The sequence below is a fragment of the Capricornis sumatraensis genome, chromosome 1 (genome assembly GCF_032405125.1).
Source record: "Capricornis sumatraensis isolate serow.1 chromosome 1, serow.2, whole genome shotgun sequence".
NCBI classification, from domain to species: Eukaryota; Metazoa; Chordata; class Mammalia; order Artiodactyla; family Bovidae; genus Capricornis; species Capricornis sumatraensis.
The window spans coordinates 48,396,814-48,468,902 of NC_091069.1; positions in this window are offsets into that span (position 1 = coordinate 48,396,814).

Here is a 72,089-nt window from a genome sequence, read left to right on the forward strand (position 1 = left end):
AGCATTTTGTTAAATTTGAAGATATTGACAAGGATACAAAAGTTAAACTCATTGTCTCCAAATATTAGGCTTCCTGAGAAGTTTGGGTGACCTTCTTCTCCTATTCTGAGCTGATAGGAACACTAAAGGTGATTCAAATATTATCCTGATCCTGCTGGTCAGATATTCTTTACTTTCCTTTATTTCTCATGTAGAAATATCATAGCCATATAACCATTTGGCAGAGAGCAGAAGTGATGAGTTTCTTTTCCTGTTTTGTTTTCCTTTCAGAGAAGATGGGTTGAGAAGCCAGAACCACAGAACCATAGCAACTCACTTCTGAGCAGCTACATGAAGATCATGTGCTTTCTCATTAGATTTATCAGAGCAACAAAGGATGCGGTGTGAGTAAGAAACAAACTCTGTGTGTGTGTATGTGTGTGCAAGTTCACCTGATGTAACAGGAAATTATTCTATCCTAATTTAGAGAGTATTACACATAAGTTCTGGACCATTTAAGCAGTAAATGAATTGGCTGTTATTATTTTTGCTAATGTGAACACAATCATCATTGAAAATACACCTTGACATTCTGTTGTTGCTGACATCCATTTTGTTGTCCACTTATGGGGCTGCAGTTGCCTTAGTGAAAACTGGGATTATTCACCTTTTTCAAAATATAAATTGGAATACTCAATCATATTTATTGGTACCAAATATTGGGAAGTTCCCCAGAAATTTTGACTGCTGTTCCTGTCACCCAGATTTTGAAAAACTTCCTGACCCCAATAAGTTTCAAATATTAATCAGACAAAACTCTTTGGTAAAATATAGACACTAAAATAATTGCTGAATCACAGATTCCTTGAACTTGAAGCAGTAGATTTTTCTAAGTGTTCTCACTCTACAGTTTGGTTTATCTTTTATCTTGATATAAAACATGCTTATTTGTATCTTATGGAAGTATAATCATGATAGTGACTAATTTTCAATTAACAACATGACTGATTCTATGTGCTGATCAAATCTGTGACAAGCCCATATGTATTACCATTTGCTTTTCATCTGAAACAACTGGTGAAGGGACATTCATTCTTCATGTTCTGCCCACAGACTTTATGCTGACAACTCATATTAACTGAGTCATTCATGTGAGACCACTGAATATTAGTACCTCTACACTGGGGTAAATGTTGTATTTCAGACTTGCATCCATCTTTGCCCTTGACTGTACCTATTTACTTATCATTGGGATGCATTTTTATTCTTACAAGCAGGGTAATTGTCAAACATATGGCAATGTGAAGAAAAACTTAACCAATAAAAAACATAAAAATTAGCTCCTCTAAGCTTGTCAGAAGCACAGGGCAGATTAATATTTGCCTTTAATAACCTATTTCACTGATCTTTTGGAGCCCATTACTACTAACATTGTTGGGTCTCATGGTACAAGATTTCAGAATTTTACAATTAACTCACATTCTCAGAAAAAAAAATTACTTCAAGGTATTTCAGCAAATTAAGCATAACTAAAGGTATAAGTGAAACATAACTGTATCATGCAAAATGCTGGGTTGGATGAAGCACAAGCATCAGGATTGCTGGGAGAAATATCAATAACCTCAGATATGCAGATGGCACCACAATTATGGAAGAAAGTGAAGAGGAACTAAAGAGCCTCTTGATGAACGTGAAAGAAAAGTGAAAAAGCTGGCTTAAAACCCAACGTTCAAGAAGCGAAGATCATGGGATCTGATCCCATCACTTCATGGCAAATAGATGGGGAAACAATGCAAATAGTGATAAACAATTTCTTGGGCTCCAAAATTACTGCAGATGGTGATTGTTGCCATGAAATTAAAAGACACTTGCCCCTTGGGAGAAAAGTTATGACCAACCTAGACAGCATATTAAAAAGCAGAGACATTATTTTGCGAACAAAGTTCTATCTAGTCAAAGCTATGGTCTTTCCAGTAGTCATGTATGGATGTGAGAGTTGAACCATAAAGAAAGCTGAACACCAAAGAATTGATGCTTTTGAACTGTGGTGTTGGAGAAGACTCTTGAGAGTGCCTTGGACTGCAAGGAGTTCCAACCAGTCAATCCTAAGGGAAATCAGTTCTGAATATTCATTAGAAGAACTGATACTGAAGCTGAAGCTCCAATACTTTGGCCACCTGACGTGCAGAACTGAATCATTGGAAAAGACCCTAATGCTGAGAAAGATTGAAGGCAGGAGGAGAAGGGGACAATAGAGAATGAGATCTTTGGATGGCATCACTGAATCAAAGGACATGAGTTTGAACAACTCCTGGAGATGGTGAAGGACAGGGAAGTCTGGTGTGCTTCAGTCCATGGGGTCACAAAGTCAGACAAGACTGAGCGACTGAACTGAGCTTCAAGTGTAACTTCAAATTATATAAAAAATAATAATAAACAAATTATTATTAATGTGCAAATTAGTGAAATAGTTAACCTTGATTCCCTCAGATTCTTCTCAAAATATTTTCTAGAACCGTTCATATCTATCAACAGCAATAGTATTTTTACATTATAACATTCATCAAACTTTTAAAAGTTAGCTTCCCCTGGATTTTACATTCCATGTCTATTTTAAAAGCTAGTTCATTATTGGAATATGACAAAATGCCTCAAAAAGTAATGAATATATATATATAAGAAAAAATTTATTTCAACACCAAAATATTGAAACTAACTAACCACTGACAGTAAATAATATTATTAACTGTTTCAGTCTTTTTGAAGGTTAACTTTGCTAATTTTATAAGGATTTAAAAAATATGCTTATTTTCTCAGTATGACTTAATAGTTTGCCTATAAAATTAATTTCCTTATGTCAAGAAAGTATGTGGGTAAACAACGTGTTTACAAAATTTGTATAAAGAAAATTGGCTTGACATTGCTAATTTATTCATGTGATATGTGCCACATTATATATATATATATATATATATATACGCATATATATGTATGTATATATATAAAAAATTCAATATATGTAAAGCAGATATTTTTTAAGTAACTAATTCATCCATTGGTTTAATAATATGCAGCCATTTAAGGCTGGGGTAAATACTTATGTACTAACACAAAAATATGTGTGATATATAATTTAGAAAAAAAAATGAGTGCAAACATCCTCATAAAACAAAGACTTAGAATATTTGTATGTGTTTGCCCATGAATATTCTCAACATATGAATGATTTTCAAAAATATATTTAATAGAAGTTTCTTGTTGGAAGGGTGTGAAAAGGGGTTTCAATTACATATTATTTTATAATTGAGTACATATATTCTAAAAGAGTATATTATATTGGCATTATTTTATGGCTAAGCTACTGTAAGGGAAATGAAGACACGAAGGATACGGCAACACTGAAGTGGCAAAGTAAAATGATGACCTGTAACGGTAATGTATTCTTGCCTGGGGAATCCCATGGACGGAGGAGACTGGTAGGTTATGGTCCACGGGGTCGCAAAGCGTCAGAATACGACTGAGCGACTTCACTCACATGTATATATTATTCTGTATAGCCATGTATTAATAGTACCAGGTAATCTTAGTTTTCAGCATTTGACTGTAAAAGTTAATTAATGTTTTTTTTTTTAAAGTCTTGCTTCTAATTGCAAATAGCTCATGAGCCAATATGAAGTCTTCATATGCATAGCACCTATTCTTTTACCATACTTTATTGAAGTTTTAAAGCTGCCAAAACTTTAAAGATTTTGAATAATGCTTTATTTAGAAAAGTTCTGATTAAGTCAGTATACACTTTTAAATGTCCTTTTCTATCAAGCAGTTTTGCATGATAATAGTGTATTTATTTCTTAACATTTCAAATTCTCCAGCTTTTTCATCCTTTCACACCAAAAGTCCTAAGTATTTCCATAGCAACCAAGCTCATTGTCAGAGGTAGAAATTTTGACTTCTGGTTGTTGTTGTTTTTTTTTTTTTTTTGTAAGGAACATAAAACATTTAAACAACAAAATGTTCTATTTTATCAAGAATTGAAAGAAAAATGTATTGAATGTTTCCTTTAATAATTTATACTGATAACTTTTACCTGTATAAGTTATTGCCAAAGCTCAATATTATTATTTCCTTAGTAATCTCAAGCTATAAGTAATATCTCCTTTTCCACAATCATAATTTCTCTCTGTACCAAGTGACAAGTTTTAACATACATAAATTTGAGGATGTGTATATATATGTGTGTGTGTACATATTCAGTTAAAGAATCTGTTATAAATGTCCAATTTTATAACCCTGAGTTCTTTAATTAGTGGAAAATTTCAGTCTAGAAGTACAATTAATTCAATAAATTCCATCCAAAAGTGAATAATTCTTTTTCTCCTCAACCACTACCAAAGTATTATCAGCATCTTATTTAGTATGATAATATATCATGACTTAGAAACTAAAATTTATCTGATTATGCTGTTTTATGAGCAGTAGATTATAAGCATTTGCCATAATACATCCCTGAATATAAGAATGATTAATGCTGAAATAAAATTTATATTTTCATTTGCTTAAAGTTACTACTTGGCACAACTGGACAGAGATACTATGTTAGTAAAATAGAAGACAATTTTATCTTATAATATTTATAGATTTGTTTACAGATGGCTGGTAATTTTGGCTAAATCTTCTGGAAAATCGTTATCATCACCACCAATAGAACACATTCTATAAGGAGAAAACCAGGATATAAAATATCAGAACTATTTTATCCAATGTCACTAAATTCCAAGCTATTGGTTCCCATTCTCCTGGTTTACTCTTTATTGAATTAGAAAGTAAAATTAAAAGGCAAGCAGATTAATTTAGCAATATATTAACTGTAAATGCTTTATTTGTGCCATCATGTTTGTTGATGAAATTTTTGACTTTGAAAAGTTTTTATATATCACTTATTTATGTACAGTGTTACATAAAAATATAACAAGTATGTCAAAAGTGAAAGTTGTAGCATTTTCAATAATGCATACAGTATTTTGTCATGATTTAGTGAAAATGATAAATTATGAAAGAAGAATTACTAAAAGTGGGCAAATTCTGAAATTAGCAATCTCATGTTTCCAAGTTACTTTATGAGGATTAAGTTGTGAAGTATATCACAAAGTCCTTTTTATGAGAAAGGGTGCTCAGTGTGAGAATAATTATCCCACTGAGAGGGCAGATTTGAGCATTCTCTGAGCTTTCAAAAAGGTCTCATGTTCAGGCTAATTACTCTACTCTCTCTCTCTCTCTCTTTTTCTTTTTTTTTCTTCAGCTGCCTGGTTGAAATCTCCTCCTGATTTTCACATCTCTGTAACCATATTAGGGGCTTTCTCGGTGGCTCAGTTGGCAAAGAATCTTCCTGCAATGCAGGAGACAGGGTTCAATCCCTTGGTTGAGAAGATATCCTGAAGAGAGAAATGGCAACCCACTCCAATATTCTTGCCTGGAGAATCCCATGGGCAGAGGAGTCTGGCAGGCTAAAGCCAATGGGGTCACAAGAGTCAGACATGACTTAGTAAATAAACCACCACCATAATCATATTAAAACATTTTCTTTTTTCTGTTTTCATCTACCCCATATGTAAGCCTCTCCAAGACAAGAAACCTGACTAGATTTCTTCTGAATTTCAGACCCATATTTGGCGAATAGTAAAACTTCAATATATGTTTCAAGCTATATTGATATGATTTGATTGACAAATCAATGAAACAAAAATTGCCACATTTCTCCCATTTCTCAATATTGCCTCAAAATTGTCTAGCTTTTAATATCATTAAAATATATTTTCACCAAAATTGTGAGTTTTACAATTGATTATTTTATGGCTTTGGGCAGTTTACAAAATAGTTCAGCATATGCAGTGTCATTTTATCTTTAGGTAGACATTAAGGAATTTTCATGATATTTTATGGAAATCTATTACATATCACACATTTAGTAGTGAAATTACATTCTATTTTACAGGCAAGGAAATCAAGCTTTGAATTGTTTAAATGAATTGCTCAAAAAGGCAGTACTAAAGTTAAAAGACAAAGCATTTAAATTGCTGTTTCCTTAATCCAGGGATTTCATTCATTCTATGCTACTAAATTATGATTCAAGAAGGGAGCTAAGCTTAAGTGAAAATGACATATTACATTATAATTAGCAATGTACAATTTAGGGAATAAATCTTAAGTATTTTGAATTTATTTTACTTATTTTTTATAGACTTATAAGCCATGAGTAATACAATATGCAGAAAATAAATTTAGTTAAAGTGGAAGAGAAAAAAAAAAGTTTTAAAAATCAGTAAAAAGTTTTAAAATCTAAAATGTAGACACTTCCTCCCCACATTTTAAAATAAATTACATGTTGTATTTTCCTAATTGTAAGACTATCATGTAAACTACAATTAAAAAAGGAGAATTAAAATGTATCTGTGATTCTATAGCATTGTAGTTAGATATTTGCATAAAATATACAATATATAAATAACTATGAACTAAATTTGTGGTGTGCTAATATCTGCATTGGAGAAGGAAATGGCAATTCACTCCAGTATTCTTGTCTGGGAAATTCCATGGACAGAGCAGCCTGGCAGGCTACAGCCCAGGGTCTCAAAGAGTCAGATATGACTCAGTGACTGAGCATGCACGCAATATTCATGTAGTATAACATTTTTCCTGTTATAGACAACAATTTCCAAAAGTCAGTGGTCCAAAAATTTTTAAAACCTATAATTGTATTTCTAATGAAAATCTTCTTTAAAAGTACTAATTTGAGATTAAAAAAATAAGAATATTTGATATCAGTTCTTTGTACTAAATAAATGTTTACATAAATTTTTCAGAATTAGGAGAAGTTATATCAGGTGAAAGTCAAATTTTTAGGAAAGATTAGAGTACACTTTAATGTTGCTTATATGGCTAAAAATAAGATTGCCTTTTCTTCCCTCTTAATTTCTTTACAACATGTATAATTGTTAATGAAAAGATATAATAGGCTTGCAATTCATATATGGTGACACAGATTATCTTTGTTCCTTCCTAATAAACACAACATCAACTCTGGAAATAATGCAAGAACAAGCAAAGGACAACTCAGAAAAATTTGAAGTAAGACTGGTAATAAATTGAAAAAAAATATGATGTCCATTGATTAAAAGATTCAAAAAACTAAAGATGTTAATTCTCTTCAAATTGATCTGTAGCTTTACTGAAATTCCTAACAAAACACCAACAGGTTTTTATATACATAAACAAACTTTAATTTTATTTTATTTTATTATTTTTTTATTTTTTAAAATCTTTAATTCTTACATGTGTTCCCAAACATGAACCCCCCTCCCACCTCCCTCCCCATAACATCTCTGTGGGTCATCCCCATGCACCAGCCCCAAGCATGCTGTATCCTGCGTCAGACATAAATATATGGAAAAAATATCTAAAACAAAATTGATGAATAACAATGAAGAAGGAAACATTCTTCTAGTATATATGAAGGCTTACTCTTTAGCTATATTATTTATTAGAGTATCATATTGACAGATATCAGTTCAGTTCAGTCCAGTTCAGTATCTCAGTCATGTCGGACTCTTTGCAAACCCATAAGCTGCAGCACACCAGGCCTCCCTGTCCATCACCATCTCCCAAAGTTCACTCAAACTCAAGTCATCGAGTCGGTGATGCCATCCAGCTATCTCATCTTCTGTCGTCCCCTTCTCCTTCTGCCCCCAATCCCTCCCAGCATCAGAGTCTTTTCCAATGAGTCAACTCTTTGCATGAGGTGGCCAAAGTACTGGAGTTTCAGCTTTTGCATCAGTCCTTCCCAAAGAACACCTAGGGCTGACCTCCTTGCAGTCCAAGGGAATCTCAAGAGTCTTCTCCAAAACCGCAGTTCAAAAACATCAATTCTTCAGCACTCAACTTTATTCACAGTCGAAATCTCACATCCATACATGACCACTGGAAAAAACATAGCCTTGACTAAATGAACTTTGTTGGCAAAGTAATGTCTCTGCTTTTCAATACACTATCTAGGTTGCTCATAACTTTTTTTCCAAGGAGTAAGCGGCGTTTAATTTCATGGCTGCAATCACCATCTGCAGTGATTGTGGAGCCCCCAAAAATAAAGTCTGTCACTGTTTCCACCATTTCCCCGTCTATTTCCCATGAAGTGATGGGACCAGAGGCCATGATCTTCGTTTTCTGAATGTTGACCTTTAAGCCAACTTTTTCACTCTGCTCTTTCACTTTCGTCAAGAGGCTTTTTAGTTCCTCTTCATATTCGGCCATAAGGGTGGTGTCATCTGCATATCTGAGGTTATTGATATTTCTCCCGGCAATCTTGATTCCAGCTTGTGTTTCTTCCAGTCCAGCATTTCTCATGATGTACTCTGCATACAAGTTAAATAAGCAGGGTGACAATATACAGCCTTGACATACTCCCTTACTTATTTGGAACCAGTCTGTTGTTCCATGTCAAGTTCTAACTGTTGTTTCCTGACCTGCATATAGGTTTCTCAAGAGGCAAGTCAGGTGGTCTGGTGTTCCCATCACTTTCAGAATTTTCCACAGTTAATTGTGATCCACACAGTCAAAGGATTTGGCATAGTCAATAAAGCAGAAATAGATGTTTTTCTGGAACTCTCTTGCTTTTTCCATGATCCAGGGGATGTTGGCAGTTTGATCTCTGGTTCCTCTGCCTTTTGTAAAACCAGCTTGAACATCTGGAAGTTCTCAGTTCACAAATTGCTGATGCCTGGCTTGGGGAATTTTGAGCATTACTTTGCTAGTGTGTGAGATGAGTGCAGTTGTGTGGTAGTTTGAACATTCTTTGGCATTGCCTTTCTTTGGGATTGGAATGAAAACTGACCTTTTCCAGTCCTGTGGCCACTGCTGAGTTTTCCAAATTTGCTGGCATATTGAGTGCAACACTTTCACAGCATCATCTTTCAGGATTTGAAATAGCTCCACTGGAATTCCATCACCTCCACTAGCTTTGTTCGTAGTGATGCTTTCTAAAGCACACTTCACTTCACATTCCAGGATATCTGGCTCTAGGTGAGTGATCACACCATCATGTTTATCTTGGTTGTGAACCTCGTTTTTGTACAATTCTGTGTATTCTTGCCACCTCTTCTTAATATCATCTGCTTCTGTTAGGTCCATACCATTTCTGTCCTTTATCGAGCCCATCTTAGCATGGAATGTTCCCTTGGTATCTCTAATTTTCTTGAAGAATCTCTAGTCTTTCCCATTCTGTTGTTTTCCTCTATTTCTTTGCACTGATTGCTGAGGAAGGTTTTCTTATCTCTTCTTGCTCTTTTTTGGAACTCTGCATTCAGATGCTTATATCTTTTCTTTTCTCCTTTGCTTTTTGTTTCTCTTCTTTTCACAGCTATTTGTAAGGCCTCCCCAGACAGCCATTTTGCTTTTTTGCATTTCTGCATTGACTGATATATAGACATACAAATCAATGAAGCAGAATAGAGAACCCAGAATAGATGCAAATATGCCAAAATGATTTTTGGCAAAAACACAAAAGCAACTCAGCTCAGGAAAGATTGCCTTTCCAATAAGTGGTTCTGGTAAAACTGGACATCCATGTTGTTGTTCAGTCATTCAGTCATGTCTGAATCCTTGCAGCCCCACACACTAGAACACAAAAGTCTTCCCTGTTCTTCATCATCTCCAGGAGCTTGCTCAAACTCATGTCCATTGTGTCAGTGATGCCATCAAACCATCTGATCCTCTGTCATCCACTTTGTCTCCTGCCTTTTATCTTTCCCAACATCAGGGTCTTTTCCATCAAGTCAGCTCTTTACATCAGGCGGCCAAAGTATTGGAGCTTCAGCTTCAACATCAGTCCCTCCAATGAATATTTATAATTGATTTCTTTTAGGATTGACAGGTTTGATTTCCTTGAAGTCCAAGAGACTCTCAAGAGTCTTGTCCACTAGCACAGTTCAAAAGCATCAGTTCTTCAGTACTCAGCCTTCTTTATGATCCAACGCTCACATCCATATATGACTACTGGAAGAACTATAGCTCTGACTATACAGACTTTGTTGGCAAAGTAATGTCTCTACTTTTTAATATGCTGTCTAGGTTTGTCAAAACTTTTCTTCCAAGAAACAAGTGTCTTTTAATTTCATGGCTGCATTCACTATCTGCAGTGATTTTGGAGCCCAACAAAATAAAGTCTGTCACTGTTTCCATTGTTTCTCCACCTATTTGCCATGAAATGATGGGATTAGATACAATGATCTCTGTCTTTTTTATTTTTTTCTGTGCCTTTTATTTTTTATTTTATTATTATTATTATTATTGTTGTTTTTTACTTTACAATATTGAATTGGTTTTGCCATACATCCACATGAATCCACCATGGGTGTACACGTGTTCCCAATCCTGAACCCCCCTCCCACCTCCCTCCCCATACCATCCCTCTGGGTCATCCCAGTGCACCAGCCCCAAGTATCCTGTATCCTGCATCAAACCTGGACTGGTATTCGTTTCTTATATGATATTATACATATTTCAATGTCATTCTCCCAAGTCATCCCACCCTCTCCCTCTCCCACAGAGTCCAAAGGACTGTTTGAAACATCTGTGTCTCTTTTGCTGTCTTGCATACAGGATTAGCGTTACCATCTTTCTAAATTCCATATATATGTGTTAGTATACTGTATTAATGTTTTTCTTTCTGGCTTACTTCACTCTGTATAATCAGCTCCAGTTTCATGATCTCTGTCTTTTGAATGTTGAGTTTTAAGCTAGCATTTTCACTTTCCTCTTTCAACTTCATCAAGAGGTTCTTAAGTTCCTCTTCACTTTCTACCATAAGGATGGTATCATCTGCATATCTGAGGTTTATTGATATTTCTCTCAGCAACTTTAATTCCAGCTTCTGCTTCATCCAGCCCAACATTTGGCCTGATGTACTCTGCATACCCCATGCCCAAGGTGAGGGGCAGTGACTGAGAGAGACAGGCTGTGACAGTGTAGGTGCAGTCGAGAGGAGCAACCCCACGTCCGAGGTCAGGGTTGCTGGCCAAGAGGAGCAACCCCACGTCCAAGGAGCTGTGCAGAGCAGGAGGGCTGAGAGGTGTTACTCCACATTCAAGGTCAGGAGGGGCAACTCGTCCAAAGTAAGGAGCAGTGGCTGTGCTTTGCTAGAGCAGCCGTGAAGAGATACCCTACCTCCAAGGTTAGAGAAACCCAAGTAAGATGGTAGGTGTTGCAAGAGGGCATCAGAGGGCAGACACACTGAAACCATAATCGGAGAAACTAGCCAGTCTGATCACATGAACTACAACCTTGTCTAACTCAATGAAACTAAGCCATGCCATGTGGGGTGACCTGAGATGGGAGGGTCATGGTGGAGAGGTCTGACAGAATGTGGTCCACTGGAGAAGGGAATGGCAAACCACGTCAGTATTCTTGCCTTGAGAACCCCATGAACAGTATGAAAAGGCAATATGATAGGATACTGAAAGAGGAACTCCCCGGGTCGGTAGATGCCCAACACACTACTGGAGATCAGTGGAGAAATAACACTAGAAAGAATGAAGGGATGGAGCCAAAGCAAAACAAATACCCAGTTGTGGATGTGACTGGTGATAGAAGCAAGATCCAATGCTGTAAAGGGCAATATTGCATAGGAACCTGGAATGTTAGGTCCATGAATCAAGGCAAGTTGGAAATGGTCAAACAGGAGATGGCAAGAGTGAACGTCAACATTCTAGGAATCAGCAAACTAAAATGGACTGGAATGGGTGAATTTATCTCAGATGACCATTATATCTACTACTGTGGGCAGGAATCCCTCAGAAGAAATGGAGTAGCCATCATGGTCAACAGAAGAGTCCGAAACGCAGTACTTGGATGCAATCTCAAAGACAACAGAATGATCTCTGTTCATTTCCAAGGCAATCCATTCAATATCACAGTAATCCAAGTCTATGCCCCAACAAGTAACGCTGAAGAAGCTGACTTTGAATGGTTCTATGAAGACTTACAAGACCTTTTAGAACTAACAACCAAAAAAGATGTCCTTTTCACTCTAGGAGACTGGAATGCAAAAGTAGGAAGTCAAGAAACACCTGGGGTGACAGGCAAATTTGACCATGGAATACGGAATGAAGCAGGGCAAAGGCTAATAGAGTTTTGCCAAGAGAATGCACTGGTCATAGCAAACACCCTGTTCCAAAAACACAAGAGAAGACTCTACACATGGACATCACCAGATGGTCAACACCAAAATCAGATTGATTATATTCTTTGCAGCCAAAGATGGAGAAGCTCTATACAGTTAGCAAAAATAAGACCAGGAGCTGACTGTGACTCAGATAATGATCTCCTTATTGCCAAATTCAGACTGAAATTGAAGAAAGTAGGGAAAACCCCTAGTCCATTCAGGCATGACCTAAATCAAACCACTTATTATACAATGGAAGTGAGAAATGAACTATGGACTGAGGTTTGTGAAACTTTACAGGAGACAGGGATCAAGATCATCCCCATGGAAAAGAAATGCAAAAAAGCACAATGGCTTTCTTGGGAGGCCTTACAAATAGCTGTGAAAAGAAGAGAAGCAAAAAGAAAAGGAGAAAAGAAAAGATATAAGCATCTGAATGCAGAGTTCCAAAGAATAGCAAGAAGAGATATGAAAGACTTCCTCAGCTATCAATGCAAAGAAATAGAGGAAAACAACAGAATGGGAAAGACTAGAGATCTGTTCAAGAGAATTAGAGATACCAAGGGAACATTCCATGCAAAGATGGGCTTGATAAAGGAGAGAAATTGTATGGACCTAACAGAAGCAGAAGATATTAAGAAGAGGTGGCAAGAATACACAGAAGAACTGTACAAAAAAGAGGTTCACGACCAAGATAATCATGATGGTGTGATCACTCATCTAGAGCCAGACATCCTGGAATGTGAAGTCAATTGTGCTTTAGAAAGCATCACTACGAACAAAGCTAGTGGAGGTGATGGAATTCCAGTGGGGCATTTTGAAATCCTGAAAGATGATGCTGTGAAAGTGTTGCACTCAATATGCCAGCAAATTTGGAAAACTCAGCAGTGGTCACAGGACTGGAAAAAGTCAGTTTTCATTCCAATCCCATAGAAAGGCAATGCCAAAGAATGCTCAAACTACCGCACAATTGAACTCATCTCACACGCTAGTAAAGTAATGATCAAATTTCTGGAAGGCATGCTTCAGCAGTACATGAATGTGAACCTCCAGATGTTCAAGCTGGTTTTACAAAAGGCAGAGGAACCAGAGATCAAATTGCCAACATCCTCTGGATCGTGGAAAAAGGAAGAGAGTTCCAGAAAAACATCTATTTCTGCTTTATTGACTATGCCAAAGCCTATGACTCTGTGTATCACAGTAAACTGTGGAAAATTCTGAAAGTGATGGGAACACCAGACCACCTGACTTGCCTCTTGAGAAACCTATATGCAGGTCAGCAAGCAAGAGTTAGAACCTGACATGGAACAACAGACTGCTTCCAAATAGGGAAAGGAGTACGTCAAGGCTGTATATTGTCACCCTGCACAGGACTGGAAAATGTCAGCTTCCATTCCATCCCCAAGAAGTCAATGCTAAAGAATATTCAAACTGCCACACAATCACATTCATTTCATATGTTAGCAAGATTAGGCTCAAAATCTTCCTAGTTAGGCTTTTACAGTACTTGATCTGAGAACTTCCAGATGTACAAGGTGGATTTAGAAAAGGCAGAGGAACCAGAAATCAAATTGCCAACATCCACTGGATCATAGAATAAGCATGGGGATTCCATAAAACTTCTACTCCTGCTTCATTGACTACACAAAAGCCTTTGACTGTGTGGATCACAACAAACTGTGGAATATTCTTAAAGATATGGGGATACTAGACTACCTTACCTACCTCCTGAGAAACCTGTATGTAGGTCAAGAAGCAACAGTTAGTGCTTAACATGGAACCAGTCCACTGACTGTTTTAAAATTGGAAAATGAGTATGTAAAGGCGGTATATTGTCACCCTGCTTATTTAACTTATATGCAAAGTATATCAACTGAAATGTGGAGCTGGATGCACAAGCTGGAATCAAGATTGCTGGGAGAAATATCAACAACCTCAGACTGCAGATGATACCACTTTAACTGGCAGAAAGTGAAGATGAACTAAAAAGCCCCATGATGAAGGTGAAAGAGGAAAATGAATAAGCTGGATTAAAACACAACATTTATAAAACAAAGATTATGGCATCTGGTCTCATCACTTCATGGCAAATATATTGGGAAAAAAAGGAAACAGTGTCAGATTTCATTTTCTTGGGCTCCAAAATCACTCTGGACTGTGACTGCATCCATGAAATTAAAAGATACTTTCTCCTTGGAAGAAAACCTGTGACAAACCTACACAACATATTAAAAAGCAGAGACAACATTTTGCCGACAACGGTCCATATAGTCAGAGGTATATGTTCAAAGCTATGGTTTTTCCAGTAATCACATACGGATGTGAAAGTAGGACCATAAAGAAGTCAGATCACCAAGGAATTGATGCTTTCAAACTGTGGTGCTGGAGAAGACTCTTGAGAGCCCTTGGACAGCAAGGAGATCAAATCTGTCAATCCTAAAGAAATCAACTTTGAATATTCAATGGAAGAACTGATGCTGATCTGAAGCTCCAATGCTTTGGCCACCGGATTTAAAGAGCTGTCTCACTGGAATAAACCCTGATGCAGGGAAAGATTGAGGGCAAAATGTGAAGGGAGCAGCAGAGGATGAAATGCTTGGATGACACTACTTACTCAATGAGCATGAGTTTGAGCAAACTCATAGCATTAATGAAGGACAGGGGGACCTGGTTGCTTCAGTTCATGGGATGCAAAGAGTCAGCCATAACTTTGTGACTGGACAACAATATTCATGGGCATCCCTGGTGGCTCAAATGGTAAAGAATCTTCCTGCTAGGTAGGAGACCTGGTTTCATTCCCTGGGTCAGGAAGATCTCCTGGAGAAGGGAATGGTTACCCAATCCAATATTCTTATCTTAAGTATTCCATGGAGAGAGGATCCTGGCAGGCACAGTCCATAGGATTGCAAAAAGTCAGAGATGACTGAGAGACTAATAGGTACATACATATATACTATATATATGTGTATATATATATATATATATATATATATATATATATATATTTCTGTATATACAATGTTTGTTCTAGGAAGTTTATTGTAAAAAAAATAAAATAAATTTAAAATGCTTTGAAATTCTGGCAGTTTTTAAAAATATTTGTCTTATTGATGTTATGTAGTACAACACGTGATTTCTACATCATTGTACAATTTATATTTCTATTGCTAAACCACGTCCTAAAATGACAGATGTATTGAAAGTAGATAGAATAATGTGCTAAAGTGAATTTCTGTTAGCGCAAGCTCTGAAGGCAAAGGAAACCACCCAGGAATCACCCCTGTGCAATGACAAGTGTTTTTCATTAATATGGCCTGGTTTATTCTGAGTAGGTTAAAGTCAGAAAATTAAGAAAGATGCTTCAAAATTTATGTAATTATATCCTATCAGGGTGTATTTTATGGGAAAGCAGATTCTTAAGTGTTTGCAAAAGTTAATAAATGCTGTGTATCATTTCACAGTCACTCAGTCATGTCCAACTCTGTGAAACCATGGACTACAGCACGCCAGGCTTCCCTGTCCATCACCAACTCCCAGAGCTTAATCAAACTTATGTCCATTGAGTCTTTGATGCTATCCAACCATCTCATCCTCTGTCATCCCCTTGTCCTCCCACCTTCAATCATTCCCAGCAACAGGATCTTTTCAAATGAGTCAGTTCTTCATATCAGGTGGCCAAAGTATTGGAGTTTCAGCTACAGCATCAGTCCTTCCAATGAATATTCAGGACTGATTTCCTTTAGGATGGACTGTTTGGATCTCCTTGCAGTCCAAGGGACTCTCAAGAGTCTTCTCCAACATCACAGTTCAAAAGCATTAATTCTTTGAGACTCAGCCTTCTTTTGTGTCCAACTCTCACATCCTTACATGATTACTGGAATAACCATAGCTTTGACTAGACGGACCTTTGTTAGCAAAGTAATATGATTTTTAATTACTTTAACTGCTTTTTAATATGCTGTCTTCATTTGTCATAACTTTTCTTCCAAGGAGCAAGCGTCTTTTCATTTCATGTCTGCAGTCATTATCCGCACTGCTTTTGGAGGCCAAAAAAATAAAGTCTGTCACTGTTTCCATTGTTTCCCCATCTATTTGCATGAAGTGATGGGACTAGATGCCATTATCTTAGTTTTCTGAATGCTGAGCTTTAAGCCAACTTTTTCACTCTCCTCTTTCACTTTCATCAAGTGGCTCTTTCATTCTTCTTTGCTTTCTTCCATAAGGGTGGTGTCATCTGCGTATCTGAGGTTATTGATATTTCTCCCGACAATCTTCATTCCAGCTGTGCTTCATCCAGCCTGGCAGTTTGCATGATTACCCTGCGTATAAGTTAAATAAGCAGGGTGACAAAATACAGAATTGATGTACTCCTTTCCTGATTTGGAACCAGTCTTTCGTTCTGTGTCCAGTTCTAACTGTTGCTTCCTGACCTGCATATAGGTTTCTCAAGAGGCAGGTCAGGTGGTCTGGTATTCCCATCTCAGAATTTTCCACAGTTTATTGTGATCCACACAGTCAAAGGCTTTGGCATAGTCAATAAAGTAGAAGTAGATGTTTTCTGGAACTCTCTCGCTTTTTCAATGAACCAACAGATGTCAGCAGTTTGATCTCTGTTTCCTCTGCCTTTTCTAAATCCAGCTTGAATTTGGATTCACAGTTCACATACTGTTGATGCCTGGCATGCAGAATTTTGAGCATTACTTTGCTAGTGTGTGAGATGAGTGCAATTGTGCAGTAGTTTGAGCATTCTTTGGGATTGCCTTCCTTTGGGATTAGAATGAAAGCTGACCTTTTCCAGTCCTGTGGATAATATACATACATGTAGTTAAATATTATCTATATTATTCATATACCTTTTATAATATATTTAGAGATGTTTCTTTATACAGGTACAGTATTTTACAGTAAAGAGATTTATTTTATAATATTTACACCTGTGTGTACTTATTTTCTTTTTAATTTTAGCAAGAGTCTTCTTTACTTTGACAGTTGTACCCATAAACTTGTCTTTAGCCTCCAAATGTTGTAAATGAACATAGAAAACTGCCAGCCACTTCTGTTCCTATGGTCATATATCTCCAGCTAAGTTTACATATCCTTAAACAATATGAGGCAGCAAAATAGTTACAGAATAATTTGGAGAGAAAGATCTTCAATTTCATTTTGATAATGCTCTTTTTTCTTCTGCTTTTATTTGTAGAGGGTGCCTTTTATTTCATGGTATTTGTGTAGATATTGGGCTCTTGGTTTTTATTTTAAGACAGGTGAGTACACCGTCTTGTAAAGAGTATTCCAAGTAAATGTTTAATACTGACTGGTATAATGCAAGTGAATTTTACGGACTAGGTAAAGTTCTTTTACGGTTTCCCTTGTAGCTCAGTCAGTAAAGGATCTGCCTGCAGTGCAGGAGACCCAGGTTCAATCCCTGGGTTGGGAAGAGCCCCTGGAGAAGGAAATGGCAACCCACTCCAGTATCCTTGCCTGGAAAATCTCATGGACAGAGGAGCCTGGTGGGCTCCAGTCCATGGGGTTGCAAAGAGTCGGGCATGACTAAGTGACCTTAAGTTCTTTTAAGGGGCCTTCCAGGTGCTGGTAGTGGTGAAGAATCTGCCTGCCAATTCAGAAGACACAGGAGATGCGAGCATGATCCCTGGGTCAGAAGGATCCCCTGGAGTAGGAAATGACAACCCAATCTAATATTCTTGCCTGGAAAATTCCATTGACAGAGGAGCATAATGGCCTACAGTCCATGGGGTCACAAAGAGTTTACATAATGTAGTGACTGGTCATGCACACGTTCTCTTAATCCTTTCACATTAAAAAAAAATCATCTTTATTTTTAAAATCTTTTAAAAAATATAAATTTATTTTAATTGGATATTAATTACTTTACAATATTGTATTGGTTTTGACATCCATTGACATGAATCTGCCATGGGTGTACATGTATTCCCCATCCTGAACCCCCCTCCCACCTCCCTCCCCATTCCATCCCTCTGGGTCATCTTAGTGCACCAGCCACCCTGTATCATGCATTGAACCTGGACTGGCAATTTGCTTCACATATGATAATATACATGTTTCAATGCCATTCTCCCAAATCATCCCACCCTCTCCCTCTCCCACAGAGTCCAAAAGACTGTTCTATACATCTGTGTCTCTTTTGCTGTCTCGCATACAGGGTTATCATTACCATCTTTCTAAATTCCATATATATGCATTAGTATACTGTATTGGTGTTTTTCTTTCTGGCTTACTTCACTCTGTATAATAGGCTCCAGTTTCATCCACCTCATTAGAACTGATTCAAATGTATTCCTTTTGATGGCTGAGTAATACTCCATTGTGTATATGTACCACAGCTTTATCCATTCACCTGCTGATGGACATCTAGATTGCTTCTTTAAACAGCTCATATTATTCCATGGCCTAACTTTATTATATATTTAAAATAATTAATGTGATTCTTTTAAACTGAAATAATTCATTCCAGGTAATACTAAGGAATATGTTTTGTTGGATGAAAAGTATTTTCATCCATGCTGGTAGGAATGTGAAATATTTTTGGAGAGTAAAGAGTAAAACTTTAGAATGTTCACATCATTGAACAGAACAATACTTCTTTGAAGAGTACAAAATATTTAATAAGAATTGCCCTAAGATCAAGTCTCTAGAATATTTTACACAATTATATATAATAGCCAAGTACTTATATGATATAAATAATTAAAAACATGTTCTTGAATAATTTGCCCACTTGAAATGAATGCTATGCAATAATTATAAGAAACATTACAAAAATAAATATTTAGTGATAGGAAGAGTATTCAAGATGTACTTATGAATGCAAAAGAAACTTCCAATTATATTATATATAGAGATAAAGAGATAAGCATACATTTGCACATAAGCATAATCATTTACAGAAACAAATACTAAAAGCATAATCCCCAAAACATTAATGGCAGTTTATACTAGGGCATTTTGTTTTTGCCTTAATTTTCTAAATTATCCAAATAATGTACATAACATTTACATTTAGATAAAATCAGCATTTTGGAAACAATAAATTAAAGAAATAGAAACTCTATTGAGAAACATGTCCTGAAATGACTAATACACTATTTTTACTTATTGCTTTAAAATACGCACAGAACATCTGCTTTGTGCCAGGCATTGTGCTAAGTTAGGAACTCATGACTAAGTGCAGAGAGAGAATAAGTACAGCAATAACAATACAAGAAATTAGTGTTATCATAGATGTTTGAATAGAATCCAAATGAAATCTAGAGAAAAGTTTAACATTTTGATTATTTCTTTTTATTATAATATTTAGTCTGAGGTTTCATGATTTTTCTGTTCATGCACTCCAAATTCTTGAGTTTGTTCTCTAGTGCCCTTGATGCATTTGATATTCCCTAAATTAACCCTAGAGCTTTGTAATGCATTTTGTACCCCGCAGTTGCAAAACTGATACAGATTTCACCATTTTTTTTTCTTCTCCTCTACCTCCTGGTAATATCCTTTTGTTTTTAATTCTCCTTCTTGGAGGATTCATTTAAACAGTGGTTACTTTGGCATGTTAATATTCTTTTTAATATAGTTTTCACATTCTTATAGGGTTACATGATTTTTTATCTTGGAACCTCCTAGGTTGAGCAGGTACAGTTATATGTCTACAATGCAAGACTTTTCTTACATATATCAAATTGTTCCCATATCCATCCCAATTGTGCCATTTCTAAAATTGAAAGGAAATAGAGAGAAATATATTAATCAAAAGTGAATATTTATTCAAATCTATGAGAACCTAGAATTGCACAATAAATATGTAGAAACTGTCTCAGTAATCAAAATTAACAGACTACAGAAATAGCATTCTTAGATTATTTATTATCTACATATGATTAGTGTAAACTGAGCAGAATTTTCTAAAAGGCCAAAAAAAACCTTTTGAGAGAAAGGCATAATTATGGTATACTTTAGACAAGAACATATCAAGATTATATATATATATATATATATATATATTTACGTATTTGATCCCAGTGCATGGCATCGTTTTGTTCCAGACATTTTTCTCCTCCAGAAACTTATACTTTACAATTGGTGCCATATTTATGACACAATCTGGACTGTATTTCATCTGAAGCAGTCTCAAGCTTTTCTATTCTAGGAGAGCTATATTTGTGAGTTTTCATCTCTGGGTCTCATACAAACAAAAGGAATACAGAGTAGAAAAGAATTACCAGCTTTTCTATCCATTAGAAGTAGGTTAGTATCTTTTTGATTTTTCAAAAAACTTTAAAACACTTTTGGGGGAATTAATTTTAGACATACAGAAAAATTGCAGAAATAGTAAAGAGGATTTCCCTATATCTCCTCACTTAATATTAACATCTTACTGACACATAACCATTGCACAAATGACACAGCTATGAAATTAAAACTTGCACTAATAAATAAAAAGTTTTCAAATTTTGCTACTTTCTTCACTAGTGTAATTTTTATATCTACTCTGGCATCCCATTTAGGGTCCCACATTGTTTATGTTTATTTATTCTCCTTGGTTTCCTACTGTCTTCACTCATTTCCTCATTCGTTCCTTGTTTTCATGACCTTGATACTTTTGAAGAGCATTGATTAGTTTTTTGGGGCTTTATTTCTCCAGATGTCCCTTAGTTTGCATTTGTTTCATGTTTTCTCATGAATGGACTAAGATTATGCTTTCCAGACAAAAATGTCATAGAAATGACCACATATCCTTCTCAATGCATTACAACCCACACTGATGTTGGTATATTGTATTATTGGTAATGTTGACCTTGATGGCTTGTGCAAGGTGTTTTCTCCATGGTTCTATACTGCAAAATTACTGTCATTCCCTTTGTAGTTAGTAAATAACTTGTATATATACCTTGAAATTGTGCTATTTTTTTATCCTCATACTTTTCCTACTTATTTTAATGTTCATCAATGGATGCTGTGTTAATTAATTATTATGGTGATTTTTACCAAATAATGATTTTCTGTTTCACTCGTCCACATTAAAGAAGACCAGTCACTCTGCTTGATCCATTTTTAATCAATTATTGATTCAGCTCAGTATGGAATATATGTACTCATATATTTATGAATATATAAACATTTGTATTTACAAAAATACAAATATTTAGATGCTTATTTTGTTTTAAAAATTAACAATATAATTTATTCTAGTTTGTCATTTGGAGAATTTTGAGGTTGACTATTTTGATCTTTCAATGAGATCCCACATCTATTTATTATCTATCTATCTATCTATCTATCCACCTAACTATCTATCTATCTGGACTTATCACCATCCAAATTATACTGATATACTAGACTTGAATTCAATATAACAAGGTTCATTTCAGCCAATTCTCTTTCCTTTCTATCACCTTAACAGTTATTTGAGTTTAAATCTGGAAGTTCTGTTCTACTTAACTGTCTCTTTTGTCCTTTATTAGTTTTTATTCATTATTATTTAGCTTATTTACCACTTTAGTTTTATTGGAAGCTTTAATATCTAGTAGAGTTTCACACTCTTTGCAGATACTTTTAGGTAGTTTCCTGGCCATTTTTGGATATTTTATTTCTGCATATGACATTTTGTACAAACTAGCCTGGCCATGTAAAGTGTTAGTTTGTTGGTATTTGTAACAAATAGGGTGATTCCCAGTGGCTCAAGTGGTAAAAAATCCTATTACTGAGGCAGGCGACACAAGAGATGTGGGTTTGACCCCTGGGTCAAGAAGATCCCCTGGAATAGGAAATGGCAACCCACTCCAGTATTCTCGGCTGGAAAATTCCATGGACCGAAGCCTGACAGGCTACAATCCACAGGATTGCAGAGTCAGACACAACTGAGCATGAGCCCACAAGCAAACATATTTGTAATGAAACTGTATTTAATTCTTAAATGTCTTAAGGAGAATGTCTTAAGAAGTCCTTTTCATTATAGGGGACTGGAATGTAAAAATAGGAAGTCGAGAAACACCTAGAGTAACAGGCAAATTTGGCCTTGGAGTACAGAATGAAGTAGGGAAGAAGATAATAGAATTTTGCCAAGAGAATGCACTGGTCATGGCAACCATCCTCTTCCAACAACACAAGAGAAGACTTGGCTCACGGACATCACCAAATAGTCAATATCAAAATCAGATTGATTATATTCTTTGCAGTTAAAGGTGGAGAAGCTCTATACAGTCAGCAAAATCAAGATCGTGAGCTGACTGTGGCCCAGATCATGAACTCCATATTGCCAAATTCAGACTTAAATTGAAGAAAGTAGGGAAAACCACTAGATCTATCAGGTATGATATAAATCAAATCCTTTATGATTATACACTGGAGAATCCCAGGACAGTGAAGCCTGGTGTGTTGCCGTCTATGGGGCTGTGCAGAGTCGGACACGACTGAAGCGACTTAGCAGCAGCAGTAGCAGCAGAAGAGGAAGTGAGGTACAGATTTAAGAGACTAGATCTGATAGACAGGGTGTCTGATGAATGATGGACAGAGGTTCATGGCATGGTACAGGAGACAGTGATCAAGACCATCGCCAAAAAAAAGAAATCAAAAAGGCAAAATGGTTGTCTGAGGAGGCTTTAAAACAGCTGTGAAAAAAAGAGAAGGAAAGGTATATCCATTTGAATGCAGAGTTCCAAAGAACAGCAAGTCTTCCTCAGTGATAAGCAGGTCTTCCTCAGTGATCAGTGCAAAGAAGTAAAGGAAAACAATGGAATGGGAAAGAATAGCGATCTCTTCAAGAAAATTAGAGATACCAATGGAAAATTTCATGCAAAGATGGGCTCAATAAAGGACAGAAATAGTATGGACCAAACAGAAGTAGAAGATATTTAGAAGAGGTGGCAAGAATACACAGAAGAACTATACAAAAAAGACCTTCATGACTCAGATAATCATGATGGTGTGATCACTCACCTAGAGCCAGACATCTTGGAATGTGAAGTCAAGTGGGCCTTAGAAAGCATCACTATGCAAAAAGCTAGTGGAGGTGATGGAATTCCAGTTGAGCTATTTCAAATCCTGGAAGATGGTGCTGTGAAAGTGCTGCACTCAATATGCCAGCAAATTTGGAAAAAGAAACAGTGGCCAAAGGACTGGAAAAGGTCAGTTTTCATTCCAACCCCAAAGAAAATCAATGCCAAAGAATGCTCAAATGACTGCACAATTCTTCTCATCTCACATGCTAGCAAAATAATGCTCAAAATTCTCTAAGCCAGGCTTCAACAATATGTGAACCATGAACTTCCAGATGTTCAAACTGGTTATAGAAAAGGCAGAGTAACCAGAGATCAGATTGCTAACATCTGTTGGATCATTGAAAACGTAAGAGAGTTCCAGAAAAACATATATTTCTGTTTTATTGATTATGTCAAAGCCTTTGACTGTGAGGATCACCTCAAACTGTGGAAAACTCTGAAAGAGATGGGAATACTAGACCACCTGACCTGCCTCTTGAGAAACCTGTATGCAGGTCAGGAAGCACCAGTAAAGTAATTAACCTCCAACTAAAATAAATAAATTTGTATTTAAAAAAAAATTAAAAAAAAGGGCGGAAAAAAAAGGAACTGGACATGGAACAACAGACTGGCTCCAAATAGGAAAAGGACTATGTCATGGCTGTATAGTGTCACTCTGCTTATTTAACTTATATGCAGATACATCATGAGAAACTCTGGGCTGGAGGAAGCACAAGTTAGAATGAAGTTTTTCAGGAGAAATATAAATAACCTCAGATATGCAGATGGCACCACCCTTATGGCAGAAAATGAAGAAGAATTAAAGAGCTTCTTGATGAAAGTGAAAGAGGAGAGTGAAAAAAGTGGCTTAAAGCTCAACATTCAGAAAACTAAAATCATGGCATCTAGTCCCATCACTTCATGGCAAATAGATGGGAAACAGTGGAAACAGTGACAGACTTTATTTTTTGAGTGTCCAAAATCACTGCACATGGTGACTGCAGCCATGAAATTAAAAGATGCTTGCTCCTTGGAAGAAAAGTTATGATCAACCTAGGTAGCGTATTGAAAAGCAGAGACATTACTTTGCCAACAAAGTTCTGTCTAGTCAAGGCTATGGTTCTTCCAGTAGTCATGTATGGATGTGAAAGTTGGACTATAAAGAAAGCTGAGTGCTGAAGAACTGATGCTTTTGAACTGTGGTGTTGGAAAAGGCTCTTGAGAGTCCCTTGAACCTCCAGGAGATCTAACCAGTCCATCCTAAAGGAAATCAGTGCCTAATATTCATTGGAAGGACTGATGCTGAAGCTGAAACACCAATACTTTGGCCATCTGATGCAAAGAACTGCCTCGTTTGAAAAGACCCTGTTGCTGGTCATGAATGAGGCAGGAGGAAAGGAGATGACAGAGGATGTGATGGTTGGATTACATCAGTGACTCAATGGAGATGAATTTGAGTAGACTCCGGGAGTTGGTGATGAACAGGGAGACCTGGTGTGCTGCAGTCCGTGGGTTCACAAAGAGATGGACATGACTGAGCAACTGAACTGAAGTGAACTGAAGGAGAATGGCAATTGTCATGATATTATATCTTCATATCATTCAAGTATAGGAATATCTTTCATTTTCTTCAAATATATTTTATGTCTTTCAAGAGTGTTTTAAAACTTCATAAATATCAGTTTTGCACTTTCCATGTTAAATTTATTCCTAAGTACTTTTTGAAAAAATGAAATCGTATTTACTATTATCTTTTCACTTTATTTGTATATATATATGTGTATGCTAATTTTATATCTTGCTAATTTACTGCATGATTTTGTTGTTTAATTTTTTTTTTTACCATTATTTTTCTGGAGTTTTCCAGGTATACTTTCATATCCTATATAATTAGAGATAGTTTTGCTTATTTCTACCCACTCTAAGGCATCTATTCCTTTTTTTTTTTTTTTGACAAATTTCATTGACAAGTAACTTTAGTGCTATGTTGAATATAATAGAAAGAGTGGATGTTCTGATTGTGCTCCTAATATCATTGTACATGCCTTTAGGATTTTCTCATGAGAGAATATGCTGGGTTTAAAGGTAAAACAATATCATCTTAGAAATACAACCCTCAGTTCCTATTTTCTTGAATATTTTTGTCAACAATAGATGCTGAATTTTGCTACAGGCTTCCTCTGGATGTATGAAGATAATGATATATTTTTCTTAGATATATTTATAAGTTGTGTGATGTTAATGGTCTTTCTAATATTGAAGAAACTTTGCATTCCTGATATAAATCCCACTTGAGAATCATGCATTTCTTAATGTGATATTGAATTGTTTCTATTTTTTTTCAATTTCTGTATAATAAATATTGTTCTGCAGTTTCCTATATTGTATTATATTTATCATTGCATATTAAGAATAATTAGAAAAAATCCTTTCTTTTTTCAATGGCCTGGAGTAAAGAATAGAGTATTAGGACAATCTGATCTTTGAAGAACTGGTAGAATTACTCTGTAAAAGTGTCTGAGCCTGGTGCAATTTTCTTGAGGGTATGCCTTAGTATCTTTATTTCTTCTTGTAAATATTGGTATGTTTAAACATTTTAACATTAATTTTGGATTTCTTTGAATTTTTCCTTTTGCAATAGTTATTTCCTGCTTGTTATTTCTTACGGTGCATATTCTTGCTCATCCATTTTCTTCCCGATAAAGTTACCCAACGGTTTGTATATTTTCTTAAAAGTTTTTGATAAACCAGGGATTTGACCTATTAGTTTTTTTCTACACTGTACTTTATTAATTTATATTTATTCATCATTTATTTCTTTGTGCTCTCTTTTTCTTTTTTGGTTGATATATTCTAGGTTTTGAGTAGGAACTTTGATTACTTACATTTGACTTGTTTATTTCTATCAAAGTGTTTCATGAAAATAATTTACTTTCCTCACCAGTTTACATTAATTTACAGATACAGTTATATAAACTTTTTTGTTTAAAAAACTTCTGTAATTTTATTTTATGTTCCACTTTTTCAGCTAAAAAACTTTTTCAACTAGATTTTTTTTCCATATGAATGGACCCATGTTTTTGGTTTTATTAGTTAATTCTAGTTTAATTGCATCATGATCGGAATTTGTAGTAATATTTCTACTTTAGGAAGTGCATATTTTCTTTGTAATCTAATATATGAACACTGTTTATGAATGCATAAGGGCAAGTAGAAGAATATGTATTCTTATGATCAGGCTGCAGATTTCAATAGATACATTAAAAATGTACTCCATTTATTCTGTTGCTTACATTTTTTATTCCCTGACTTATTTTTGTCCACTTAATCTGTTTTGTATTGAAAGTAGCATAAATTATCATATTTTCTAGTCGTTGTTGTTCAGTCACTCAGTCGTGTCCAACTCTTTGCGACCCCATGGACTGCAGCATGACAGGCTTCCCTGTCCTTAAGTATCTTTCAGAGCTTGCTCAAACTCATGTCCGTTGAGTCAGTGATACTATCCAGCCATCTTGTCCTCTGTTGTCCCCTTCTCCTCTTGCCTTTTATCTTTCCCCAAATCAGGCACTTTTCAAATGAGTTGGCTCTTCACATCAGGTGGCCAAATCTTTGAGGCTTCAGCTTCAGCATCAGTCTTTCAAATGAATATTCAGGAATGCTTTATTTTATAATGATTCATTTGATCTCTGTGCAGTCCACGGGACTCTCAAGAATCTTCTCCAATACCACAGTCAAAAAGCATCAATTCTTCTGCACTCAGTCTTTATGATCAAACCCTCACATCCATACATGACTACTGGAAAAATGGTAGTTTGCCCTATACAGACCTTGTCAATGAAGCAATGTCTCTGCTTTTTAATATGCTGCGTAAGTTTATCATAGATTTTTTTTTTTTTTTCCGATGAGCAGTTCGGTTCAGTTCAGTTCTCAGTCGTGTCCCACTCTTTGCGACCCTGGGAACTGCAGCATGCCAGGCCTCCCTGTCCTTCACCAACTTCCGGAGTCCATTGAGTTGGTGATGCCATCCAACCATCTCATCTTCTGTCGTCCCCTTCTCCTCCTGCCTTCACTCTTTCCCATCACCAGGGTCTTTTCAAATGAGTCAGGTCTTCGCATCAGGTGTCCAAAGTATTGGCATTTCAGCTTCAACATCAGTCCTTCCAATGAACACTCAGCACTGATCTCCTTTAGGATGGACTGGTTAGATCTCCTTGCAGTCCAAGGGATTCTCAAGAGTCTTCTCCAACACCACAGTTCAAAAACATCAATTCTTCAGCACTCAGCTTTCTTTACAGTCCAACTCTGACATCCATACATGACTACTGGAAAAACCATAGCCTTGACTAGACCGACCTTTGTTGACAAAGTAATGACTCTGCTTTTTAACATGCTGTCTAGGTTGGTCATAATTTTCCTTCCAAGCAGTAACTGTCTTTTAATTTCATGGCTGCAATCACCATCTGCAGTGATTGTGGAGCCCCCCCAAAATAAAGTCTGACACTTTATTTATTTTTGTTTCCATTGTTTCCCCATCTATTTTCCATGAAGTGATGGGACTGGATGCCATGATCTTAGTTTCCTGAATGCTGAGCTTTAAGCCAACGTTTTCACTCTCCTCTTTCACTTTCATCAAGAGGCTTTATAGTTCCTCTTCACTTCTGCCATAAGGGTGGTGTCATTTGCATATCTGAGGTTATTGATATTTCTCCCAGCAGTCTTAATTCCAGCATGTGCTTCCTCCAACCCAGCGTTTCTCATGATGTACTCTGTATATAAGTTAAATAAGCAGGTTGACAATACACAGCCTTGACGTACTCCTTTTCCTATTTGAAATCAATCTGTTCTATGTCCAGTTCTAACTGTTAATTTTTGACCTGCATACAGGTTTCTCAAGAGGCAATGAGCAAGCATCTCTTAATTTCATGGCTGCAATCACTGTCCCCATTGATTTTGGAGACAAAGAAAAGAAAGCCTTTCACTGTTTCCATTGTTTCCTCATCTATTTGCCATGAAATGATGGACTCAGTCACCATGATGTCAGTTTTTTGAATGCTGATTTTTAGACCAGTTTATTCATTTTCCTTGTTCACCTTCATCAAAATGCTTGTTAGTTCCTCTTCCTTTCTGTCATGAATCTTGTATCTTTTGCATATCTTAGATTATTGAAGTTTCTCCTGGCAATGTTGATTCCAGCTTGTGACCCATCTAACCCAGCGTTTCAAATCATGTACTCTGCGTATAAGTTAAATAAGCAAGACGACTATGTACAGCTTTGGCATACTCCTTTCCCAGTTTTCAACCAGTTTGTGTTTCATGTCTGGTACTAACTGTTGCTTCATGACCTGAACACGAGTTTCTCAGGTGGCAGGTAAGGTGGTTTCATATTCCCGTCTCCTTAAGAATTTCCCACAGTTTGTTGTGATCCACACAGTTGAAAGCTTAGCATAGTCAACAAAGCAGAAGTAGATGTTTTTCTGAAATTCCTTTGCTTTTTCTATGATCCAACAGATGTTGGCAATTTGATCTCTGGTTCCTCTGCCTTTTCTAAACCCAGTTTGTACATTTGGAAGTTTTTGGCTCACAATCTGTTGAAACATAGCTTGAAGGAGTTTGAGCACCACCTTGGTAGCATGTGAAATGATTGTAATTGTGTGGTAGTTTGAACATTCTCTGGCATTGCCCTTCTTTGGGATTGGAATGAAAACTGACATTTTCCAGTCCTGTGGCCACTGCTGAGTTTTCCAAATTTGCCAGCATATTGAGTGCAGCACTTTAACAGTATCATCTTTTAGGATTTGAAATAGTTCAATTGGAATTCCATCATGTCCACTAGCTTTGTTCGTAGTGATGCTTCCTAAAACCCACTTGACTTTGCACTCCAGGGTATCTGGTTCTAGGTGAGTGATAACACCATTGTGGTTATCTGGGCCATTAAGATCTCTTTTTTTGTAGTTTTATGAGTATTCTTGCCACCTCTTCTTAATATCTTCTGCTTCTGTTAGGTCCATACCATTTCTATCATTTATTTTGCCTGTTTTTCCATGAAATATTCCCTTGGTATGTCTAATTTTCTTGAAGAGATCTCTAGTCTTTCTTATGCTTTGCCTATTCAGGGTCTTTTTTTACCCCGTCCAGATTGTGAAATTATTCATTCTATTTCTGTGAAAAATACCATTGGTAGTTTGATAAGGATTGCATTGAGTCTGTAAATCACTTTGGGTAGTATAACCATTTTCACAATATTAATTCTTCCAGTCCAAGAAGATGATACAGCTTGCCATCTCTTTGTGTCATCTTTGATCTTTTCTCAGTGCCTCATAGTTTTCTGCATACAGGTCTTTTGTCTCTTTAGGTAAATTTGTTACTATTTTATTATTTGTTTTGCAATCATGAAAGTTTTTGTTTCCTTAGTTTCTCTTTCTGATTTTTCATCGTTAGTGTATAAGAATGGATTTCTGCATATTAGTTTTATGTTCTCCATCTTTGTCATATTCATTGATTAGCTCTGGTAATTTTCTGGTGACATGTTCATGCCCTCTGACAACAGATGAGTTTTACTTCTTCTTTTCCAGTCTGGATTCTTTTTATATCTTTATCTTTCTCTGATTGCTGTGGCTAGGACTACCAATATCATGTTGAATAATAGCTCTTTTGGCATGTTACTACTTATATATCATTGTACTTCTAGTATTTTTTATTTAAAAATTAGCTGCTATATCATATTTGATGCATACATAATCATTACTGTTTTATCTTTATTGTGGATTGTAGCTTCTAGTATTAATTATTTTCCTTTTCTATATAAAGTATCATAACATCTGCAAACAGTGTGTTTTACTTCTTTTCCAACCTGGATTATTTTTATTTCTTTTTCTTCTTTGACTACTATAGTTAAGGCTTCCAAAACTATGTTGAATAATAGTTCTTTTTGTATGTTGCTACTTATATATCCTTGCATTTTCCTGCATTATTTTGTTTTTAAAAGTAGCTGTGAGCCATTTGATGCATACCTAATCATTTATGTTATATCTTTATTGTGAATTGTAGCTTTTAGAATTAAATATTTTCCTTTGCTTTGGGAATTTGAATTATTCATTAATTACATTATAAGTTTTGCTGTGCTTGTTCTCTTCGTTTTCATTTGCCAGGTATATATTTATACATTCATACAATTTTAGATTCTGTAAGCATTTTGCTTTAGGTGCATTTTCTATAAATGATACATATTTTAATGTGTTGTGAGACAAATTGTCATCATTTCTTTAATATAAGTTGAGCCCATTTAAACTTGCTATTATGACTGATGTTTTGGTTTCAAATTAATCATAATATTTTATATTTTGTGCATATTCTTTTGTTTGCTGTGTTTCTTTAATATAGGCCTTTTTTATTTTTGCTATTTTTGTTTTTTAGAAAGACATATTTTGTTTTAGTGGATAAATTTGTGTTTATGTCCTTCTTAAGACCCATCACTATGTAGTTTTAAGCTATCTATTACTTTGTTTAAGGCTTTTAAAAAGTATGCATGCATCCAAACTAAGTCACTTCAGTTGTGTCTGACTCTTTGAAACCCCATGGACTGCAATCTTCCAGGTTCCTCTGTTCATGGGATTCTCCAGGCAAGAATACTAGAGTGAGCTGCCATGACCTCCTCCAGGGGATCGTCCTGACCCAGAGATCAAACACACTGGGTCTCCTGTGGCTCCTTCATTGCAGGCAATTTCTTTGCCACTGGGCAAACCTCTTTAAAAAGTATACTTGAGGTTTGTATTTTTATTTTTTTTATTCTCTGCTTCTAACTCTGGTTGCATTATTTCTTCTTAATCTCAAATATAACATTAAAAAAATACTTTTCCACTCTCATCCCTAATTTTGCTTTAGTCTACTATGTCTATTTATGTATTTTTAAAAGTATTTTATTTATTTATTTTATTTAATTGGAGGTTAATTATTTTGATAATATTTTAAAAAACTAGTCATTTTGATGAAATATCAACTCATTAGTTGGCTGGATAAAGCTCACGTTCTTGTGCAGGGTTAAGAATCTATGACCACAGACCAAATGTGGCCTTCTGGCTTTTTCGTACATAAATCTTTATTGAAACATAGGCATGATTATTTATTTGTGTGTTACATGTGGCTATTTTTGCATACTTAATAGATATTTGGTCCTATCTAAAATGTCTTTTGAGACATTTGAACTATGCCAGAAGATTCTTGATATTCAGGCTTGTTTAAAACATCCACTGAGATATTTGATTCACACCAAATGGTCTTAGAAATTTAATCATATTCAAAGCATCTATGAGCATATTTCTCTGTGTTGAATGGTTCTTGATGTTTGAACCATCAAAAAAGTTCATTTTTAGAAAATATTCCTGCATTCACATAGCCCATAATCTTGATATTTAGCCCTTTACAGTAAAAAGACTTAAAAATGTGTTATTGATCCAATATGAAAATGTGTTTTATCATGTTTTATTGATCCAGTCATAAAATCATTGCCAATGATAACTGTACATTCTACTGCCAATTTACATGGATCACTCAACCATCCCTTGGCTGATGCCTATCAACTCTCACACAGCCTGGACAAGTTCAGTTCAGTTCAGTTCATTCACTCAGTTGTGTGTGACTCTATGTGACCCCATGAATCGTAGCAAGCCAGGCCTCCCTGTCCATCACCAAGTCCTGGAGTTCACTCAGACTCACGTCCATCGAATCGGTGATGTCATCCAGCCATCTTGTCCTCTGTCGGCCCCTTCTCCTCCTGCCCCCAACCCCTCCCAGGATCAGAGTCTTTTCCAGTGAGTCAACTCTTCTTGAGGTGGCCAAAGTACTGGAGTTTCAGCTTCAGCATCATTCCTTCAAAAGAAATCCCTGGGCTGATCTCCTTCAGAATGGACCGGTTGGACCTCCTTGCAGTCCAAGGGACTCTCAAGAGTCTTCTCCAACACCACAGTTCAAAAGCATCAACTTTTTGGTGCTCAGCTTGCTTCACAGTCGAACTCTCATATCCATACATGACCACTGGAAAAACCAGTCTTGACTAGACGGACGTTTGTTGGCAAAGTAATGTCTGCTTTTCAATATGCTATCTAGGTTGGTCATAGTTTTTCTTCCAAGGAGCAAGTGTCTTTTAATTTCATGGCTGCAGTCACCATCTGCAGTGATTGTGGAGCCCCGAAAAATAAAGTCTGACACTGTTTCCACTGTTTCCCCATCTATTTCCCAAGAAGTGATGGGACAAGATGCCATCATCTTCATTTTCTGAATGTTGAGCTTTAAGCCAACTTTTTCACTCTCCTCTTTCACTCTCGTCAAGAGGCTTTTTAGGTCCTCTTCACTTTCTGCCATAAGGGTGGTGTCATCTGCATATTGAGGTTATTGATATTTCTCCTGGAAATCTTGATTCCAGCTTGTGCTTCTTCCAGCCCACCGTTTCCCATCATGTACTCTGCATATAAGTTAAATACGCAGGGTGACAATATACAGCCTTGACGTACTCATGTTCCTATTTGGAACCAGTCTGTTGTTCCATGTCCAGTTCTAACTGTGCCTCTATAGGTTTCTTAAGAGGCAGGTCAGGTGGTCTGTTATTCCCATCTCTTTCAGAATTTTTTTCAGTTTATTGTGATCCACACAGTCAAAGGTTTTGGCATAATCAATAAAGCAGAAACAGACATTTTCCTGGAACTCTCCAGCTTTTTCAATGATCCAACAGATGTTGGCAATTTGATCTCTGGTTCCTCTGCCTTTTCTAAAACCAGCTTGAACATCTGGAAGTTAACAGTTCACGTATTGCTGAAGCCTGGCATGGAGAATTTTGAGCATTACTTTACTAGAGTGTGAAGTGAAGTGAGTCGCTCAGTCATATCCGACTATTTGCGACCCCATGGACTGTAGCCTACCAGGCTTCTCTGTCCATGGGATTTTCCAGGCAATAGTCCTGGAGTGGATTGCCATGTCCTTCTCCAGGGGATCTTCTGAACCCAGGGATTGAACCCAGGTCTCCGGCATTGTAGACAGACACTTTACCATCTGAGCCACCAGGGAAGTCCTAGTGTGTGAGATGAGTGCAATTGTGGGGGTAGTTTGAGCATTCTTTGGCATTGCCTTTCTTTGGGAGTAGAATGAAAACTGAACTTTTCCAGTCCTGTGGCCGCTGCTGAGTTTTCCAGATTTGCTGACATATTGAGTGCAGCACTTTCACAGCATCATCTTTCAGGATTTGAAATAGCTCCACTGGAATTCCATCACCTCCTCTAGCTTTGTTCATAGTGATGCTTTCTAAGGCCCACTTGACTTCACATTCCAGGATATCTGGCTCTAGGTGAGTGGCCACACCTTCGTGATTATCTGGGTAGGTAATCTCTTTTTTGTATAGTTATTCTGGGTATCTTGCCACCTCTCCTTAATATCTTTTGCTTCTGTTAGGTCCATACCATTTCTGTCCTTTATTGAGCCCATCTTTGCATGAAATGTTCCCTTGGTATCTCTAATTTTCTTTAAGAGATCTCTAGTCTTTCCCATTCTGTGGTTTGCCTCTATTTCTTTGCACTGATCACCAAGGAAGGCTTTCTTATCTCTTCTTGCTATTCTCTGGAACTCTGTATTCAGATGCTTATATCTTTCCTTTTCTCCTTGGCTTTTCACTTCTCTTCTTTTCACAGCTATTTCTAAGGCCTCCCCAGATGGCCTTTTGCTTTTTTGCATTTCTTTTCCATGGAGATGGTCTTGATCCCTGGTTCCTGTACAATGTCACAAACCTCAGTCCATAGTTCATCAGGCACTCTATCTATCAGATCTAGTCCCTTAAACCTATTTCTCGCTTCCACTGTATAATCATAAGGGATTTGATTTAGGTCATACCTGAATGGTCTAGTGGTTTTCCCTACTTTCTTCAATTTGGCAATATGGATTTCATGATCTGAGCCACAATCAGCTCCTGGTCTTGTTTTTCCTGACTGTATAGAGCTTCTCCATCTTTGGCTGCAAAGAATATAATCAATATGATTTCGGTGTTGACCATCTGGTGATGTCCATGTGTATAGTCTTCTCTTGTGTTGTTGGAAGAGGGTATTTGCTATGACCAGTGCATTTTCTTGGCAAAACTCTATTAGTCTTTACCCTGCTTCATTCTGTATTCCAAGGCCAAATTTACCTGTTATTCTGGGTGTTTCTTGACCTCCTACTTTTGTATTCCAGTCCCCTATAGTGAAAAGGACATCTTTTGGGGGTATTAGTTCTAAAAAGCCTTATAGGTCTTCATAGAACCATTCAATTTCAGCTTCTTCAGCGTTGCTGGTTGGGGCATAGACTTGGATTACAGTGATATTGAATGGTTTGCCTTGGAAACGAACAGAGATCATTCTGTCATTTTTGAGATTGCATCCAAGTACTGCATTTCGGGCTCTTTTGTTGACCATGATGGCTACTCCATTTCTTCTGAGGGATTCCTGCCCACAGTAGTAGATATAATGGTCATCTGAGTTAAATTCACCCATTCCAGTCCATTTTAGTTCTCTGATTCCTAGAATGTTGATGTTCACTCCTGCCATCTCTTGTTTGACCACTTCCAATTTGCCTTGATTCATGGACCTGACATTCCAGGTTCCTATGCAATATTGCTCTTTACAGCATTGGACCTTGCTTCTATCTCAGTCACATCCACAACTGGGTATTGTTTTTGTGCTGGCTCCATCTCTTCGTTCTTTTTGGAGTTATTTCTCCACGGATCTCCAGTAGCATATTGAACACCTATTGACTTGAGGAGTTCCTCTTTCAGTATCCTATCATTTTGCCTTTTCCTACTGTTCATGGGGTTCTCAAGGCAAGAACACTGAAGTGGTTTGCCATTCCCTTCTCCAGTGTACCACATTCGGTCAGCCTGGACAAACTAGGTGTTAAATTCATAAGATATTAGTAAAGTTTTCCCTATCAATATACCAGTGACATTTGGTCAGACAGCTATAGAAGAAAAAAATATACATAACCTTTTTTCTGTTGTTTAATAGTATGACATCAGCATTTGAAAATTTTCAGTGAAATATGGCAGAAATAGCATACTCACAAAAACAAGAGCCAATAGCACAAATAATTTTATTTATATTCCTTTAACAGAGTAGGAGTAAAACATATTAGTGCTGAGAACAGAAGCATATCAGCATTGACTGAGGCACAGTTAATCAGGATTTCAATAACATTAATATCACTCAAGAGGGGGCAGGAAAACACCAGTACAATATTGGTGTTGATGGAGACATAATAAATAGAGTAAAATATCACAAAAGAAGAATCAAATGCAACACTGTAGATGTTCAAAGAACTCTTCATGGTATTGATGATGATTCTAATAATGGTAACAGCAACTAAAGAGACAAGTAGAGTTCAAACTAAACATTGACAGATTAGTGAAACTCAACTGCATGGAATCGAAATTCTAGAGGAGTATAAAATAACCAGATTCAGACAACCATTTCTTATGTACAATTTCCGAGTTCAAGATGACAAATGGATTATTATTTGTACAATTTATAGTAATATTTGTTATTTAAGTACCAGTACCATATTATTCAGTAATGGCACCTTCAGGATAGCACAGATACAGTTCATTCTGTGCATGGTGTACTGTTGGGTTATACTATATTGTTGAGTCATAAGTTAACAATGAAAAGGTAAGAAGATATATGTGTGTGTGTGTTAGAGTGCGTGTGTGTTTGCATTTTCACAGAAGAAAATAAAAAAGCCTTGACATTAATCCATTGACTCTTCATTGTGAGTGATAAATTTTGAAACTGCAAATATGAATGATTCAACTATTCCTACCATGTAAAATGTAAAATACACAAGTAAAATGATGCTTGTTTCACTTTTCCCAATCACTGTGGTGAAAAATATCTTCTTTGGGTCTGACATGTGAGAATATGACAACAGAAATTAATACTCATAAGTTCACATCCATTTGCACTTATTTGGGCTCCTAGTTGTGCCTCTGGAAGATGTAAATGAAACTTTTGAGTATATTTTGGAGAATGCAGAAGAAAATTTAGATTATTCAATGGATTATGTTGAGAAAACATATGTCTGTAGAAGGTATGGTAAAGCAGAAGATCAAAAATTCCAAGATTTCACCATAAAGTTGGAATGATAGTAACATTAATACTCAATGGTGGAACAAACAATAGTGGAAACCTGGAATAGCAAATTTCAATTACTGATGGTGTATCATTCTTGATTTATAGGTTTATTGAAGTTAAAAAAAAAAAAAAAACACAGCAAATTGTTTGAACATGTTGTCACCCTGGATCTTGATGATCGCACTTCAGCATGGCCATAAACTTCCTAAAAATACAGCTGCTGCTATTAAGTCACTTCAGTTGTGTCCGACTCTGTGTGATCCCATAGATGGCAGCCCACCAGGCTTCCCTGCCCCTGGCATTCTCCAGGCAAGAACACTGGAGTGGGTTGCCATTTCCTTCTCTAATGAATGAAAGTGAAAAGTGAAAGTGAAGTCTCTCAGTCATGGACTGCAGGCTACCAAGCTCCTCCGTCTATGGGATTTTCCAGGCAAGAGTACTGGAGTGGGGTGCCATTGCCTTCTCCGCCTAACAATATTGATAAAAATCAAATTGCTATTACCACAATTGTTAACAGATATAATGAATATAAAGCCAGTGCTTAAGTGAATGCATACTTGAGAATAGTTACTCACCAACTTGAGTCACCGTGCTGAATTTCATGACAGAGAAAAATAAGAATAAATGTGAAATTCAGAATTTGTCTCAGTTCAGTTCAGTCGCTCAGTCGTGTCTGACTCTTTGGAACCCCATGGACTGCAGCATGCCAGGCTTCCCTGTCCATCACCAACTCACAGAGATCACTCAAACTCATGTCCATTGAGTCGGTAATGCCATCCAAACTTATCATCCTACGCTGTCCCCTTCTTCTCCTGCCTTCAATCTTTTCCAGCATCAGGGTCTTTTCCAGGGAGTCAGTTCTTCGCATCAGGTGTCAAAGTATTGAAGTTTCAGCTTCAGCATCAGTCCATCCAATGAATATTCAGGACCGATTTTCTTTAGGTTGGATCTCCTTGAAGTCCAAGGGACTCTCAAGAGTCTTCTCCAAAACTACAGTTCAAAAGCATCAGTTCTTTAGCACTCAGCTTTCTCTTTATAGTCCAACTCTCACATCCATACGTGGCTACTGGAAAAATCATAGCTTCTACTAGATGGGCCTTTGTCAGTGAAGTAAGTCTCCATTTTTTAATATGCTGTCTAGGTTGGTCATAACTTTTCTTCCAAGGAGCAAGCGTTTTTTTTTTTTTTTCATGGCTGCAATCACCATCTGCAGTGATTTTGGAGCCCAAGAAAATTAAGTCTGTTTCTGTTTCTGTTGTTTCCCCATCTATTTGCCGTGGTGAAGTGATGTGATCATTTGCTGTGCTCTTCGTTTTTTGAATGTTGAGTTTTAAACCAGCATTTTCACTCTACTCTTTCACTTTATCAAGAAGTTCTTTAGTTATTCTTCATTTTCTGCCATGCAAATAAAGTTTTAAATAAGTTAAATATTTGTATTATCTAACGAGAAGTTCCCTGGTAACTCAGTCAGTAAAGAATCTACCTGAAATGCAGGAGACCCAGGTTCAATCACTGGGTTGGGAAGATTCCCTAGAGAAGGAAATGGCAAACCACTCCAATGTCCTTGCCTGGAAAATCCCATGCACAGAGGAACCTGGTGGGCTGCAGTCCATGAGATTGCAAAGAGTTGGACACGACTGAGTGAATTGTGGACCAAATGTCTCAATAAGCATTTTAGATAAGCCCAAATATCCTGCAAAATATTTGCACTACAGTGGTTAAGTAATTTTAACAGAGACTCACAAACCCTAAACTGTTGATACTATCTGGCCCTTCATATGTAATGTTTTCTGACTACCAGTTTAGTGTATTCCTCAAGATGTTGATGGGTGTTTAATTCTCTCAGTTCCTATATGTTGAAAACTAGTTCTGGTATTTAAATAACATTTCTTGGGTATAAAAGTATTTGGATTTCATTTGGATCATGTTTCCCACTTTATTTTTTAAAGAAACACTGTCCCGTTTTTGTGCACGCTAATGTTTTAAAAATAATTTTGCCGCTGTAACTTTTCATTACTATCAAATATTTGGTTTTCTTGTTTCAAGTTCTTGAGAAATTTAACCTTTGAAAGCTCATAGTTTCACTATGATATGTCTTAGAGTTTATCATTCTTGGTGATTTTCCCAAATACACAGTGAGCCCTTTAACTTTTTTATACTCTCTTTTTTAATCTCTATTATGTTTACTTGGGATATTGATTTAAGTATTAATTCTGCCCCATTTTTCTCTTTTTGTTCTTAAATGATGCCAATAATTCAGGTATTATTCTGCCTTTGCCTTCTGTTTTCACTATTTTCTCTGCTGTTCCATTTTTTCTTCTGTTTCTATGACATTTTCCGTTCCACTGATTGCCTTCCATGTTCCTTAATGAAAATTTATTTGAGTATATTTTGCCTTGAATTTCTCAAGTGGCTCAGTGTTACAGAATCCATCCACCAATACAGGAGATATGGGAGACATGGGTTTGATCCCTTGGTCGGGAAGATCCCCTGGTGGAGGAAGTGGCAACATGCTCCAGTATTGTTGCATAGAGGGAGGAACCTGGTGGGCTACAGTCCATGGGATTGCAAAGAGACAGACATGACTGAGTGACTGAGCACATGCTTTCTCTCTTAGGAACTTTCTAACTCTTTGTTCCTCTGAAAATTTTCTTATTTTCCATTCATTTTATTTCAAAGTTCAAATAAGTGTTTTATTTATTTATTTATTTTTTGTCTTGCTAGCAAAGTCATGCCCAAAATCCTCCAAGCTGGGCCTGGGCTTCAACAGTACATGAACTGAGAACTTGCATATGTACAAGCTGGATTTAGAAAAGGCAGAGAAACCAAAATAAATTGTCAACATCCACTGGATCATAGGAAGAGCAACAGAATTCCAAACAAACAAACAAACATTTATTTCTTCATATTCTACACTAAAGCCTTTGTGTGGATCATAACAAACTGTGGAAAATTCTTAAAGAGACAGGAATATCAGATCACTTTACCTGTATCTGGAGAAATCTGTATGCAGATCAAGAAATAACAGCTAGAACCAGAGATAGAATAACTGATTGGTTCCAAATTAGGGAAGTATGTCAAGCCTGTATATTGTCACCAGGCATCTTTAACTTATATGCAGAGTAATACATCATGCAAAATGCTGAGTTGGATGACTCACAAGCTGGAATCAAGATTGCCAGGAGAAACATCAACAACTTCAGATATGCATATGATACTAGCCTCATTGCAGAAAGGAAGAGGAACTAAAGGGCTTCTTGATGAAAGTTAAAGACTAGGGTGAAAAAGCTGGTTTAAAACTCAATATTCAAAACACTAAAATCATGGCATCTGGTCCTATCACTTCATGGCATATATAGGGGAAACAATGGAAACAGGGAAAGACTTTAATTTCTTGGGCTCCGAAACCACTGCAAATGTGACTGCAGCCATGAAATTTAAAGATGCTTGCTCCTTGGAAGAAGAGCTATGACAAACCAAGACAGTGTATTAAAAAGTAGAGACATTACTCTGTCAACAAAGGTCTGCATAGTCAAAGCTATGTTTTTTTCAGTAGTCACGTATGGATGTTGAGAGTTGGACCATATAAAACACTGAGCACCAAAGACCTGGTATCTGATCCCATCATTGTTGTTGTTGTCAGTCACCCTGTGGTGTACAGTTCTTTGTGATCCCATGGACTGCAGCACACCATGTCTCCCTGTTCCTCATTATCTCCCAGAGTTTGCCCAGGTTCATGTTCATTGCATCAGTGATGCCATTCACTCATCTCATCCTATGGTGCCCTCTCCTCCTTCTGCCCTCAATCTTTCCCATAATCAGAGACTTTCCCAATGATTCTGCTTGCATCAGATGATCAAAATATGGAAGCTTCAGTTTTAGTATCAGTCCTTCCAATGAATATTCGGGGTCAGTCTCCCTTAAGATTGACTGATTTAATCTTTCTGTCCACGGGACTTTCAGGAGTCTTCTCCAGCACCATAGTTTGAAGGCATCATTCTTTGGGGTTCTACCTCCTTTATGGTCCAGCTTTCACAACCATATGTGACCACTGGGAAGACCATAGTATTGACTATATGGGCCTTTGTTGGTAGATTAATGTTTCTGCTTTTCAACATTCTGTCTAGGTTGGTCATTGCTTTCTTGCCATGAAGCAATCAACTGATTTCTTGGCTATAGTCAATGTCCGTGGTGATTTTGAAAACTAAGAAAAGAAAATTTGTCACTACTTCCACATTTTCCCCTTCTATTTACCATGTAGTATTGGGGGAGGATGACATAATCTTAATTTTTTTTGTGTTTTTTTTTTCTTTTCATTATTTAGTCTTAAGCTAGCTCTTTCACTCACCTTCTCCTTCACCTTCATCAAAAGGCTCTTTAGTTCCTCTTCACTTTCTGCTACTAGATTGGTATCATTCACATATATGAAGTTGTTGATGATTTTCCCCCAATCTGGATTCCAGCTTGTAAATCATCCAGCATGGCATTTCTCCTGATGTGCTCAGTGTATAGGTTAAACAAACAGGGTGACAGGAACAGTCCTGGCTTACTCTGTTCTCAATCTTGAATCAATCAGTTGTTCCACTCAGGGTTCTAACTGTAGCTTCTTGACCCTCCTATAGGTTTCTCAGAAGACAGGTATGATGGTCTGGTATCCCTATTTCTTTAAGAGTTTTCCATAATTTGTCATGATCCACACAGTCAAAGGCTTTAGCATAATCAATGAAACAGAGAGATGTTTTTCTGAAATTCCCTTGCTTTCTCTATAATCAAGGGATTGTTGGCAATTGCATCTCTAATTCCTCTTCCTTTTCTAGACCCAGCTTGGACATCTGGAAGTTCTTGGTGGATATGATGCTGAAACTTAGCATGCGAAATTTTAAGCATGCCCTTACTAGAATCGGAGATGAGTGTGATTTTGTCTGATGGTTAGCAAATTCTTTGGTACTACCCTTCTTGGGAATTGGGATGAGCAGTGACCTTTTCCAGTCCTGTGGCCACTGCTGGGTCTTCCAGATTTGCTAATATAATGAGTATAAAACCTTGATGGCATCATCCTTTAGGGATTTGAATAGTTCTGCTGAAATTTCATCACATCCACTAGCTTTATTAACAGCAGGACTTCTTAAGGCCCATTTAACTTCAAATTGCAGAATGTCTGGCTTTGGGTAACTAACCACACCATCATAGTAATCCAGTTCAGGAAGATCTTTTTTATACATTTCTTCCATGTAGTCTTTCTATCCCATCTTGATCTCTTCAGTGCCTACTAGGTCTCTACCATTTTTACCCTTAACTGTGCCCATCTTTGGGCAGAATGATCCCTTGATGTTTCCAATTTTCCTGAAGAGATCTCTATGCTTTCTCCTTTAGTTGCTTTCTTCTATTATTAAGCAATTCATTGAAGTGCTGTTCATTGAAGAAGGGCTTCTTGTGTTTTCTAGCTATTCTTTGGAACTCTGCATTTAATTGGATGTATCTCTCTCTCCCTTGCTTTTTGCTTCTCTTCATTCTTCTGTTTGTCATGGCTCCTCAGATAACCACTTTGCCTTTTTGCTTTTCTTTTTATTTGGGATGGTTTTGTTTGTAACTTCCTATACAATACTTTTTACCTCTGTCCATAGTTCTTCAGCACACTGTTAACTAGATCTAGTTCCTTGAATCTATTCATTACCTCTACTGTGAATTAATATGAGGTTTGATTTAAATCATACCTAGCTGGCCTAGTATTTTTTCCCAGTTTTCTTTAGTTTAAGCCTGAATTTTGCTATCAGAAGCTGATGACCTAAGCCACAGTTAGCTCCAGGTCTTGTTTTTGCTGACTGCATACAGCTTTCCCATCTTCGGCTACAAAGAATGTAACCAATTTGATTTTTGACCATTTTGTGATGTTCATGTGTAAAGTCAATCCCATCAGTTCATGGCAAGTAGACAGGGAAACAATGGAAACAGTGAAAGACTTTATTATATTGGGCTCCAAAATCACTACAAATGGTGACTGCACCCATGAAATTAAAAGACACTTGCTTCTTGAAAGAAAAGCTATGACATTCTGGACAGCACATTACAAAGCAGAGACATTATTTTGCTGACAAAGATCTGTATAGTCAAAGCTATGGTTTTTCCAGTAGTCCTGTATGGATGTGAGAATTGGGCCATAAAAAAGGCTGAGCACTGAAGAACTGATGATTTCAAACTGTGGTGTTGGAGAAGACTCTTGAGTCCCTTGGGCTGCAAGGAGATCAAACCAGTCAATGCTAAAGGAAATCAGTCCTGAATATACATTGGAAGCACTGATGCTGAAGTTGAAGCTCCAATAATTTGGCCACCTGGTGCAAACAGCAGACTCACTGGAAAAGACACGGATGCTTCTAAAGATTTAAGGCATGAGGAGAAGTGGACAACAAAAGACAAAATGGTTGAATGGCATCACCAACTCGATGGACATGAGTTTGAACCTACCCCAGGAGTTGGTGATGGACAGGGAAGCCTGGTGTGCTGCAGTCTATTGGGTCACAAAGCTTTGGACATCACTGAGCTACTGAACAATATTTTGTGTACTTTAAAAAATTTCTCCTACAAGGTTATTATTCACATTAAAATGTTTGTTTGAGTATATTTAACTCTATGTGAAATACAGTTTACAGTTTTCCCTTGTTTCATTTTTATTTTTCCTTTTGACTTAGTTTCTTAGATTTTCTGCAATATTTCTTTAGGGTTTCTATTTTGGTTCATTTTATATTTATATTATTATGTTTATGTGGTTCCTAATTTGAGAATGAATTTTTTTTTTTTTTGTCATTTAAGTTCCAGTAGCTTTAGCAAGACATTTATTTGCATATTTTTCAGTCTGGTGTCATGGATTGTGATTTTGTTTTATATTGGAATATTCTGAATTAACCTATACTTCTTTCTTCAATATTTAATTACCAAAGGGCACTTCTTCCTTCCCTTTGAATTTTTTCTTTTCCAGATTTATGGAATCAGCTTATCACTTTGTACTTTACATGTCCTTTTTAATTAGCTCACTTCATTATAGAACATGTCTCTTTACACCAAATGCCTGGAATGTTTTATGATGTTTGCCTCTTTAAGGATTGTGTATTTTGAACTTGTTCTGTGTAGTTTTCATAGTCTGATATGCCTTGTTATTCATATTTTAAGGAATTTTTGTAGGTAGGGTGGTGTTCATCTTTCAGCACCTCACTTTCAAGATTCTTCTGTAGTGTCCCACATATATCTATTTCTGACATTTATTCTTCTTTTCCTACTAAGTTCTGTGTCAGGGTGGGAATGGTTAGGAGAATGTTAGAACTATGCACTTGTGTTTTTTCCCTCTATCTTTTTCCCAGTAACTTTTTGGTAGTTTCTTTATTTTCTGTTTGTAGATAATGCTGAAGATGTGGAATTACATAATATTTTTGCTAATGTGAAATCATTTCAGGCCATATGGGGAAGTGGTTTGAAGTAGTATTTTATGCCAACACTACCTACAAAGGGAAGTTTCTTAATGAATATCTTCCACCATGTTTTTATATCAGAATTGGGAGTTATTGTTTACTGTCTTATTTTCTCTTAAAATCACTAAAATAATTAGAAGTTTAAATGTCCTTGCTTTAATGGCTTTTCCTAAAAGATAAGAGGCTAAACAATAGCTGGGTTTTAAAATATTTCTGTGACATGTTAATGCTTAACAGTACAAGGTTATCACTGATTCATTTTATATTAAAAACAGACCTTTTCTGAATACTATTTACTTAATATTTTCAAGGAGAAATAATCATAATAGCATTATTTAGAAAATTCCTCGTTCACAAATGACATTTGCTTATCTTTCTTCTTCAAAAGTGACATGAATAAAGGTGCCAAAATCACAAAAATTGCAATTTAGTAGAAAAAAGTAATAAATCATTTCATAGAAAACTTAAACTGCTCATCAAGAAGATATTCAAGAAAAGAAAAATAGCTTTTATCAGGAGGCAGATCAGAAAGCACATTTTCAAACCAAGACTATTTTAGAAGATGCTATCCCAGAGAGGGCAGATTGAGAGAAAAGGGGAAACTATGCAAGGTTGAGGAGAGTGAAGAAGCAAAATAAACACAAGGAGACGCACTATAGGCTGAATATAATTCTTAAGGAAATAGCTGATTTATAGTTCATGATAGAAGTCTGCAATAAAGCCATTGTTTCTCAAAAGTAATGAATAAGGACAAGCTATTTTTCTGTTGGATTCTTCCTCTCCCCTGCTTTTCATTGGTGCCTCTATTTATATTCCCTGGCTCTTCCAGGAGGCCTTGGAAAAGCCAGAGCTTTGGAGGTACTAATTTCACTGGACATGTGTTCAAGACCTGTTTCTCTTGCTGCTTCTCTTGCTTCATTTTCAGATGAATGGTGTTGTTTGCTTACTAATGACACCCTTATTCTCAGTCATATCAGCAGAAACAAGAACTCTATGACCTTGGAATGACATAAGCCATCACTGAGGCAACTATAGCCCAGAAGTATTTCAAGTATGCTAAACCCAGAGAACATATGAGACTGAGCTCTTCTGGAGGAAAGCATAATTGAGCTCTGTCTATAGAGCCTAATATTTGCTAATTTGTATATGTCAACCTAAGAATAATTTAATGAAATATGCCATATATAATATTCCTCTTTTAATAATCTCTTGCTTTGGCCTCTAAAATATGAATTGATTCTGTCTTCCAGTTAAGATATAAAATTCAATTCTTTCTTAATCAGGAATGGAAAAATGCAATGAAACAATAATTGCATTTTCTTTCATTACAATATGCTAGTTAGAAAAACACAGATAACCAAATATTGCTATTTTGCATTTATAGACCAAGATCAAGGATTGCTAAAAACTTTTATTACAGTTAAAAAAATATTGATTATTTTATTTCAATGTGTAAAGAAAGGAGAATTTTATTTTTAATTTAATGATAATTTCCCTTTGAAAGCCAGAATGAGATACTGAGCAGATTGTTATTTCCCTTTATAGAGTCATTGAGCAATTTTACTTAGTGTCTTCTTCAATAGGAAACATATTAACTCAATGCACATGATAACTTTGGCACTGTTCTGTTTTCTCTTTTATTTTCATTTTCATCTTTAAACGGGGTAAATTGACCTTTCCCCCTGCATAATACAGTGTTATTGAATTAAAATTGAGCAAAGGGGTAATGAAATGAATTCTATAACCATCTATTTTTTGATCCTGGATAATTCTACTCATACAGTACTCTAGATATTATGGAAATTAAAAATATCATTTCCACAAGCCCTCAATATTGAAACCAAAATTTGTTCTAGCCTTAAGTGGCACTGATTAATGAATAAGAAACATATGAGATGGCATTTTGTTTAAAAGATGAAGAAAGCAGGAGGAACTTTGTAGCTTGTTTTATATAAAAGACATAATAGGAAAACCTTTAGGGTGAATATAAATTTTAAAGTAAATAATAGCAGTATAAAGCTCAGCACTAAAGATCAATAAGCTTAGAAAAAAAATGAATCTCAGGAGATTTCTGAAAGATAGAAAAATGGAGAAACATTAAAGGGTAACATCACAGCTTAGATAATAAATCTCAGGCTTTCTTGAACCTCTTTAATTTGTTTTCTAATGTTGCGCCTTCTTTTATTTTTTATTTATTTTTAAATATAAATTTATTTATTTTAATTGGAGGCTAATTACTTTACAATATTGTATTGGTTTTGCCATACATCAACATGAATCCACCACAGGTATGCACATGTTCCCCAACCTGAACCCTCTCCCTCCTCCCTCCCTGTAGCATCCCTCTGGGTCGTCTCAGTGCACCAGCCCCAAGCATCCTGTATCCTGCATTGAACCTGGAATGGCGATTCATTTCTTATATGGTATTATACATGTTCCAATGCCACTCTCCCAAATCATCCCACCCTCTCCCTCTCCCACAGAGTCCAAAAGACTGTTCTATACCTCTGTGTCTCTTTTGCTGTTTCACATACAGGATTATCATTACCATCTTTCTAAATTCCATATATATATGTGTTAGTATACTGTATTGGTGTTTTTCTTTCTGGCTTACTTCACTCTGTATAATCGGCTCCAGTTCTATCCACCTCATTAGAATTGATTCAAATGTATTCTTTTTAATGGCTGAGTAATACTCCATTGTGTATATATCCCACAGCTTTCTTATCCATTCATCTGCTGATGGACATCTAGGTTGCTTCCATGTCCTGGCTATTATAAACAATGCTGCGATGAACATTGAGGTACACATGTCTCTTTCAATTCTGGTTTCCTCAGTGTGCATGCCCAGCATTGGGATTGCTGGGTCATAAGGAAGTTCTATTTCCATTTTTTTAAGGGATCTCCACTCTGTTCTCCATAGTGGCTGTACTTGTTTGCATTCCCACCAAAAGAAATATAATTAAATTGTCAAAGGAAAAAAAAAAAAAAGAAAAATGGGATAAAATCTAATATCAAGTAGTTCAAAAAATCTGAATAGATAATGTGTAATGAAAATAATTATTGGAACTAGCATTTTGTATATATACTTTATAGAAAAGCATAGAGAATTATAAATAATCATACCCTGAGTGAATTTTCATGGATAAATAAAATGAATGATTTCTAATTTTCTAAGTCCCTTATTCATCCTATTAGTAGAGGTGGAGAAAGAAATATAAAAATGGTTAGGATCTGTATCAACAGTTTAAAGATATAATCAACTTGCTTTTAGTGATGTCCTATAAGTTTTAGATTTCCTTCATATAGGCTATAACAACTAAATTATAAGAGAGTCTTACCTTTGCTGCTAAATTTAGTTTGTTTCTAGAGTTTATGTAAATTAATTCTAGCAAAATTAGTTTTATAAGACTTGAACAGAAATCTTTTAGTTCTGATGGCCTGAAGTTTCTTCTCCTTATCTTGATTTATGGTATTAGAACCTAATGTTTACTAATTACTGCATACATTGTAGAGATCTCAGTAACAAACTTTCTGTTTTAGATAACTGTTCTAAGTCTTTTTCCTTTCCTAATTTTTAGGGTAACTGTGATTAAGATATGAAAGTACATTTCATATTTAAATTTCTGAATTGAATGAATTGAATAATTCCCACTAATAATTTATCAATAGTGAATATAGCTACATCTTTTCACCATTAACAGAATATTTTATAAGTGCAATTCTCACCTCTTTATAAACGTCAAAGCTTTTCCTCTTCTACCAAAATAAATGGTAAAAAAAACCCCTCCAGCAACCCTTTGACTCTTGAAATTTCTGAACATTTATTCATGTTTCCTCAACATTTTGGCTGTGGTTTAAAATCCATTAATTGTAGAAAGAAAAGAGTTCTCTATGGAAAGGGTTCTTTCAATCAATGTTGGTTCACTTTTTAACCAGAAATATTGCTACCTTTGACAATTCTCAAGAATGTTCTTAAAGCACTATATAAAAGCCTCTGAATTACATACCGATAGAGACGTGTTTGTGCATATGCCTCCAAGCCCACTTCTCTTAACATCACTGAAGTTTCTCAATGCAAAGAGCACACAAATATGAAAACATTAAAAAAGTAATGCCTGCAGGAGCAATTGAAACTAAAGAAAGGTGATGTTTACTAAAAACAAATCTTATATGCCTGCTAGACATAATGCAGACAAGAGAAGTTGTAAACTTTAATCAAATTAAATAATAACTCTATTATTTAAAAGACAAAATGATAGGACACTGAAAGATGAACTCCCCAGGTCAGTAGATGCTCAATATGCTACTGGAAACCAGTGGAGAAATAACTCAAGAAAGAATGAAGGGATGGAACCAAAGCAAAAACAAAACCCAATTGTGGATGTGACTGGTGATAGAAGCAAGATCTGATCCTGTAAAGAGCAATATTGCATAGGAACCTGAAATGTTAGGTCCATGAATCAAGGCAAATTGGCGGAGGGCCAACAGGAGATGGCAAGAGTGAACATCGACATACTAGGAATCAGCAAATTAAAATGGATTGGAATGGGTGAATTTAACTCAGATGACCGTTGTATATAATACTGTGGGCATGAATTCCTTAGAAGGAATGGAGTAGCTATCATATTCAACAAAAGAGTATGAAATGCAGTATTTGGATGCAATCCCAAATATGACAGAATTATCTCTGTTTGTTTCCAAGGCAAATCATTCAATATCATGGTAATCCAGGTCTATGTCACAACTAGTAATGCTGAAAAAGTTGAACTTGAACGATTCTATAAGACCTACAAGACCTTTGAGAACTAACAGCCCCAAAAGATGTCCTTTTCATTATAGGGGACTGGAATGCAAAAATATGAAGTCAAGAAACACCTGGAGTAACAGGCAAATTTGGCTTTGGAATACTGAATGAAACAAGGCAAAAGCTAATAGAGTTTTGCTAAGAAAATGCACTGGTCATAGAAAACATCCTCTCCACAACAAAAGAGAAGATTTGGCACATGGACATCACCAGATGGCAAACACCAAAATAAGATTGATTACATTTTTTGCAGCCAAAGATGGAGAAGCTCTATACAGTCAGCAAAAACAAGACTGGGAGCTGACTGTGGCTCAGATCAGGAAATCCTTATTGCCAAATTCAGACTTAAATTGAAGAAAGTGGGGAAAACCACTAGGCCATTCAGGTGTGACCTGAATCAAATCCCTTATGATTACAGAGTGGAAGTGAAATAGATTTAAGGGACTAGATAGGATAGACAGAGTGCCTGATGAACTATGGACAGAGGTTGGTGACATTGTACAGGAGACAGGGATCAAGACCATTCCCATGGAAAATAAATGCAAAAAAGCAAAATAGCTGTCAGAGGAGGTCTTACAAACAGCTGTGAAAAGAAGAGAAGTGAAAAGCAAAGGAGAAAAGGAAAGATATAAGCATCTGAATGCAGAGCTCCAAAGAACAGCAAGGAGAAATAAGAAAGCCTTCCTTAGTGATCAATGCAAAGAAATAGAGGAAAACAATAGAACGGGAATCTCTTCAAGAAAATTAAAGATACTAAGGGAAAATTTAATGCCAAGATGGGCTCAATAAAGGACAGAAATGGTATGGACCTAACAAAAGCAGAAGATATTAAGAAGACGTGGCAAGAATACACATAAGAACTGTACAAAAAAAAATCTTCAGTTCAGTTCAGTTCAGTTCAGTCACTCAGTCATGTCTGACTTTGCGACCCCATGAATCACAGCATGCCAGGCCTCCCTGTCCATCACCAACTCCCGGAGTTCACTCAGACTCACGTACATCAAGTCCATGATGCCATCCAGCCATCTCATCCTTGGCTGTCCCCTTCTCCTCCTGCCCCCAATCCTTCCCAGCATCAAAGTCTTTTCCAATGGGTCAACTCTTTGCATGAGGTGGCCAAAGTACTGGAGTTTCAGCTTTAGCATCATTCCTTCCAAAGAAAACCCAGGGTTGATCTCCTTCAGAATGGACTAGTTGGATTTCCTAGCAGTCCAAGGGACTCTCAAGAGTCATCTCCAACACCACAGTTCAAAAGCATCAATTCTTCGGCACTCAGCCTTCTTCACAGTCCAACTCTCACATCCATACAAGACTACTGGAAAAACCATAGCCTTAACTAGATGGACCTTTGTTGGCAAAGTAATGTCTCTGCTTTTGAATATGCTGTCTAGGTTGGTCATAACTTTTCTTCCAAGGAGTAAGTGTCTTTTAATTTCATGGATGCAGTTACCATCTGCAGTGATTTTGGAGCCCAGAAAAATAAAGTCTGACACTGTTTCCACTGTTTCTCCATCTATTTCCCATGAAGTGATGGAACCAGATGCCATGATCTTAGTTTTCGAAATGTTGAGCTTTAAGACAACTTTTTCACTCTCCTCATTGATTTTCATCAAGAGGCTTTTTAGTTTCTCTTCACTTTCTGCCATAAGGGTGGGGTCATCTGCATATTGAGGTTATTGATATTTCTCCCAGCAATCTTGATTCCAGCTTGTGTTTCTTCCAGTCCAGCGTTTCTCATGATGTACTCTGCATATAAGTTAAAAAAGCAGGGTGACAATATATAGCCTTGACGTACTCCTTTTCCTATTTGGAACCAGTCTGTTGTTCTATGTCCAGGTCTAACTGTTGCTTCCTGGCCTGCATACAGATTTCTCAAGAGGCAGGTTATGTGGTCTGGTATTCTGATCTCTTTGAGAATTTTCCACAGTTTATTGTGATCCACACAGTCAAAGGCTTTGGCATAGTCAATAAAGCAGAGATACATGTTTTTCTGGAACTTTCTTGCTTTTTCCATGATCCAGTGGATGTTGGCAACTTGATCTCTGGTTCCTCTGCCTTTTTTAAAACCAGCTTGAATACCAGGGAGTTCACGGTTCACGTATTGCTGAAGCCTAGCTTGGAGAATTTTGAGAATTACTTTACTAGCGTGTGAGATGAGTGCAATTGTGTGGTAGTTTGAGCATTCTTTGGCATTGCCTTCCTTTGGGATTGGAATGAAAACTGACCTTTTCCAATCCTGTGGCCACTGCTGAGTTTTCCAAATTTGCTGACATATTGAGTGCAGCACTTTCACAGCATCATCTTTCAGGATTTGAAAGAGCTTAACTGGAATTCCATCACTTCCACTAGCTTTGTTCATAGCGATGGTTTCTAAGACCCATTTGACTTCACATTCCAAGATGTCTGGGTCTAGATGAGTGATCACACCATCATGATTATCCAGGTCATGAAAATCCTTTTTGTACAGTTCTTCTGTATATTCTTGCCATCTCTTCTTAATATCATCTGCTTCTCTCAGGTCCATACCATTTCTGTCCTTTATCTAGCCTATCTTTGCATGAAGTGTTCCCTTGATATCTCTAATTTTCTTGAAGAGATCTCTAGTTTTTCCCATTCTGTTCTTTTCCTCTATTTCTTTGCACTGATCGCTGAAGAAGGCTTTCTTATCTCTTCTTGCTATTCTTTGGAATTCTGCATTCAGATGCTTATATCTTTCCTTTTCTCCTTTGCTTTTCGCCTCTCTTCTTTTCACAGCTATTTGTAAGGCCTCCCCAGTCAGCCATTTTGTTTTTTGCATTTCTTTTCCATGGGAATGGTCTTGATCCCTGTCTCCTATACAATGTCACGAACCTCTATCCATAGTTCATCAGGCACTCTATCTATCAGATCTAGTCCCTTAAATCTATTTCTCACTTCCACTGTATAATCATAAGAGATTTGATTTAGGTCATAGCTGAATGGTCTAGCAGTTTCCCCTGCTTTCTTCAATTTCAGTCTGAATTTGGTAATAAGAAGTTCATGATGTGAGCCACAGTCAGCTCCTGGTCTTGTTTTTGTTGACTGTATAGAGCTTCTCCATCTTTTGCTGCAGAGAATATAATCAATCTGATTTCAGTGTTGACCATCTGGTGATGTCCCTGTGTAGAGTCTTCTCTTGTGTTATTGGAAGAGGGTGTCTTCTATGACCAGTGCATTATCTTGGCAAAACTCTATTAGTCTTTGCCCTGCTTCATTTCATATTCCAAGGCTAAATTTGCCTGTTACTCCAGGTGTTTCTTGACTTTCTACCTTTCGCATTCTAGTCCCCTATAATGAAAATGACATCTTTTTTGGGTGCTAGTTCTGAAAGGTCTTGTAGGTCTTCATAGAACCGTTCAACTTCAGCTTCTTCAGCGTTACTGCTTGGGACATAGACTTGGATTACTGTGATATTGAATGGCTTGCCATGGAAACGAACAGAGATCATTCTGTCATTTGTGAGATTGCATCCATGTACTGCATTTCAGACTCTTCTGTTGACCATGATGGCTACTCCATTTCTTCTGAGGGATTCCTGCCCACAGTAGTAGATATAATGGTCATCTGAGTTAAATTCACCCATTCCAGTCCATTTTAGTTCGCTGATTCCTAGAATGTTGATGTTCACTCTTGCCATCTCCTGTTTGACCACCTCCAATTTGCCTTGATTCATAGACCTGACATTCCAGGTTCCTATGCAATATTGCTCTTTACAGCATTGGACCTTGCTTCTATCACCAGTCACATCTACAGCTGGGTATTGTTTTTGCTTTGGTTCCATCCCTTCTTTCTTTCTAGAGTTATTTCTCCACTGACCTCCAAGATCATATTGGGCACCTATCACCTGGGGAGTACCTCTTTCAGTATCCTATCATTTTGCCTTTTCATACTGTTCATGGGGTTCTCAAGGTAAGAATACTGAAGTGGTTTGCCATTCCCTTCTCCAGTGGACCACATTCTGTCAGACCTCTCTACCATGACCCGCCCATCTTGGGTGGCCCCACGGGCATGACTTAGTTTCATTGAGTTAGACAAGGCTGTGGTCTTAGTGTGATTAGATTGACTAGATTTCTGTGAGTATGGTTTCACTGTGTCTGCCCTCTGATGCCCTCTTGCAGCACCTACCACTTTACTTCGATTTCTCTTACCTTGGGCATGGGTTCTTTTCACAGCTGTTCCAGCAAAGCACAGATGCTGCTCCTTACCTTGGATGAGGAGTATCTCCTCCTGCTGCCCTTCCTGACCTTTAGCATGGGATGGCTTCTCTAGGCCCTCCTGCGCCCGAGCAGCCGCCACTCCTTGGATGTGGGGTGCTCCTCCAGGTCTCCACCTTGGCTTCGAGTGTGGGGTTGCTCCTTCTGGCTGCTACCCCTGGCGTCAGGTGCTGCCCCTGGCCTTGGGGGCCGCCCCTGGCCTCGGAAGTGCAGTGGCTCCTCTCAGGTGCTGCCCCTGGCCTTGGACGTGGGGTAGCTCCTCCCGACCTCCGTCCCTGGCCTGACCCAGATTATCACGATGGTGTGGCCACTCACCTAGAGCCAGACAGCCTGGAATGTGAAGTCAAGTAGGGCTTAGGAAGCATCACTATGAACAAAACTAGTGGAGGTGATGGAATTCCAACTGAGCTAATTCAAATCCTAAAAGACGATGCTGTGAAAGTGCTGCACTCAATATGTCAGCAAATTTGGAAAGCTCAGCAGTGGCCACAGGACTGTAAAATGTCAGTTTTCATTCCAATCCCAAAGAAAAACAATGCTTTAGAATCCTCAAACTACTGCACAATTGCACTCATCTCACATGCTAGTGAAGTAATGCTCAAAATTCTCCAAGCCAAGCTTCAGTAATACATGAGCTGTGCCTGCAGGCGGGGCTCTCTGCTTTGTGGGCTGAACAAGATGTTCTGCCAAAGAATCTGGACATAGCCTTGAGTTCAACGGCCACTTGCCAACAAGGGAACATTCCCTTCCTGTGATAAGAAGGAAGAAGGGGCCCTGAATAATTTCTGCAGTAAACAGAAATTTCACTGCCTTTTGCTATATGATAACATTTATGTACATGCGCTATACTAAGAAGGCTTAGTCGTGCAGTCTGGAATTCTGCCCAGAGGGGAGGTATATAAATAAACCACAAGCTCGCTGGTGCGCACAGTTCTTGTCCCTCTGTCAAGAGTGTATGTCTCTTGTGTGCATCTCGTATGTCTTGTATGTTCTGTGTCATTTCACTCGTAGTAACCAACAGACCTGCCTCTTGAGAAACCTATATGCAGGTCAGGAAGCAAGAGCTAGATCTGGACATGGAACAACAGACTGGTTCCAAATAGGAAAAGGAGTACATCAAGGCTGTATATTGTCACCCTGCTTATTTAACTTATATGCAGAGTACATCATGAGAAACAATAGGCTGGAGGAAGCACAAGCTGGAATCAAGATTGCTAGGAGAAATATCAATAACCTCAGATATGCAGATGACACCACCCTATGGCAGAAAGTGAAGAGGAACTAAAAAGCCTCTTGATGAAAGTGAAAAAAGAAAGTGAAAATTTTGGCTTATAGCTCAACATTCAGAAAACTAAGATTATGGCATTTGATCCCATCACTTCATGGGAAATAGATGTGGAAACCATGGAAACAGTGGCTGTCTTTATTTGCGGTGCTTCAAAATCACTGCAGATAGTGATTGTAGCCATGAAATTAAGACGCTTACTCCTTGGAAGTTAAATTATGACCAACCTAGACAGCACATTAAAAAGCAGGGACATTATTTTGCCAACAATGGCCCATCTATTCAAAGCTATGGTTTTTCCAGCAATCATGTATGGATGTGAGAGTTGGACTGTGAGGAAAGCTGAGCACCAAAGAATTGATGCTTTTGAACTGTGGTGTTGGAGAAGACTCTTGAGAGTCCCTTGGACTGCAAGGTGATCTAACCAGTCCATCCTAAAGGAGATCAGTACTGAATGTTTTTTGGAAGGGCTGATGTTAAAGCTAAAATTCCAATACTTTGGCCACTTGATGTGAACAGCTGACTCATTTGGAAAGACCCTGTTGCTGGGAAAAATTGAGAACCGGAGGAGAAGGGGATGACAGAGGATGAGATGGTTGGATGGCATCACTGACTCAATGGACATGGGTTTAGGTGAACTCCAGGAGTTGGTGAGAAACAGGGAGGGCTGTTGTGCTGTGGTTCATGGGGTCTCAAAGAGTCGGACGGGACTGAAGGACTGAACTGAAGAGGACCCAGAAGACTTCATAATAAAATCATGTCTATTTTCAGGTGTCTTTTTTTCTGACTCCTGGAAACAACCCATTTCCTGCCTGGAGACTGGAAATTGAGAGAATGGGGAATGAAGGGATAAAAACTTGAACTCCCTAACTTCTTCTCTGATGTAACTTGCTCCATATGGCTCATCCATCCCCAGAAATAACTCATGACATCCAGATTATGTTTCCAAATTCTTAAGTAAGAATTGCTGTCTAAAGACTTTATTTACAAAAATGTAGTTGTAAATAAAGTTAGTTTTTATGTTTTGGAGCCTGATATGACTTGTCTCTCAGGTCCCTTGCCTCACTGCATATTCTTTTGTTAATCTGAGGAAATATATATACATTTATTTCTATAATGAAATGAAGGAAGCCATGATGAATGTAAGGAAGACAGACAAAAAAAGAAAAGAGATCTATTTCTAATGTCCTCAGAAGAGTTAATCTAAATTGCTAATCCCCAAGGAATACCAAATGGAGAAATATAGGCAATACAATACTACTGTACTTACAAGGTACTGTACTGTAGGATTAAAAATGTGTTCTTTAGTTATTGTGTTTGCTTTTTATATATTGTTTGAGAATTATTATAAACATCATAGTACAGTACAACATAACCTATTCTGTTAGTTGAGTACCTAGGCTAACTTTGTTGGATTTATGAACAAGTTCAATTTATGGATGCAATCTTGGAATGGAACTTGTTCATATATAGGGGACTTATTGTAATATCATGGGCTTCCCTGGTAGCTCAGCTGGTAAAGAATCTGCCTGCAGTGCAGGAGATCTTGGTTTGATTTCTGGGTCAGGAAGATCCCCTGGAGAAGGGATAGGGTACCCACTCCAGTATACTTAGTTTTCCCTTGTGGATCAGTAAAGAATCTGCCTGCAGAGTGGGAGACCTGGGTTTAATCCCTGGATTGGGAAGATGCCCTGAAGGAGAGCATGACAACCCACTCCAGTATTCTTGCCTGGAGAATCCCCATGGACAGAGGAGCCTGTCAGGCTGCAGTCCATGGAGTCGCAAAGATTTGGACATGACTGAGCAACTAAGCACAGTAGCACTATAATATCATAGTTCTAATATTATATTTAAAACAGGGAGATTGTGACCCTAATCCAATTCCCTGCCTAGTTAGTATCGTTGCAGAAATTTGAAGTGCTTGAAAATGTGGGGCATGTGTTCTCAGCGGACTGAAAGTAGAAAAAGCAAAACAGGGACTGACCATCCCTCAAATTGACTATCATGGTGCCTTGTGAATATGGAGCCTTCAATAACATTTCTTCAATACATTTTCAACACTAAATAGTCATTTTTAAAATGTAAGCCATTAAGAAAAATAAAAGAAATACACAATTTAAAATTTGCACTCACAAATCCAGCTGTATTTCTTTACACTGTAATAAGAGTTATAGAACTTCAAAATTTTCCCCTACAGAAATCTGCAGTCACTAAGATTTTATTTTATATTTTGTTGTAAAATAGAATTAGGTTTCCTAAGTGAGGCCATTTTCAAAATTACTCTTTAAAAACTTTTTGGTATTGTATTAGTAAATTCCTCCATCAAAGATGTATGCATTTTTTTTCCTGTACATCTATCTTTTTTATCCCCTCCCAAAGACAAACCTCCTGTGCTTGGATATTAATGCCAAGTCATGGAATGAGATAAACAGGCCATTAGCATTAAAAAATACATACCTCTTTTTATTGAAAAATTCATTTTATGACAGAAGGAACCTAACATTTGCATTTAAATAGGGAATATTCAAGTAAGATACTGCACTAGATTTTTAAAGTATGCGATTTTTATAAGGTTGATAAATACTGCCAACATCACGACTATTTGAGAAGAAGCCAAGGAGTGAAAAATTATTTCCCATAGTAGCAAACTCAAACATGTATAATCCCTTTATTCAAGATTTTTTATCTGCATTATGTTCTCTATAAATAACAAGAGTCAGTTTTCAACATTCTTCTTCATGAAAAATCAGTTAAATCTTAGATGTGACTACCTTGTGTTAAATCATTTACTGTCAGTCACCTCCTGGGGTATAAAGATATGTGAATTTCCCTCTCTGCAGTGTCTGAAGGAGAAAGTTTCTGATAAAAGCTGTCTTAGGTGAAACTATTACTATCTAATTGAAGTCAATAAAAATGCAGACTTTGATAGCACTTTTAACATTTTATGAAGCTTAACAATAGTATGAGACATCACACATATACAGAAATAATCTAAATGTAGAGAATCTGATTCCATTTTTACTGGAGGCATTGAAAGAGCATTTCATGTTGTTCACAGGAAACTGGATAGTTGGTGGAAATGGGTGATGTTAAAACAACAAAGATGTTATATTTGTTTTATGTTGACTTAGAGGGTTAAATTGTTAAAACAGGCTCATGTAATAGTTCTTAACTGACACAAAGTTGATTAATAATTTAAAGGACTCAAACAGGAATCAAGCACATATATAGGATTTCATTCTGAAAGAGTAGGTAAAAATCAATTACAATTCCAAAGAAATTTCTTTCTTTTGCATTAGAACCATATTTGATATTGTATTAACATATAATTTCTGAATAATATATGCAAAAAACATGGTTCCCAAAAGAAATTGTTTGAATTTGGGTATTTTCAGTTTTGTATTCTTTCAGTTACATGAAAAGTGTAAAGTGTTACTTTACATATAAAGTGTCTATTACCTCCCATTCTCCAGACATGCATGTTCTTTGAATATTAATATTAAATATTTACTTCCCACCTCTGTCTTTAACCTGATCATAGAAAACCCTCATTTTAGTTTTAAAAAAAAGAAAGCAAATGAAAACTTTATACTCTTTTATCTTTACAGATATCATACTAACTTCACATTTATTCCATGAATAAATTCTTGAAACTAATTCATGTAACATGTCTGACATAGACTTTGCTTTTTTCTGCTTATTTATTTATCTATCCATCATCTATCATCTGTCTATAGATAGATATTCTTTCCTTTAAAGTTAGTAGCCAGTAGAAACTTACAAGAATATGAATTTGTACCTCTTTTATTATACCTAAATACATTTTCCATGCTTTGCCAATATTTATTCATTGGATGATAATGTCAGTAGCATATTTACATTATGAGCTCTAATACTTTTTTTTCAACTCATAATGTCTTTGAATAAGAAGGAACCTGAGATTAATTAACTTTGAATAGCATTTTCTGTACAATATTCTTCAAGTTCTCCCTGAATATATACAGGGAATAAATATTTAGTGAAGTGAACCCATTCTATCTTAATATACTCTAGGCACTCTTCCTATCCCCCAATAACCTTCTGCATAGTAAATGATGTCCAGTAGAATACATAGAATGACAGAAAATAAAGTGCCAGGGAAATGCATAGGTTTAGTGACAAATTTATGAGTAAGTAAGAGCAAAGAAATTAAAATAACTTTTTCAGATACAATTTAAAGTTTACTGTGTTTCTGAATCTATATATTCTTTTAATCCTTATAATAAGTTTCTATGGTAATTATCAACTTTATTTTAGAGATGAGAAACTGAATCTTCCAGGCATTTTAATTACTTTCTCTAAGCTCACACAGTTAGCAAACAATGGAAGCAGAATTAATTTGGGGTCCCTTAATGCTAAATCCATTCTGAAGGAGATCAGCCCTGGGATTTCTTTGGAAGGAATGGTGCTAAAGCTGAAATTCCAGTACTTTGGCCACCTCATGGGAAGAGCTGACTCATTGGAAAAGACTTTGATGCTGGGAGGGATTGGGGGCAGGAGAAGGGGACGACAGAGGACGAGATGGCTGGATGGCATCACAGACTGGATGGACGTGAGTCTGAGTGAAGTCTGGGAGTTGGTGATGGACAGGGAGACCTGGCGTGCTGCGATTCATGGGTTCGCAAAGAGTCGGACACGACTGAGCGACTGAACTGAACTGAACTGAACTGAACGCTAAATGAGCCTTCTTTTCATTATGACAATATTTGCCAGTGCGTGGTCTGTGGGAGAGTATAATGGTCATGGGAAGGGAGAAAGGCCTTGTAGTAAATTAAGTTTAACAAATGTTGAAATAAACAAAGTGTCCTATATTTCTTAAGTACAAGATTCCTCATATTTTTTAATATACTATTGCATCATTTGAATCTTACAAATGTGACACAGAATGTAACATTTACCAACTTCATTTAACCTATGTTTTGCTCTATGACAGACTGAATTCTGAAGCTAGGGTTGCTTAGAATTTTCTCTGAGTTTCTGCATTCCATATTCAGATCTGAGAATCAGGGAAAGAATCACTGAATCTGCACTGGAATGCTGGTTAGCAAAGCCACTTCTACTTGAGAGAATCATCTGGAGCCTATGATAGACCAATATAGATATAGAGAATTACATTTCCAAAAAATTTCCAAGTGCTGGTGCAGCAACCATATTTTGAGAAACACTGGTATAATGATCAGACTTACTTATAGTATATTAATGGAAACATATATCAACAAGTTAATAGTGCATCCGCCCTTTTGCCTTTTGTAGTTGCAAATGGAATAAGTGAAATATTTGTCAAAATAAGTGATACTGAAATAACCTGAAACTTCAGACTCAGTGTAAGAACCTAAAATGCCAGTGTGGTTTGGGATGACCATAGACTGATTTCCGACACTGGCATGTACAATTATTCTTCTCAAAGTTAGTTTCTTTCTTTTTTTTTAATGAAATTGCTCTGTTATCTCAAACTGCTCTCATATTCTTGACTTCCAAATTCCTCCTTTTTTTATTTAAAAAGAAAACAATCACAGCAGTGTATTGTGCTGAATTACATCTAAAAATCCAAATGACTCCTCTGGAAAATTTTATTTAGCTGCCCTAATATCCTGTTTAAATAAGGGTTTCACCAGCAAGTTAAAAATTAAATGTTTGCCAGAGTAATGCATTAACAACTCAAAACCTTTAATTATAGCAGTGCCCAATTTAATTAAACCCTGCATTACAAACTGTCGGCCTTCATATCATGGACCCCTATGTTGAATGGTTTATAGCTAAGCTATTAAAAAAAAGTTATTCCATGTTTCAGAATATGATACAAGTTCTCCACTTATGAGAGAATTATCTTTGTTTTCAGTCAAGGGAATAAAAACATCCCACAATTTTGATGTTGAAAATGAAGGCACAATTTTTATTTTATTAAAGCTATTTTTGCACAATTCCATGATGGCTACAGCTAACCTAAATTAATGCTTCCCTGGTGGTGCAGAGGTTAAAGCGTCTGCCTGCAATGTGGGAGACCTGGGTTTGATCCCTGGGTCGGGAAGATCCCCTGGAGAAAGAAATGGCAACCCACTCCAGTATTCAAATTAATAGTTATTTTTAAAAGGAGTTAAATCAGAAACCAAGGGAAGTGTCATGTGAATTTCCCTTGATGCAAGATGGAGAATTTGATTCACATTTCAAGAAACTAATGAATAGCCATTTGTCTATTCAAATATTACTTAGTTTTCTAGTGATATCACACCTCCAAAAAGGCTGTTGAATACTCTCCCATTTTCTTCTTTATTCTATGACAACTAAGAGTCTTAGGATTAGAATAGTGGATTAAAATTTAAGCATGAATGATTATCACCTGAAGGGCTTATTAAATGCAGAAAGCTGTGACTCAGAATTTCTGGTTCATTTGGTCTGGGTGAGGCTCGAGAATTGCATTTCCAAAAAATTTCCAAGTGCTGGTGCAGCAACCATATTTTGAAAAACACTGACATAATGATCAGACTTACTTATAGTATATTAATGGAAACATATATGGATCAATACAGAGGGAAAACAGAGACACAGAGACATAGAAGTACAATATTGAATATTTGACCTAGTCCAAAGAGAGGTTTTTTTGGTATTTTTACTGGGCTCCTATTTGATAACATCTAAATCCTTGAAGGAGATCAGCCCTGGGATTTCTTTGGAAAGAATGATGCTAAAGCTGAAACTCCAGTACTTTGGCCACCTCATGCAAAGAGTTGACTCATTGGAAAAGACTCTGATGCTGGGAGGGATTGGGGGCAGGAAAAGGGGATGACAGAGGATGAGATGGCTGGATGGCATCACTGATTTGATGGACGTGAGTCTGAGTGAACTCTGGGAGTTGGTAATAGACAGGGAGGCCTGGTGTGCTGCGATTCATGGGGTCGCAAAGAGTTGGACACGACTGAGTGACTGAAGGGAACTGATCTGAAATCCTTGAAATTTCTGAGTGATAAGAATTTTTTTTTTTTAATTGATGGTGGAGACTTCTGGACTTCTGACAACAACTAATAGTTTGCTTTAATGAGCTAACTCAGAGTCTGAACATCCATACCTGACAGTGTTAGGGTGGAGGTTGGCCATGCCAGAAAGATTAACCAGGTGATTTATAGCAGGGCATAAGGTCAGAGGTGTCAATTGACAGTGTTCAACCATGTGGACAATAAATTAATCAGGCCAAACCAACAACATCTCAAAATTCTGAACTCTGAAGCTTGGGTGAACTTCTCCAGTAGGCAATACCTCATGCATATTTTCACAGGTGAATGTTGGGAGGGTAACACATTCTTAGGACAATGGAAACTCTCTATTTGGCATCTTCCTACATTCTGTCCTTTGGCTGGTTCTAATTTTAAACTTTTCCCTATAATAAACTTTATTCATGAATACAACAGCTTTCAGTACATCCTGTGAATATTTTCTTCAATTATTGAACCCAAATCAGAGGGTTGTTTTAAAAAACACCAATCTTGCAGTTGACTTCAGAAATGAGAGTAATCTTCTGTAGAATATTCCCTGTAATTATGTAACTGGATCCTAAATCTTTATAGTTGGGATCGAAAGTCCTGGAAAAACATGATATTCTATAGCACTGTGTCTTATGCTTCAAAGGTTGGCTAACCCTGGGGATGAAGATGGGTAAATGAAGGTGCAAAAATTAACAAACAGAAACCTCAATTAAAATAGAGTCAGGAGGTCAGAAGGAGTTCTGTTGTCCTGTGACAATAGCAGAGCCAAACAGAAAGGAGAAAGACTTCCTCTTCTGGCCCCTTCATAGCTCAGCCAGTGGAGATTACGAGGTCTGTCAAATAAAAAGCCAACAGACTTCAAACTGTCACTGCTTCCAATGGACATTTCATTTTCTATAGACCTCCCAACTTCCTTTTCCCCTCTATAAAGAATTTTCCTCTCCTTGCTGTTCAGGGAATTGTGCGTGTCTCAACATGGTTGCAGACTCTGAATTGTAATTCTTTGTTGATACCAAATAAATCATTTTTGCTGGAGAAATAATTTAGCATGTTATTTATTTTAGCTAAACATTTTGGTAGCCAGTACAGGAATGCAGAGAAAACCACCAGCTTCACAAACCTTGGAGTGTGGAGGGTAAGTCTTTCACCTAGATCTGAGCTTATATCTTCCTGGTATTTAAAATTCTCCAGATTTTATTTGAAATCTATTTTAAGGCTTCCTCTTTTATTGTTAAGAACTTGTTATCATTTGCTACTACAGCCTTGTCTTTGAAGTCAGGTTGTTCCAACTGGAACTGGTTAGCCTTTGGCATTCTCCTTTAGGAACAGAAGCTGTTTTATTGAATATGTGCAAGTTCAGCCTTCCTCTTTATTAATTTTGGAATATGAGTTGTCCTGTTGGAGATTTCCTATTAAGATTGATTCCCTAAGCTTTAATCTGTTTCCTTACAACCGTGCGGATCAACCTTGTTTGGCTTCTTTGAAACTAGTCTGTTCACTTAGAACTGGATAGTATTAAGCCTGCAGGTTCTTTGAGCTGTTTAATCTGTTTGAGTTCTTTGAGGTATTTGAAAATTATTCTTCCCTATAGAGAAAATCCTTTGAGAACTAGAATCCTAGGCATCAACATATTTTGAGGGTGCCTTACTCTGTGGGGACTCAAGTTGATTTTATGAGACCAGAAACTATAAAACTATTAGAGGAAAACATAGGCAAAACACTCTCCAACATAAATCACAGCAGGATCCTCTATGACCCACCTCCCAGAATATGGGAAATAAAAGCAAAAATAAACAAATGGGATCTAATTAAAATTAAAAACTTCTTCACAACAAAGGAAACTATAAGCAAGGTGAAAAGACAGCCTTCAGAATGGGACAAAATAATAGCAAATGAAGCAACTGACAAACAACTAATCTCAAAAATATACAAGCAACTTATGCAGCTCAAATCCAGAAAAACAAACGATCCAATTAAAAAATGGGCCAAAGAGCTAAACAGACATTTCTCCAAAAGAAGACATACAGATGGCTAACAAACATATGAAAAAATGCTCAACATCAACCATTATCAGAGAAATCCAAATCAAAACCACAATGAGGTACCATTTCATGCCAGTCAGAATGGCTGCAATCCAAAAGTCTACAAGCAATAAATACCAGAGAGGGTGTGGAGAAAAGGGAACCCTCCTACACTGTTGGTGGGAATGCAAACTAGTACAGCCACTATGGAGAACAGTGTGGAGATTCCTTAAAAAACTGGAAATAGAATTGCCTTATGACCCAACAATCCCACTGCTGGGCATACACACTGAGGAAACCAGAATTGAAAGAGACATGTGTACCCCATCGCAGCACTGTTTATAGTAGCCAGGACATGGAAGCAACCTAGATGTCCATCAGCACAATGAATAAGAAAGCTGTGGTACATATACACAATGGAGTATTACTCAGCCATTAAAAAGAATACATTTGAATCAGCTGTAATGAGGTAGATGAAACTGGAGCCGACTATACAGAGTGAAGTAAGCCAGAAAAAAAAAAAAAATACAGTATACTAACACATATATATGGAATTTAGAAAGATGGTAATGATAACCCTGTATGCAAGACTGCAAAAGCAACACAGATGTATAGAACAGAATTGTTGACTCTGTGGGAGAGGGAGAAGGTGCAATGATTTGGGAGAATGGCATTGAAACATGTATAATATCATATAAGAAACAAATCGCCAGTCTAGGTTCAATGCAGGATACAGGATGCTTGGGGCTGGTATGACCCAGAGAGATGGTATGGGGAGGGAGGTGGGAGGGGGGTTCAGAATTGGGAACACGTGTACACCCATGGCAGATTCATATTGATGTATTGCAAAACCAATACAGTATTGGAAAGTAAAATAAAGTAAATTATAAAAATATAAAAATAGAAACATGACAGAAGGGGACATGGCTGTTTCTAAATAAATGGAAGAATCTGACTGAAGGCGATTTAGAATACCCATGGTCGTTATGGAAAACTTTTGAAATCCCTTAATTTTTATCTGCATATTATATTTATTTAATTTTAAAAATTAAGCTTCATAGATAAAAACGCCCACATCAATCAATTTCTGAAGTGAATACATGGGTATATTCTATTACTTATATTTTACTGTGGTTTTAAATTTGCAAATTACTTTCTTGGTAATTTTAATACTATTAAAAAGTCCTTCAGTACAGTTCAGTTCCATCACTCAGTCGTGTCCAACTCTTTGAGACCCCATGAATCGCAGCACGCCAGGACTTCCTGTCCATCACCAACTCCTGGAGTTCACAAAGGCTCACGTCCATCGAGTCAGTGATGCCATCCAGCCATCTCATCCTCTGTTGTCCCCTTCTCCTCCAGTCCCCAATCCCTCCCAGCATCAGAGTCATTTCCAATGAGTCAACTCTTCGCATAAGGTGGCCAAAGTACTGGAGCTTCAGCTTTAGCATCATTCCTTCTAAAGAAATCCCATGGCTGATTTTTTTCGGAATGGACTGGTTGGATCTCCTTGCAGTCCAAGGGACTCTCAAGAGTCATCTCCAACACCACAGTTCAAAAGCATCAATTCTTTGGTGCTCAGCCTTCTTCACAGTCCAACTCTCACATCCATACATGACTACTGGAAAAACCATAGCCTTGACTAGACGGACCTTAGTCAGCAAAGTAATGTCTCTGCTTTTGTATATGCTATCTAGGTTGGTCATAACTTTTCTTCCAAGGAGTAGGTGTATTTTAATTTCATGGCTGCAATCACCATCTGCAGTGATTTTGGAGCCTCCCAAAATAAAGTCTGACACTGTTTCCACTGTTTCCCCATGTACTTCCCATGAAGTAGTGGGACTGGATGCCTTACAGCTTGTTAAATTATATTTTTAAATAACAACACTATTTAAAATTGTTAAATTTAGATTTTAAATGTTTATTCAAAAGTGTTATTAACCTGTGTACATCAATTTCTTCTTATAAACATAAAATGCATTTTTATTTCAGCTTTAGCACAGTAAATCACAAAGATATCCAGAAATTATGGAATATTTACCACCAGGCACATTGATGACACAAATATGTTAAAACATGTGAAACTTTTTGATGGCTATTATCCTGCCTCGACAGTTATAATTGTATTTTTTTTTTAATTTTATGCCCTTGATAACATTTGCAAGCCATCAATTTCCAATCAAAATAAATATTCCCTTCAGTTTTAGAAGATTCAGGGCTAAGGTTTCCCAATTCAAGTTTAAGAAAAATGAATTTTTGCAACATATGTTTATTATTGTCCAATTTTCCAATCATCATTTATTGAAGAGATCCTATTTTCTCCATTGTATATTCTTGCTTGTTTTGCCATAGACTAGGTGACCATATGCACATGGGTTTATCTCTGGGCTTTCTATCCTGTTCCATTAGTCTATATTTCTGTTTTTATGCCAGTACCTTTTAGTTTTTATGACTCTAGCTTTGTAGTATGGTCAGAAAACAGAAAGCTTGAATTCTCCATCTCTATTTTCCTTTTTTCAGATTGCTTTGTCTCTTCAGGGTCTTTTGTGTTTCCATACAAATTATAAAAATTTTTGTTCTAGTTCTGTGAAAAATGCCATTGCTAACTTGATTTATTTATTTTTTAAAAAATTTACTTTACAATACTGTATTTGTTTTGCCATACATCAACAAGAATCCGCCACGGGTGTACACCTGTTCCCAATCCTGAACGCCCCTTCCACCTCCCTCCCCATACCATCTCTCTGGGTCATCCCAATGCACCAACCCCAAGCATCCTGTATCCTGCATTGAACCTTGACTGCCGATTTGTTTCTTATATGATATTATACATGTTTCAATGCCATTCTCCCAAATCATCCCACCCTCTTCCTCTCCCACAGAGTCCAGAAGACTGTTCTATACATCTGTGTCTCTTTTGCTGTCTCACATACAGGGTTATCATTACCATCTTTCTAAATTCCATATATATGTGTTAGTACACTGTATTGGTGTTTTTCTTTCTGGCTTACTTCACTCTATATAGTTGGCTCCAGTTTCATCCACCTCATTAGAGACGATTCAAATGTATTCTTTTTAATGGCTGAGTAATACTCCATTGTGAATATGTACCATAGCTTTCTTATCCATTGATCTGCTGATGGACATCTAGGTTGCTTCCATATCCTGGCTGTTATAAACAGTGCTGCGATCAACATTGGGGTACACAAATCTGTCTATTTAAAATTAAGCTTCATGAAAAATTGAGAGGTTAAATCCTTAATTTCTTCAGAGATTGTCCAAAAGTAACTGAAAATACTCATAGATTTTCTGAGGGATTTAGCAGAGTCATTCAAACCTATCAACCTGATTTCCCTAACATTATCAGATCTTTCAGATGTGTGTTCTTGGAGAACAAAACCCACAGTTAGATTAAAAGTAGAAATTAGGAACATCCTGAAAACTCTCTAGTACTACAACTGGTAGATTAGCATGTTAAAGTATATATTGTTCAGTCACTAAGTCATGTCCTATTTTTTGTAACCCCAAGGACAGCAGAATTCCAGGCTCTTCAGTCCAGGAGTTTGCTCAAATTCATATCCATTGTATTGGCAATACTATCTAAGTATCTCATCCTCTGCCACCCCCTTCTCCTATGTCTTCAATCTTCCCCAGCATCAGGGCCTTTTCCAATGAGTCAGCTCTTCACATCAGGTGGCCAAAGTATTGGAGCTTCAGCTGCAACATCAGTCCTTCCAGTGAATATTTAGGGTTGATTTCCTTTTGGATTGACTGGTTTTATCTTGCTGTCCAAGGGACTCTCAAGGGTCTTTTCTGGCACCACAATTTGAAAGCATGGATTGTTCAGAGCTCAGCCTTCTTTATGGTCCAACTCTCCCACCCATACACGACTACTGGGAAAAAAAAAACAAAAAACAAAAAACTATAGCTTTGACTATATCGACCTTTGTTGTCAAAGTGATGTCTCTGCTTTTTTAATACACTGTCTATGTTTGAAATAGGTTTCCTTCTAAAGATCAATTGTCTTTTAATTTCAGGGCTGCAGTCATTGTCTGCATTGACTTTGGAGCCCAAGAAAATAAAATCTGTCACCTATTCCACTTTTTGCCCTTCTACTTGCCATTAAGTGATGGGACTGGAGACCAAGGTCTTAATTTGTTTTAATGCTGAGTTTCAAGCCAGTTTTTTCACTCTCTTCTTTCACCCCCATCAAGAAGCACTTTAGTTTCTCTTCACTTTCTTCATTAGAGTGGTATCTTCTGCATATCTGAGAATGTTAATATTTCTCCTGGCAGTCTTGATACCAGCTTGTGATTTATCCAGGCTGGCATTTTGCAAGATGCACTCTGCATATAAGTTAAATAAGGAGAGTGACAGTATACAGCCTTGTGGTACTACATTTCCAATATGGAACATGTCAGTTTTTTTCTGTCCAGTTTTAACTGTTGCTTCTTGATCCACATTCAGGTTTCTCTGGAGGCAAGTAAGATGGTCTGGTACTCCTGTCTCTTGAAGAATTTTCCAGTTTGTTGTGATCCACATAATCAAAGACTTTAGCATAGTCAATGAAGTGGAAGTAGATGTTTTCATGTAATTCTCTTGATTTCTCCATGATCCTGTGAATTTTGGCCATTTGGTCTCTGGCTCTTCTAAATACAGCTGGTATATCTGGAAGTTCTCAAATCCCGTACTGTTAAAGCCTAGTTTGAAGGATTTTGAACATAACCTTGTGGAGCTATCCCACATTAAAGGTCAGGAAGGGCAGCAGTAAGGAGATACCACTCGTCCAAGGTAAGGAGCAGCGGCTGGGCTTTGCTGGAGCAGCCGTGAAGAGATACCCCATGCCCAAGGTAAAAGAAACCCAAATAAGATGGTAGATGTTGCAAGAGGGCATCAGAGGGCAGACACACTGAAGCCATACTCACAGAAAACTAGTCAATCTAATCACGCTAGGACCACAGCCTTGTCTAACTCAATGAAACCAAGCCATACCCCGGGGCAACCCAATACGGGTGGGTCATGGTGGAGAGGTCTGACAGAATGCAGTCCATGGAGAAGGGAATGGCAAACCACTTTGGTATTCTTGCCTTAAGAACCCCATGAACAGCATGAAAAGGCAAAATGATAGGATACCAAAAGAGGAACTCCCCAGGTCACTAGGTGCCCAATATGCTACTGGAGACCAGAGGAGAAATAACTGCAGAAAGAATGAAGGGAAGAAGCCAAAGCAAAAACAATACCCAGTTGTGGATGTGACTGGTGATAGAAGCAAATAAAGAGCAATATTGCATAGGAACCTGGAATGTCAGGTCCATGAATCAAGGCAAATTGGAAGTGGTCAAACAAGAGATGGCAGGAGTGAACGTCAACATTCTAGGAATCAACGAACTAAAATGGACTGGAATGGGTGAATTTAACTCAGATGACCATTATATCTATTACTGCAGGCGGGAATCCCTCAGAAGAAATGGAGTAGCCATCATGGTCAACAAAAGAGCCCAAAATGCAGTACCTGGATGGAATCTCAAAAACGACAGAATGATCTCTGTTCATCTCCAAGGCAAACCATTCAATATCACAGTAATCCAAGTCTATGCCCCAATCAGTAACACTGAAGAACGGTTTATGAAGACCTATAAGACCTTTAAAACTAACACCCCCAAAAGATGTCCTTTTCATTATAGGGGACTGGAATGCAAAAGTAGGAAGTCAAGTAACACCTGGAGTAACAGGCAAATTTGGCCTTGAAATGTGGAAAAAGCAGGGCACAGGCTAATAAGAGTTTTGACAAGAAAATGCACTGGTCATAGAAAACACCCTCTTCCAACAACACCAGAGAAGACTCTACAAATGGACATCACCAGATAGTCAACATCGAAATAAGATTGATTATATTCTCTACAGCAAAAGATGGAGAAGCTCCGTACAGTCAATAAAAATAAGACCAGGAGCTGACTGTGGCTCAGATCATGAACTCCTTATTACCAAATTCAGACTCAAATTGAAGAAAGTAGGAAAAACAGCTAGACCATTCAGGTATGACCTAAATCAAATCCCTTATGATTATACAGTGGAAGTGAGAAATAGATTTAAGGGCCTAGATATGATACGTAGAGTGCCTGATGAACTATGGAATGAGGTTGGTGACACTGTACAGGAGCCAGGGATTAAGACCATCCTCATGAAAAAGAAATGCAAAAAAGCAAAATGGCTGTCTGGGGATGCTGTACAAATAGCTGTGAAAAGAAGAGAAGCAAAAAGCCAAGGAGAAAAGAAAAGATATAAGCATCTGAATGCAGAGTTCCAAAGAATAGCAAGAAGAGATAAGAAAGCCTTCCTCACCGATCAATGCAAAGAAATAGAGGCAAACAACAGAATGGGAAAGACTAGAGATCTCTTCAAGAAAATTAGAGATACCAAGGGAACATTTCATTCAAAGATGGGCTCAATAAAGGACAGAAATGGTATGTACCTAACAGAAGCAGATAATATTAAGAAGAGATGGCAAGAATACACAGAAGAACTGTACAAAAATATCTTCAAGAACAAGATAATCACGAAGGTGTGACCACTCATTTAGAGCCAGACACCCTGGAAAGTGAAGTCAAGTGGGTCTTAGAAAGCATCAATACAAACAAAGCTAGAGGAGGTGATGGAATTCCAGTTGAGCTATTTCAAATGCTGAAGGATGATGCTGTGAAAGTGCTGCACTCAATATGTCAGCAAATTTGGAAAACTCAGCAGTGGCCACAGGACTAGAAAAGGTCAGTTTTCATTTCAATCCCAAAGAAAGACAATGCCAAGAATGCTCAAACTAGCACACAATTGCACTCATCTCCCATGCTAGTAAAGTAATATTCAAAATTCTCCAAGCCTGGCTTTAGCAATATGTGAACTGTGAACTACCAGATGTTCAAGTTGGTTCCAGAAAAGGCAGAAGAAAAAGATCAAATTGCCAACATCCACTGGATCATGGAAAAAGCAAGAGAGTTCCAGAAAAATGTCTATTTCTGCTTTATTGACTATGCCAAAGCCTTTGACTGTGTGGATCACAATAAACTGTGATGATTCTGAAATAAATAGGAATACCAGACCACGTGCCTACCTCTTGAGAACCTATATGCAGGTCAGGAAATAACAGTTAAAACTGGACATGCAACAACAGACATTTTCCAAATAGGAAAAGGAGTACATCAAGGCTGCATATTGTCACCCTGCTTATTTAACTTATATGCAGAGTACATCATGAGAAATGCTGGGCTGGAGGAAGCACAAGCTGGAATCAAGATTACCAGGAGAAATATCAATAACCTCAGATATGCAGATGACACCACCCTTATGACAGAAAGTGAAGAGCAACTAAAAAACCTCTTGATGAAAGTAAAAGAGGAGAGTGAAAAAGTTGGCTTAAAGCTCAACATTCAGAAAATGAAGATCATAGCATCTGGTCCCATCACTTCATGGGAAATAGATGGGGAAACAGTGAAAACAGTGTCAGACTTTATTTTTTTGCACTCCAAAGTCACTGCAGATGGTGATTGCAGCCATGAAATTAAAAGACACTTACTCCTTGGAAGAAAAGTTATGACCAACCTAGATAGCATATTCAAAAGCAGAGACATTACTTTGCCGACCAAGGTCCATCTAGTCAAGGCTATGGTTTTTCCTGTGGTCATGTATGGATGTAAGAGTTGGACTGTGAAGAAAGCTGAGAGCTGAAGAATTGATGCTTTTGAACTGTGGTGTTGGAGAAGACTCTTGAGAGTCCCTTGGACTGCAAGGAGATTCGATCAATCCATGCTAAAGGAGATCTGCCCTGGGATTTCTTTGGAAGGAATGATGCTAAAGCTGAAACTCCAGTACTTTGACCACCTCAGGCAAAGAGTTGGCTCATTGGAAAAGACTCTGATGCTGGTAGGGAGTAGGGGCAGAAGAAGAAGGGGACAACAGAGGATGAGATGGGTGAATGGCATCACTGACTCAATGGACGTGAGTCTGAGTGAACTCCGGGAGTTGATGGACACGAAGTCCTGGCGTGCTGCGATTCATGGGGACACAAAGAGTTGGACAGGACTGAGCAAATGAATTGAACTGAATCTTATCCCATTTTTCTCTCCCCCTCTGTCAAAGGCTTAGTCCCTTACAACTGCATATCACTGATAGATCATCTCCTTAACTCATTCCAGTGATTTGCTAGAAATTCACTTTGGTAATGATGCCTTCTCATGGTTCACTGATGGTTGTTATTTAAAGGTGACAATGGCAAATATTGCGTTAGTTTTGCTTAACTCCTTTTGTGGTAACATTTTTACTGACAGATACTTCAGCCCAACAAGCTGAATTATATGTTCTTACACAGGCTTGTACTTTAGCCAATGGCAAAACTAACAGTATTTATACCTATAGTAAATATTCTGAAGGAGATGGGAATACCAGAGCACCTGACCTGTCTCTTGAGAAACCTATATGCAGGTCAGGAAGCAACAGTTAGAAGTGGACATGCAACAACAGACTGGTTCCAAATAGGAAAAGGAGTATGTCAAGGCTGTATACTGTCACCCTGCTTATTTAACTTATATGCAGAGTACATCATGAGAAACATTGGGCTGGAAGAATCACAAGCTGGAATCAAGTTTGCAGGGAGAAATATCATTAACCTCAGATATGCAGATAACACCACCCTTATGGAAGAAAGTGAAGAGGAACTAAAAAGCCTCTTGATGAAAGTGAAAGAGGAGAGTGAAAAAGTTGGCTTAAACTCAACATTCAGAAAGCGAAGATCATGGCATCTGGTCCCATCACTTCATGGGAAATAGATGGGGAAAATCACTGCAGATGGTGACTGCAGCCATGAAATTAAAAGACGCTTACTCCTTGGTAGGAAAGTTATGACCAACCTAGATAACATGTTGAAAAGCAGAGACATTACTTTG